This window comes from Salvia miltiorrhiza, unplaced genomic scaffold (assembly GCF_028751815.1).
Source record: "Salvia miltiorrhiza cultivar Shanhuang (shh) unplaced genomic scaffold, IMPLAD_Smil_shh original_scaffold_468, whole genome shotgun sequence".
In the NCBI taxonomy this organism is placed as follows: domain Eukaryota; kingdom Viridiplantae; phylum Streptophyta; class Magnoliopsida; order Lamiales; family Lamiaceae; genus Salvia; species Salvia miltiorrhiza.
Window position 1 is genome coordinate 81137 of NW_026651556.1, and position 60948 is coordinate 142084.

At 36.5% G+C, this 60948-nt stretch overlaps 3 protein-coding genes and 1 long non-coding RNA gene across 4 annotated transcripts; 2 read left to right on the plus strand and 2 right to left on the minus strand.

Moving 5' to 3' along the window:
- Positions 1–20051: 20051 nt before the first annotated feature.
- LOC131004876 (uncharacterized) lies at positions 20052–21850 on the minus strand. The gene is made up of 2 exons (XR_009095136.1): positions 21107–21850; positions 20052–20331 (listed from the first exon to the last, which is right to left on the minus strand). It is a non-coding gene; the product is annotated as an uncharacterized LOC131004876 (long non-coding RNA).
- Positions 21851–27942: 6092 nt separating this feature from the next.
- Positions 27943–40047, plus strand: LOC131004877 (uncharacterized). Its single transcript, XM_057931626.1, has 16 exons — positions 27943–28159; positions 28246–28295; positions 30003–30063; positions 30627–30722; positions 30815–30964; positions 31412–31543; positions 32759–32886; positions 33065–33107; positions 34145–34228; positions 35279–35320; positions 35754–35824; positions 37938–37991; positions 38080–38185; positions 38297–38365; positions 38831–38974; positions 39782–40047. Exons 1-16 carry the CDS (start codon positions 28022–28024, stop codon positions 39878–39880), a joined length of 1467 nt encoding a protein of 488 aa, XP_057787609.1. The 5' UTR covers positions 27943–28021; the 3' UTR covers positions 39881–40047.
- Positions 40048–40686: 639 nt separating this feature from the next.
- LOC131004878 (uncharacterized) lies at positions 40687–43574 on the plus strand. The gene is made up of 5 exons (XM_057931627.1): positions 40687–41182; positions 41391–41635; positions 41743–41874; positions 42439–42819; positions 43232–43574. Exons 2-5 carry the CDS (start codon positions 41496–41498, stop codon positions 43368–43370), a joined length of 792 nt encoding a protein of 263 aa, XP_057787610.1. The 5' UTR covers positions 40687–41182; positions 41391–41495; the 3' UTR covers positions 43371–43574.
- A 2306-nt stretch (positions 43575–45880) lies between these two features.
- LOC131004879 (heavy metal-associated isoprenylated plant protein 8-like) lies at positions 45881–47229 on the minus strand. The gene is made up of 4 exons (XM_057931628.1): positions 46985–47229; positions 46745–46917; positions 46416–46503; positions 45881–46287 (listed from the first exon to the last, which is right to left on the minus strand). The coding sequence occupies exons 1-4, from the start codon at positions 47139–47141 to the stop codon at positions 45986–45988; spliced, it is 720 nt and encodes a 239-aa protein (XP_057787611.1). The 5' UTR covers positions 47142–47229; the 3' UTR covers positions 45881–45985.
- Positions 47230–60948: the final 13719 nt, after the last annotated feature.

The following is a 60948-nucleotide window of genomic DNA, read 5'->3' on the forward strand; positions in this document are numbered from 1 at the left end:
GAAACATTTCATATTTTCGTAAAGGCAGTTTATCCAATCATACTTGACATAACTTAGAAGGTTTTAAATTGAAAGAACTTCTAAGCATGTTGAAATAAGTTCTTTCATTTGTGCGCACATGTCACACTCATTTTCTGTTACTCGTTGTGATCCCGAACCTTTTAGCCACTGACGGATCCATTTACTTGAACTAAGGGAGTAACCCAGACAAGTTTCATTTGACCTCGGGACTCTACCCAGGCAGGCTAAGGCCTCTTAGTTGGTGCCCGATGGAGATCAACCCACCAAGTCAGCTAACGAGTGTACACAATTCTCAAATAACGTGTTAGGCCATAAGAGAACCTCGAACGATTCGTTATAGCGAGCCTTAAATGGAGCAGAGTGCACATAAACATTTTATTGGATAAACAGTTTGTATTTCATTAAACATTTAGAGCTTAATAATTCAATCATACTTTATACATTTAGAAACTAAGCCCACCTGTATAGGCAAAGCCTGTTGTTTAATCATAACTCTAAATCAGAATAGCAGCGTTAATCCTCCCGATCCATAAAGCCTACAAGAAATCTATTCTTAATAGGTCTTCTGAATATAATCTTAAGTCATAGTGAAAGTGCTTAACATTCTATGATTCATCACGTCGGGTTTCAAAATTTAATAATTAAATAATTGAAAACTAAATTTCTTGAGTTATGGATACCGACAATATTCTTACTCGATTTTTTTTATAATTGGATTTACAAATAAAACCAATTAAATCATAAATAATTTTATTGCATAATGTAAATGCAATTCGTGTCATGCTTGAACATATGATAAGTAGTCACTTAAAATATGCACATAATACTAATATAATATTATTATGTAAATTATTCTTTAAATACATTAATTAAACTAATTGTAGTCCAACTAATTAAAAATAGGGAGGGTGCGGGTGCCCATAACTTAAATAAGGGTAGCCCATGCTTTAATTAAAAACAGCCTATACTTTAATTAAACCGGCCCACATAAAAAGAATAGGCCTTCTTGTATAAAACTCGCAGCCCACCTCAAAGAATAGATATGGCCCAAATGAATTAAAACAAGGGCCAACTTTAAATTAAAAGCAGCCCAACTTACACCCAAACCCTCTCCTCCTTTCTCTTAAAACACGCGCGCGCGCACACACACAAGTGCAGCGCACCGCGGCCGCCATTCCGACCTCGCCTCTCTCCCCTCCGACTCAGGCACACACAAACGCACGCTCAGACTCGACGCATACCCAGACACACAGGCGGCGAAGCAGCGGCGATAAAACACCGCATCCGCCTCCTCATCTCTCACCTTCGGGCTCAACGGTAGCCACCGCCGCCGAACTCTCGTCCCCCGCTCACAGATCGACGGCGGCCTCCTTGCCGCCGTCTCTCTCCTTGGCAACGGCGAAAACGCCGCTGCCTCCCTCTGAAACTCTGACGACAACACTCACAACGGCAAACACCCAACACAGACACGGCACCCACAGAGCGCCGCCTCGACTCGACACCCTCACGGCAACATCGACTCCCACCCGGAAACACCACCGGCTCAAAGCATAAACACATCAGGACTCGAGTTTTATAAATCATGCATCAAGACTCAACTTCTTCTTTTCTTTTTCTTTTTAAACAATCATGCTTCAAATATATATGTATATACACAGATTGTATGCTCATGTATATGTGAATGTCATTTTGTTCGAAACTTGTACAAAGTCTGAAATCGTATATAATGTGTGATGCTTGCAGCTGGGAATTCTCCTTTCCCACCTGCAACCTTCGACTCCTCCACTCCCTCCTCCAAATTTCCGACCACCACCACCACCACTCACGCACAACCGTACCATTTCTCTTCCATTTTCGGCCACCACCACCGCCCTATCGACAGAATGGCACCCAAACGGAAAAGAGGACCGGCGAATAAAGCTCCGCCACGCCTTCCAACCGCTGCCGAGCGCGCCCTCGCAAATGCCGCTGTCCTACCGCCGGGACCAGTGCCGCCGCCAGCCGCCGCAGCCCAAACCGTGCCTGCTGCTCCATCTCCAACCACCGCTGTAGAACAGCCGCCGGAGCCAGCGCTGTCGCCCACCGCTGCGGCCCAAGCCCTAGCTGCCGCTCTCTCATCGTCAACCGCGCCCGCTGCCGCGTCGCAAACACAGCCCAGCCCACGAAGAAGGCCAGCAGCGCGCCGTCCGTCTGCTGCACGAGCAGGGCCCAAGCACAGAGCTCGAGCTCCGATGAATCGGGTGAGCCCGATTCGGATTTTCAAGCATCAGCGAGCCTAGAGTCCATAGCCGAATCGGTCGTCGATTCCGACCTTTCATCGGCGCAGCGGGAAGATATGGCCTCTCCACTTCCTTTTGCCGTTGAAATTCCGCAACAAAATCGAAGTCGATGCTATCCTCGACTTCCCAACTGAGGCAGAACGGAAGATGGTCACGGCGCGACGCAGCAAGACGTGCTCGACAGGTAAGACGCTGAACTTGGATTCTCTTCGCCCTTTGGACTTTGAGCATCGTTTAGTAGATTCATTTGCACGCATTGGGTGGTCTTGGCTGTTAGATATTCCCCGTTTCCCAGTGTACAAAGAGTTAATGTACGAGTTAGGCAATGAAACGCAGGCCAAAATTGGTTCACCCTAGTGCCCTCTATCATTTATTACACATGACACACATGACATCACAACTTTGTGAATAATTCTCTCAGAAAGAACAAAGTAGAGAATGCTCTACTCTTTTTATGCTCAAATCTCATTTAGTGCGGGTTAAAAATCATTCAATTATTGCCTTATTTCGTCATCCCAAATTTCATTCAACAATTCACCAAATTTCAGATCACAAATCACCACTTGACAGTTTATTGAATCACCAAGTTAATAACAAGACTCCACTAGGCAAGAAACGTCCATAAACATTAACAATCTAGCAATACTTGGCTCGGCAAAACACAAAACAAAGCAATACTCAACAACTGACACAACGACATACCCTCCTCACACTTAAGCTTTGCTTGCCCTCAAGCAAACAAAGAAAAAGCGGAAAGAAGGAGACAACAGAACACAAGGAAACAAGAAAACAAGAACAAGGAAACAAGAACAAAAAGACTCAACAAAACAACGAAGGGGAAGGATGTCACCGTGTACGTTGCCGCTGCAACTCTGCCCGAATCGTGGCACTCAAATCAGATATGCTCTGCTAGAGCGCGGCCACGTTCTCATCAATCTGAGCGAGCTGCTGCGTCACATTGTCCTTGAACACCACAAACTCGGCCCGCAAGCCATGCACCTCCTCTGTAAGAGTCTCCACCGTACCTGTACCTGTAGGGACATGAGTGCTCGGGAGGGTCTCTCCCGGCTCAGAAAAACGAGGCTCGCCCTCAGGAGTAAGTGAAACAATACGAGCATCAAGTAGGGTGGATAAATCAAAGGAGGAAGGCTCCTTGCACAGAGACATGCACGATGGATGAACTGTCAAATCCATGTTACGACCGATGAAAGCACCCAGAAAATGGCATAAAGTGAGGTGACGAGCAGGATGTGTGCGTATGTGATGAATGGCAAAAGCAATCCAATATGCTAAATTTACTTTCACGCCCTCACTCATGCAACGCAAGAAAAACAAGTCAATGCTACTCAACTTGGACATAGTAGTGGACCGCCCCATCAAGTTGTAACAGATGAATAAATGACAAACACGCAAAGTGGGATGTACAATGTCAGACGCTGTGGACCTAGATGCATCGAAGGGCCTAGCACCTTCTCTAGCAAGTAAAGTCCAAGAGGATTCGGAGTTAAAAACATCGGACTCTGACGTCCCCATACCACATAAAGCCATGCGAAAATCAACACCTAAGACCTCCTCTAGACTACAGATCCCAAGACCACCCAATGCGTGCAAATGAATCTACTAAACGATGCTCAAAGTCCAAAGGGCGAAGAGAATCCAAGTTCAGCGTCTTACCTGTCGAGCACGTCTTGCTGCGTCGCGCCGTCACCATCTTCCGTTCTGCCTTAGTTGGGAAGTCGAGGATAGCATCGACTTCGATTTTGTTGCGGAATTTCAACGGCAAAAGGAAGTGGAGAGGCCATATCTTCCCGCTGCGCCGATGAAAGGTCGGAATCGACGACCGATTCGGCTATGGACTCTAGGCTCGCTGATGCTTGAAAATCCGAATCGGGCTCACCCGATTCATCGGAGCTCGAGCTCTGTGCTTGGGCCCTGCTCGTGCAGCAGACGGACGGCGCGCTGCTGGCCTTCTTCGTGGGCTGGGCTGTGTTTGCGACGCGGCAGCGGGCGCGGTTGACGATGAGAGAGCGGCAGCTAGGGCTTGGGCCGCAGCGGTGGGCGACAGCGCTGGCTCCGGCGGCTGTTCTGCAGCGGTGGTTGGAGATGGAGCAGCAGGCACGGTTTGGGCTGCGGCGGCTGGCGGCGGCACTGGTCCCGGCGGTAGGACAGCGGCATTTGCGAGGGCGCGCTCGGCGGCGGTTTGAAGGCGTGGCAGAGCTTTATTCGCCGGTCCTCTTTTCCGTTTCGGTGCCATTCTGTCGATAGGGCGGTGGTGGTGGCCGAAAATGGAAGAGAAATGGTACGGTTGTGCGTGAGTGGTGGTGGTGGTGGTCGGAAATTTGGAGGAGGGAGTGGAGGAGTCAAAGGTTGCAGGTGGGAAAGGAGAAGTCAAAAAAAAAAAAAAAGGAGGGGAAAAAGAATGACTTGTTGGGGAAGATTGACTAGGTCAATGAGCCCTAATTCCTCAAAATCACATTGTAGCCCCCATTTCTCCTTATCTGCAAAAGAACCCCCATGTTAGACTTCCATAATTGCAACTTAACCCCTGCTGAAAATATAGAGAAAATGTCCAACACTTAGCAAAATTTTGCTCAATTCAACCACATACTCTATATTATTTTTCGATTTTTCTTATATTTTTTTTATATATATAAACTAAAACATAAAGAAAAGAAATAACTTGGAGAAAATTAAACCCTTCCTAGAAAATTAAAGTATGCGAAAATTAAAAGAAAATGAAAGCAAAATGGGAAATAAAAGGGAAAGAACGTCGGGTTGCCTCCCGATAAGCGCCATTATTTAACGTCGTCGGCTCGACTGCTCAAGTGCTCAAAAAGTGCCCGGAACCAACAACGAAACAGACTCCGCTGGAACTAAAGAGGAGGCATCATAGAACGGCTTCAAACGTTGTCCATTGACGGTGAATGTCTTTGCCGTATCTAGGCTGCGTATCTCAAACGCCCCATTTGGGCAGACAGACTGAATCACGAACGGACCAACCCATTTGGTCTTCAACTTTCCGGGCATTAAACACAGCTTCGATTGGAACAAGAGTACCTTTTGCCCGACCTTCAAAGATTTCCCTCGCAGATTCTTGTCATGCCACATCTTAGTGCGCTCTTTGTACCACATGGCTGCATCATATGCTTCAAGACGAATTTTCTCCAATTCTTGAAGTTGAAACTTCATTTCCTCCTCACACTTAGGCAACTGCTTATTCACTTCTTTCACGACCCAATATGCGCGATGCTCTAACTCAACCGGCAGGTGGCACATCTTCCCAAAGATTAGACGATAAGGTGACATACCTATTGGGGTTTTGTAGGCAGTTCTGTACGCCCAGAGTGCGTCATCTAGCCTCAAGCTCCAATCCTTTCGAGACGGGTTCACCGTTTTCTCTAGAATTTGTTTCACTTCTCGGTTGGAAACTTCGGCTTGGCCGTTGGTTTGAGGATGGTAAGGAGTAGCCAATCGATGATGCACACCATATTTCTTCATCAATGCTTCGATGGTGCGGTTGCAGAAGTGCATCCCCTGATCGCTAATCACTGCTCGAGGTACTCCATACCTAGTAAAGATGTGGGACTTCAAAAACGCAGCAACCACCTTGGCATCATTCGTCTTCGTGGCCTTTGCTTCTACCCATTTTGATACATAGTCAACGGCGAGCAAGATGTAGAGATTTCCGTATGAGCTTGGGAACGGTCCCATGAAATCCATCCCCCACACATCAAATATCTCACAAAAATCATTGGGACTTGGGGCATCTCATCTCGCTTGGAGATATTTCCGGTCAGTTGACAACGATCACAGCTTTTGCAAAATAGATAGGCATCTCTATGCAACGTGGTCCAAAAGAAACCGGAATCAAGTACCTTCCTCGCTGTACGTTTCGGACCAAAATGACCGCCACAAGCTAGAGAATGGCAGTGTACAAGAATTGCTCGTTGCTCTGCTTCAGGAACGCAACGTCGGATAATCTGATCGGCTCCAACCTTCCACAAATAAGGTTCATCCCAAAGATAATACTTGCACTCATTTCGAAGTTTCATCCGCTGTGCCTTTTTGAACAAAGGTGGGAATATTCCAGAAGTCAAATAATTGACGATATCGGCGAACCATGGCTCAGACCCACCTTTTTCCACGACTGAATATGCTGCTGACTCGGAGGAAGGGTCCTGTTTGGGCAAACAGACGGCTGAACAGGTCTGGATATCATAAAGATGCTCTTCTGGGAAGGTTTCGTTGATAGGAGTAACATCCTCATCTTTCTGAACCAACCAACTCAAATGATCAGCAACATGATTTTCAGCTCCTTTCTTGTCTCGAATCTCCCAATCGAACTCTTGCAACAAAAGAATCCACCTTATCAAGCGCGGTTTTGACTCATTCTTTGATAGCAGAAACTTCAATGCGGCATGATTCGTGTAGACAATTATTTTTGCTCCCAGCGGAATTTTTCAAAAGCAAAAATAATCGCTAACATCTCCTTTTCGGTTGTTGCATAATTGTATTGGGCTGGATTCAACGTCTTTGAGGTATAATATATCACATGGCTTTCCTTCCCCAGTTTCTGTCCAAGAACCGCGCCTACGGCATGGTCACTAGCATCACACATAAGCTCAAAGGGGAGCTTCCAGTCAGGTGGTTGCATGATCGGAGCCGTCGTCAACTTGGCTTTCAACAAATCAAACGCCTGCTTGCAGTCATCTGTTAAGGCAAACGGAACATCGTTCTGCAGCAGACGGGTCAACGGTTGCGCGATCTTTGCAAAATCTTTGATGAACCTCCTGTAAAATCCAGCGTGTTCGAGAAAACCTCTGATCTCCTTGACGTCCCTCGGGTATGGCAGCTTGGCTATCAACTCCATTTTGGCTTTGTCGACTTGAATCCCCTTTTCTGAGACAACATGGCCTAGAACAATACCCTCGTTCACCATAAAGTGACACTTTTCAAAGTTTAAGATCAGATTTTTCTCCACACAACGAGTCAAAACCTTCTCCAAATTGTGGAGGCAGCCCTCAAATGATGTCCCATAAACTGTGAAATCATCCATGAAGATTTCTATGCACTTTTCGATCAAATCAGAGAAGATGCTCATCATGCATCGCTGAAAAGTGACGGGCGCATTACACAGTCCAAACGGCATTCTTTTGCATGCGAAGGTTCCAAACGGGCACGTGAAAGTAGTCTTCTCTTGATCCTCTTGGTTGACATAAATCTGAAAATATCCACTATAACCATCCAAGAAGCAGAAAAATGCTTGTCCAGCTAGGCGCTCCAACATCTGATCAATAAATGGAAGCGGGAAATGATCCTTGCGAGTGGCGGCGTTCAACTTCCGGTAATCGATACACATGCGCCATCCAGTAACAAGACGCATCGGCACCAACTCGTTCTTATCATTCTCAACCACTTGCAATCCAGACTTCTTCGGAACCATGTGAATCGGACTCACCCACTTGCTGTCAGAGATAGGATAAATAATTCCTAAAGCAAGAAGCTTTAGAATTTCCTTAAGCACAATCTCCCTCATGTTCGGGTTCAACTTCCTCTGCGGATCTCGAACAGGCTTAGCATCCGCCTCCAAGAAAATGTAATGCTGGCACACATCGAGACTTATACCGGTGATGTCTGCCAAAGTCCACCCTATGGCTTTCTTGTGCCGTCTGAGCACGGCAATCAACTGCTCCTCCTGAGTAGCGGTGAGCTCGCTGCTGATTATCACTGGGAGAGTTTCAGATTCCCCGAGGTAGACATACTTCAAGTTTGCGGGAAGGGGTTTGAGCTCTAACTCCGGTGGCTTCTCATCGGATCTCAGCGGTCTGTCTGACGGCGTCTGTTTGGGAAAACAGAACTGGCTTCCTGAACTGACCAATTCCGGTTGAGCATGAAGTGACATGATAGCCTCCTTGATCTTTGCATCGTCCCATCCCTTGGGCATCAATATCTGTCCAGCTCTTCATTATAGCTAACTCCAACTTATCCTGCATGAATTCGATCTCAAGAAATTCTTGGACAAGAGGGTCAATCATATCAATAGAATAAGCATTTTCAGCATCATTGGGAGTTTTCATGGCATCATCAATACTAAACGTATATTTTTCCCCATGATAGTCTAGACAAATCGTGCCATTGCTAACATCTATGATTGACTTTGCAGTCCTTAGGAACGAGCGACCTAAAAGGACTCCCGATGATCCTTTGGATTGCACTCCACTCATCCTCACCACATAGAAATCAGCAGGATAAACAAAGTTATTTACACTCACAAGAACATTCTCAAGTAAACCCTCGGGATGCACACATGACCTATCGGCTAACTGAATGACCACTCTAGTATCCACCAACTCTACACCCGACAAACTATTATAAACAGTAAGAGGCATAACATTGATAGACGCTCCTAAGTCACACATAGCATGCTCGATCCTAGTATCACCAATGTAAATAGGAAGAGAAAACATACACCTGGATCCTTGCACTTAGCCGGTAATTCCTTCTTGATTGCTGCTGAAACATTCTCTCCCATCATAATCTTTCCAGTTGCCTTGGACTTTCCAGCTATGAAGTCCTTCACAAATTTCCCAAATGGAGGAATTTTCAATGCTTGAAGGAAGGGAAGACTCACTTCAAGTTTGCCGAAGATCTTCACAAAATCGATGAGCTCCTCCTCCGGCTTCTTCTTCGCCAATCTTCCTGGAAAGGGAACTGATATTGCAGTCTTAGGATCAGGTAGGCTCGAAGGTTTAGAGACCTTGGTTTGCTCCTCCTCGGTGGAATCAAGTGCTGCTTCTTTCCCTTTCTGCTCAACTGTCGACCCCTTGTTCTGTTTGGCCAAACCGGACTGTTCTGCCTGCTGAATGACTGGATCTGTCGTACCAACAGAACGCTTGAATTCCTCCACACAAAACTCGACTCCAGAATCTACCTGCGAACCATTTTGAGAGTTCTGGGGTGTTGGTCCGTTCAACTCAGTACCACTACTCAATGTGATCTTGTTGACATTCTCCTTGGGATTCACATGAACTTGAGATGGTAGAGCTCCATTATTTCCCTTAAGTTGATTCATGGATGTGGCGAGTTGAGACATCTGACGGGATAATCCCTCGATTTGCACCTTCTGCTCGGCTTGAGATTGTTGAAGCTATTGAACATTACCTTGCAAAAATTGCTGGTTGCCTATCAAATCCGCCATCATCTCCTCAAGCGACTTGCCTTGTTTTTCGGGAGGATGCTGCTGCGTTTGTGGAGCTTGATACCCCGTCCTTTGATGTGGAGGACGATAGTTTTGCTGTTGCGGTGGTTGCATCGCTGGTGGCTGCTGTTGTTGCCTCTGCTCAGGATCCCTCCAACGAAAATTGGGATGGTTTCTCCATGGTGCATTGTGATTGTACGAGTACTGGTCCCGTTTGGGCAAATGGGACAGTTGTAGTTGTAAAAATTTTCTGCGTCGCAGTTGTAAAAATTGTGGGAAGAATTCGCGTGAGCTTGATATTCTTCCTCATCTCCTGTGCATTGCAAGCTCGTGTGGCCTGGATTTCCACATGCTCCACATGGCTTTTCTGTTGGTGGTCCAGCAGTTGCAACTTTCTCCACCACCGTACTTAGCATTTTCTCAATTTTCCCTAACCTTGCTTCGAACTTGTCCTCAAAGTCGGATGAACTAGCTTGAGCAGCTTTCTTTAGCAGTTGGATGCGCGGCTCCTCATACTCTCTTGTCGCTTCCACCAAGTGTTGTATCAACCTTTTGGCTTCACTCACCGTGTTTTGGGAAAATCCCCCTCCACTTGCTGTGTTCACCAAATTCTTGGTGTCAACGGTCATCCCTTGGTAGAAATATTGCAACAAGTCGCCCTCAGAAAACTTGTGGTTTGAGCAACTATCCACCAATCTCCTAAATCTGGTCCAATAAGCGCTTAACGACTCATCATACTCCTGCTTCGCTCCACTGATCTCCTTCTTAAGCGCATTCGTCTTGGTAGGAGGGAAAAAGTGCTCCAGAAATAGCCTTTTTGTAATACCCCGTTTTTCCCTACTAAGTTTAGAATAATTTTCAAACTTAGAATTTCGATGATTCACGCCGAATAAAGAAAATAAATTTATTTAATTCCAACAAAATGATTTACAAAAATGTTTGTAAATATTTCAGCTATTTAAATTTTTGTGCATTGCATATTAATTTAAAAATGAGTATAAATATATGTGAAATATTCTACATTGATTTTTACAAGATTTAAATTAAAGTTTATGTTGGACTTTAATTATTCATGTGTGTTAGACTTTGATTTTATTTTTGGGCCTTAAGCTTTTAATTGCTTTTGAATAATGAAGATAAGAGCTCATTTACATTTAGATCCAACCCACAAATCAAGCCCATTGAACCCAAATTCATTGAGCTCAATCAAGTAACAAATTCTCTAGATATTTTGCTAATTACAATTAGCACTTGATTAATGGTGATTAAGGAAGTGTGGAGAGGGTGCATCCACGTTCCAGTTACTGTTGTTCTTCTTTCTTTAAAAAGCCACAGCCTGTTCTCATCTCCTTCCTTAAGAAGCCACTGCCATTCATCAATTTCCATCCTGCAGCAAGCCTCAACACCACCAACTTCAAGGTTTCTCCTAAATCAATATTTTATTTCTTATGTTTATTTCAGAATCGAACAGAGCACCACCAACAAATCACTATATTTTACAAAGCATCACAATTATGGGTTCATTTACATATCTGTGTTTGTAATAAAGAAATGGAAAGAAAAGAACTAAAACAAAAACCCTATTTCTATGTGTTAACTGAATTGGGGGGGGGGATGAGTCTCATGTCCTTGTGTGATGAGTCGAGAGGGAGGTGAGGTTCAGCCCGGTGGCTGCTCGACGCCGGCGACGGCACGGCGGCAAAGGCGCCGCCTGTTTCTTCTTCCTGCCAACGAGAGAGAGAGAGAGAAGGAGGAATTAGATTTTCAGATTCTGTATTTTGAGAGGAAGAGAAGGGAGATTTGGGGGTTTACCTGTGCGAGGCGGTGCGAGGTTCCTCGCCGTGAGTCCGGCGGCGATAATGGGTGACGGCGGTGAGCTGTCGTCGCTGGTTGTTAGAGGTAAGCAAAGGCAGGGGGAGGCGTTTTGTGAGCCGAGGTAGGAAGATAGTGACGGTGGTGGCTCTATGGGCTGCTGTCGCCGGAAAATCGCAAGGGGTGGTGACGATTTGGGGGACTAGGGCTCAATTTTGGAAAGGCGAGAGCTGAGGGAGGCGGCACCGTCGCTCGATATACGGGCGATGGTGGCTGAAATAGAGCGACAGAGAGAAGAAAGAGCCGAGGGTGGCGCGGCTTGTCGCTGCTGCTCCTCCGGCGAGCTCCACGGCGGCGGCGGATTCTGAGAGAGGGACGGTGGGCGGCGTGAATGGAGAGAGAGAGAGAGAGACGAAATGGGGGAGAGGGGGCGCATCTGTGAGTGAGGGGAAGGAAAGAGAGAGTGTGATAGTGAGTTTGGATTTTAGGTTTGGGCTGGGGGTTTGGGCCTTGGCTTTATTTCAGTTGGACCTTTTAATTCAAAAGAGTTGGGCATTGTATTTTGGGTTACGAAATTTTATAAAAATGGGAGGGTGTCTTTGATTTAATTATTTTTAAATGGGCTACCCAATATTTATTAGTTAGACTTATAATAAAGTTTGATTAATTATTTTAAAGATAATTAGCATAATAATATTATTATTATGAAGTGCATATTTTAAGTAATTACTTATATGCTAAACATGACATGACATTGCATTTGCATCATGCAATAAAAGTATTTATGATTTAATTGGTTTATTTCTAAATCCAATTATTTAAGAAAATCGAGTAAGGATATTGTTGGTGTCCTTGACTCAAGAAAATTAGTTTTCAATCTTTATTATTAAATTTTGAGAACTCGGCGTGATGAATCAAAGAATGTCTAGCACTTTCTCTATGACTTAAGATAAGATTAAGGAGACCTATTAAGAATAGAATTTCTTGTAGGCTTTGTGGACCAAGGGGATTAGCGCTGCTTTCCCAAGACAAGTTATATGTGTATGATCTTCAGGCTTTGCCTATCCAGGTGGGCTTACTTTCCAAATGTATAAAGTATGATTGAGTTATTAAGCTCTAAATGTTTCAATGAAATGCAAACTGTTTATCCAATAAAATGTTTATGTGCACTCTGCTCTGTTTAAGGCTCGCCACAACGAATCAATTGAGGTTCTCTTATGGCCTAACACGTTATTTGAGAATTGTGTACACTCGTTAGCTGACCTGGTGGGTTGATCTCCATCGGGCACTAACTAAGAGGCGTTATAAGGGTGCTTGCTGGATGTGTTCCGAAGCATATAATGTAAGGGCCTGCCTGGGTAGCGTCCCGAGGTCAATTCAACTTGTCTGAGTTACGTTCTCAGGGCAAGTGTAATGGGAGAAATGGATCCGTCGGTGGCTAAAAGGTCCGGGATCACAGCGAGTAACAGAAAGGGAGTGTGACATGTGCGCACAAATGAAAGAAATGTTTTAACATGCTTAGAAGTTATTTCAATTTAAAACCTTCTAAGTCATGTCAAGTATGATTGGATAAACTGTCTTTACGAAAATATGAAATGTTTATGAAAATGCATGCCCGCTGAGTACATTAGTACTTAGCCCAAAAAAATACTTTCAAATGTTTTCAGGTTGGCTGGCCGGTGCTGACGGGACGGAGCTGAGGCTAGAGTTAAATTCCTATGATAGACTTCCGCTGTAGCAATTACTCATATCGGTCTTTTGTTTTCCCAACTTAAGATCTTCATGTTAAATTTCAAATGATATACCTGACCGAGCTTAGACTCTTCACTACTAAATTTATGCTAATGAATGTCGGTTGTCAGAAGCATGAAACAAAACTTGTGATCCAAAGGGGCACAGCCCGACTTTCTATCCTATTTCGGCTTTTAACAAGTTTTTTTCCTTGTTTATTTCTACGAATTATTCACACATCGATTATATTTATTTCTTCAAGAATTGGGGTGTGACACTTTTCATCTCCGCCCATGTAGTGATAGAATAAGGTGGAAGACTCGCGAACCAAGAGTTCGCCTCTGCTGTCATAGTGAAGGGAAAAGCAGCTAGTCTGAAGTGTTCCTCCGTTACCCCAGTAGGGCGCTTCTGCACCTTGCAGATCTTGATGAATTCGCTCAAGAAGTTGTACGGATCTTCTCCCTTCTTACCATAGTACTTCGGGAGAACATTAAGCAATCCAAGTTTAATCTCAATACCGGAAGCAGCTGCCGGCATTCGGATCGGAGTTGGGGGGTCATCAGCTTCGTGGCTGGAGAGATCACACAGTCTAGGGTCGTCAGCCATGTCGCTCTCAGTGCTTGCGACATAAATCGAATCGGTTTCCTCTTCAAAGTCTACGTCTGTCTCTGAATCGTGGTCTGTTTGGGCAAACAGAACCTCGTCAGCAGCGACAGTACTGGGCGTCTCCTCGACGAACTGTTCTGGTCGAACAGGAAAGTCAGACTGCGAATCCAGCAGATCCAGTAGCTTCCTTGCCTTAGCCTCTTTCCTTAACTTCTTCGCGGTTTACTCAATTTCACTATCGTAGAGGAGGTTCGGCTTGGACGATCTGCTCATAAACAAAGAAAAAAAAATAGACAAAGGGAAAAGAATTAATTAACACCACTATCGTAGTTATGATTGTTGTGTACGTTGATATGTGCTGAAAAATTGGTGCAAAAATTCAGGAACAATTTGGTGGACGTCGCCAACCACCAAATAATTCCTGCGGAATTACCAAAATAAATTAGTATAATGGTAAGCAGGGTCGATCCCATAGAGAGCAGTTAAAAATCATTCGAATCCCTAAATCTATAAAAACGGTGATGCCACCACGCCTTAACTTTGGAGAAAATATTAATTAACTAAGAAAAGCAAATTAAATCAAATAAAATAATTCTTGAATTAAATCAATTAAAAAGGTAATTCGGCTCAAATAAATCCACACTAATTCAAAGCTCTGATCCTCGACGCAATAATTAATTAACCCTTATTAACCAATTAGTTATAGGATACCGTGATACACACTGACATACCCCAATTCCTACTTACTGCGTCGATAGACAGCTAGATACACTAGTCTTGTCTATTTCCCTTACTAAAATATAACCTAGCTGGATACGTCAGTCTTAGATTTAATATTCTAATAGCATTAAGGTGAATGAACCCAATTTATATCAATTATCCTAGATACGCTAGTAATAATTAATATACCAATTAATTCCTACTACGAATATGATAGTTTTGCCACTAATCAGCCCTATTCCAACAATTACGGATTGGAGGTGCTAATTGACTATAATCCAATTAAACCTAAGTTGATCATGCTTAAATAAAATTGGAATTATCTTTAAACCTAGGAATTAATCGAAATTAATAGGAATCAATTTTAAACCCAATTAGGTCTCACAGATTATTAAATTAGAGTTTCATTATTCTCGCCGAATTAAAAGCTTAGCTACTCATAATTAAATTAACAAACAACCAAAGAAATAAAAGAAAACATAATAATCAAATATAAAATAAACAAATAAAACGTAAATTAAAACTAACGAAATAATAAAAAACGATTGAAATTGAACTTGAATAAAATTAACCACAATTCGTAAACTCCTTCAAGATCCAGTAGCTATTCTCCTCCCAAATTCCAAAGCTAGAAAACAAGCAAAATAGTAAAACCAAAACCTTGCATGCATGAAACTTAAAGGAATAAAATCGTCTGCACTAATAAAAGCAAAAGTGTATGAAAATTAAACAAAGTCAAACCTAATAATCTAAGTCCAAAGTTGCGGCTAGGTTTTATGTTATCCAAAATAAAATAAGAATCTCTCTCCTACTCAAATACTACTATGCGGCCTTATGGAAACAAAATTTTGGGAATTAAATTTCCTTAAGCTACCGCCTCCTTTATCTACATGGGCTTCGGCCCTTAACAAAAATCAAAACCCAAAATATTTAAGAAAATGAGTTTTGGACTTAATTAAATTTGGAACAATTATCTTCAAGCCCAATCTCTAAAATTCCTCCATCTTCCATGCAATTCTTCATAAATTCTTGAATTTCCACGATCTCTTCCATCCACGAGCCTCGACTCTCCTCCATGCAATTCCTACATCAAAAGTGCGCACAACGGGTAATATCCGAGCTAAAACAATGTAAAAACAACACGGCAAAAGATAACTAATTCACACACATCAGGAATCTTCATATAAAATGAAATGGGTTTCTTAATCGTAATGTGAACCGAAATAAGCAGGAAGTTTAAAAAAAATGAAACCTTTAGGAATCTCAAGTTGTTGAAATTTGAAATGTGTGGCTGCTTTGGTTGCTCTGCACTTGAATCTTTTTGAGGGATGAATGAGATAAATTGAAACTGACTAAGTGGGGGGAGTTCATAGGTTAAGCCTTGGAGAGAAATGTGCTGTGTTGTTCTTCTGGCGAAGCTCTAAAACAATTTCACTACTGCTGGATTTGTGAGGAAATGAACTTGATGAATTTGGTTCAAAATATAGGAAGGAGCAAATGGTATGCTGCAAAAGCTAAAGCTGAATTGCACCATCCCTTTAGGATAGGTGTACTGGAGCAGAGCAAAAGCATGGCTAGACATGCTATTGATGGAAGTTAAAATTGATGGGATCGGTTTGAGTGTGAATTGAGTGCATTGCTTTGAATTATTGAAATTGTAAAAATTGTTTACGGTTTGTTAATTAAATAGCTCGTGTAAATATTTTAATGCTCAATTTAAATGAATATGCAATGTATAAGAATTTTAAATAAATAAATAAATAAATTCAAAGCTTTTGTAAATCACTTTATTGGAATTAAAATAAATTCATTTTCTTTTATTCGGCGTGAATCATCATGGCTTCTAAATTCAAAATTAATCTAAACTTAGTTATAGAGAAACGGGGTATTACAGCTTGGGAGCTAGAGGTTGCAGGGGCTAAAGGTATTAGATGTTTGTGAGATGGAATCTTTGGTATTAGAGCATCCGCATTGGGACCTCCTTGATAGCCTCCTTGATAGCCTACTTGATAGTGTTTGTGTTATTGAGTAGGTAGTGCTGCATTGGGGTTCCTTGATAGCCTCCTTGATAATATTAGTTTTGATTTTATGTTTTTCATTTAAATTTTATTTCTCAAATTTAAATAACACAATTTATTACAAATTTAAATTGCATTAATTATAAAATCCTAAATATTACATAAAACTTTAATAAAATAAATAAAATAATGAAGAAACGGTCGAAAATATTGAAATAGGAATTTTTTTTTTTTTAATTATGGCGCGTGCAGAGCACGCGCCTACTCGAGGCTCCTCGATAACTCGAGGAGTCCTCGAGGAACTCCACGCTGCATCGCCCTCCTCGAAGCCAGCCATCTCCTCGAGGAGGCCCTCGAGTACCCGCGATGCGGGTGCTCTTAGATGTTTGTGAGATGGAATCTTTTTTTTATATATTTTTTGAAGTTTGAAGTTATGTTCTGTTATGTATTATAATATTGTAATTTCAAATGGGAAATTCTTCGTGCATTTCCCAAAGAAATTCTTCCTGCATTTCCCAACCTATTCTCCATGTTCACTACTTAGATACATGCTTATCTATAGTATTTACATAACCATGGTTGTCATTTGAATCATGATGCAAAAATAACTTAGATACATGCTTATCTATGATATTTACATGACCATGGCTACCACTTGAGCCATGGTGCAAAAATAAAAGTAAGGTATAGCAAACTCACCGTTGAAACTTATCTCTTTCTTGTCGATTCTCTTCCAAGTGGATGGATAAATAATTCTGAAATTTCTCGCACAATTTAACAAAACACCACCACCCATTCAAGAACAAGACAATTAGTTTAGGTTTTAATTGAATAATTGTCCACTTTTATATCAACTGTTAGGTCCCGTAGGGTTACTGAACTGGTGTATGGGAGGAATACACCAGTAGGCTATTTTTATAAACTTAAAACTTCTTTTGTAAACTGACGTGAGTATCGAAACTGATACTGAAGTGAATTGACTGAAGTGAACAATGTAAAATAAGATCAGTTAAGAACGGGTGTAGACTGCTATTGATATTGGTTCAGTAGTATAACTTCAGTGCGAGAAACTTGTCGACTCACTGATAGTTCAAGTAAGGGTTCAGTCTATGTTGCATAGGTGCGAGGGGGCGGGTGCGGGAGCGATACGATTCGGGTGCGGGGATACAGATTTTTAAAAATTATAGGGTGCGATTCGTGAAGGATACGTCTGCTATATATATATATATATATATTGTTATTATATATGACCATTTAAAGAATTAAAATTTGTTAAAGGCCCAAATTTTCGTAGCCCATCAAATTTCTTTTTAAATAAAACTAAGGGTCCAAGCAATTAATTAGAAGCCCAAACCCAAGCCCAAGCCCAATTTCTTTTAACCTAATACACACACACACACTAAAACACACTCACTCACACACACTCAGCCACACAATCACACGCACACTCTCCTCTCAAGGGCTGCTCTCTCTCTCTCTTTCCCTCTGTCGCACACCCACACCGCACACTCACCCTCTCAAGGCTGCTCTCTCTTCTCTCTAACCTCTCTTCTCTCTAACCGCCACCGCCGCCGTCGTTTGAAGGCCGCACTCGCCGTCGTTTGAAGGCCGAACAACGGCAGGAGGTCGTCGCGCCTACCGCCGCCGCCCTCTGAAATCCGACGACCGCAGCGGCTAACGAAGCCAACCACCGAAAACCACCGGAAACCACCGGATTCGTGAGGTTGGCGCACCCGATTCGCAAATCCAAATTTTTTCTTTAATTTTTGGGGGGATTCGCCAGGTGGCGAATCCCGTGCGAATCTCACGCGAATCGCGCCCGCACCCGCCCCCCGCGCGAATCGGATACTGCACGGTGTTGATTTTAGGCGAATCCGTGCATTGTAGGGTTCAGTCAAATCAGTTTTAAGTAATGAAAGAAATGTTAGAAATCTTACTAACTATCCGAAGATTTGTTAGTTAGACTGATAACACTTTGGAGCGAAAACGATTTTACGAAATAGCCTTTATGTGAATCACTTTGTTAGTTCTTAAGGTTTCTCTTTTCATATTAATAGTTTCAGTATGATATGAAAGTTTGTACACAGATAAGGGAAATGTAAATACTGAAAGTAATAAGAACACAGATTTTTACATGGTTCGGAAAATAATTTCCTACGTCCATGGTCAGTCGATCACACTGACAAATCACTGGGCTTGTGCTTGTGAGTGCACAGTAAACTTTTATTATGAAACTCAAGTTTCAGAGCCACACGCTCGGTTGGACTTTTCTATTTCTTAACTTGTAGTTGCTAAGACAACACACGTCCAGTTTGCGGTGGTTAAGATTCTCTGAGTTCAGACAACTGCCTCGAACTTTCTCTCTATCTCAAATGCTCTTCTCACTATGGTAGAAAAGGGTTCAGATCTCCAACTAAAGATTACTAAGAACAGGCTCTCGAGTAATCAAAATCTAGGCTAAGGATGAGAAATATTTGCCTAGAATCTTCTAAGAGAATGTTGGTATATCAGGTGAATTGATATTTGACAATGGAAATTCTCTTCTTCGATTCAAGGATTTTGGCTAAGTATAAGCTGAGTCTTGAGTATGGTAGAGCTTCAGCGTATGTTCTTGAATCAGTGAGGTTGAAGGTTGAATCTTGAGCACTATTTATAGGCGAATGAGGATGAATAGATCTGTTGGAGGGGATCCTTCAATCCTATCTGTCGTTTGACTTGTAAATTCAAATCTGGCTGAAGTCTTCGTCATCTATCTCCTTTACGCTGAAAGAGGTATGACCTTTCTGCGCTAGGAGATGGTGTTATAGTGTAAGGTAACACAGAAAATGAAACTCTGCAGGATGAAGGACGATTCACCATATCCTTACATTAAATGCATTGTCATTTGCATTAAATGTTGCGTGTACTGGAAGCATTCTAGTTGTCATTTGTTAACACTGAGTGTGTTATACATTACTCCAGCTTCAGTCCGTATCTACACTATCAGTCCGAGGTTTCCACTCGAACCATTCCTTTCAGTTGCATTGAATGCTCTTGACTGATCAGGTGTACTGAAGTGTTTCCCTAACACTTATGTTTCAGTGCAAATTCTCTATTAAATTCAGCATTTAATTCAGGTGGACTTCAGTCTTCAGTATGGTGAACAGTGAGCTTCAGTCCTTCATACTTCAGTTCTTCGGTCTTCAGTCACTAAGACTTCAGTGCTTTGGTCTTCAGTCCTTCGGTCTCCAGTCACTAAGACTTCAGTGCTTTGGTCTTCAGTCCTTCGGTCTCTAGTCACTAAGACTTCAGTGCTTTGGTCTTCAGTCTATACTAGAAAAATAAACTCCAACAGTTGAGTTCAAAACGATATCTAGTCTAGTAAAATAAAATCTAAAGGTTTTGGGATCATCAAAACTAAGGGTATGATATTTCTTTTTATTTCCCAACATCAACATTTAAATAAAAATCATATTTGAGTGAAGAGATAAAATAATTATTGAATGTGTCAAAATTTACATAAAATGTAGTAACAAAAGCATTTTATGTGATAAAAAACAACTGTTGTTACCGCCCTTTAATAGACGACTAGAACACCCACTCGTGCGTTGCACGACAAGTGCTGCACGTTGAGTGTTATTTTTAAATAATATTTTAAATAAATAAATATGAAAATAAGACATGATATTCATATAAATTAAATTTAATTATAATTAAATGCAAAACAATAGCACACATATTGTCATACATTTTGAAAAACTTCCCTATGCACAACATTTGTAGTAGTAGTATCATCATTTCTAAAATATATTTCTTAATTTATATATTTTCCCTGGGTCAGTTCCACCAAATGTGACACCAGACATGCTCAAGATGGCAACTGATATGATGAATAAGATGCCACCTGAAGAGCGCCAAAAGATGTTTGAGATGGCTTCATCATTGAGAGGACAAGAGCGACCATCAACTGCAAACAATGGATTAAGATCAGATGAATTTAAAACTCGAGAGAATCTGAAAGTAAATGGCGGTGATACTGGTGAAAGGCAATGCAAATCAAATTGCATATCAATGCAAAAACCACCAGCCAATTTGCTGCTATGGATTTCAAATCCATTCTCAAACCTCCAATCCAAACTAAATCGTCGAAAACCATACACGCACGTACATACACGCAGTCTCCAATAACAATACATAAATGAATAAACACACACACAAACACGCAGTCTATTCCAAATTTGCATCTTCCACAAACTGGTCGAGAGAATGCCAGAGTGGTTTTTAACACTCCAAACAGAAGCAATAGAAGAACTTAAAAGGGAACACAAAACACGAAATCGAATTGATTACGAATAAAAATCCAAATTCCGAAATAGAAAAAACATGATTTAACTTTATTAGTCTGTAAATTTTCATAACTTTATTCGACACAGCAGAATACCTTCAACTATCTTCTTATTTATTTACTTTCTACAAATACAGAAACACCTAACCTCTCACATGATTTTCATTCTTAAATTCAGATGCCCAAACACACATCTTCGGTTAAAGAAAACACACACACGCTTATACATAATCTGATGCCCTCAACGATTCATCTTCTCTAAACTCATCGAAAATTGAAAAGAAATTAGAACCAATAGAAGTAGAATAAAATTCTGTCAGTTACACAATTGGAATAAAATTGGACACTTTGAGATTGAGATAGGAGGCGGCAGATGGCCAAAGGTGGAGGTGGTCACCGGATTTAGGATTGAGGCCGAGCAGGAGCACGTTGGTGTAGGAGGGGGCGGCGACGGCCACCGTCGCTGCATGTGCAGCGGCGGCTGTGGCTGTGCAGCGGCGACGAGAGAGAGTACCGGGGGGAGATCTGGTCCGCCAATGGCAGTTCACGTCCGAAGGAGCCGCCGTGAGATCCGCCGCGAGTTGCTCCAGATCTGGTCCGCCGTTAGATCTGGTTCGCCGCCGTGAGATCTGGTTCGCCGTGAGATCACAGTTCCTGATCGTGACTTCAGGATTTCACTCTAGCACCGGTCATTTTCCATCGTACCTTGAGCCGCGGGAGAATGGAGTCCAGCGATTTCTGGGCCACAGTTGAAGAAACGCCGGTGAGCGTGAAATGGAAAACGCCGGTGAGCGTGTTAGGTGGAAAACGCGAGAAGAGAGTAAGAGAGGGAAGGAGAAAGTTTAAGAGGGGGCGAGAGGCGTCGTTGGCCGGAGGAGGCGGCGGCGGCGGCAGTTTCCAGAGGGAGGGTGCTTGAGTTTGAGAGATGTGATCAGAGAGATTTGTAAATTGTGTGATTTAGACAGTTGTGGTTGGGAGTTAGTGGGAGTTAATTAAATTACTCGGATAGATTGAATTGGTTTAATTAAATAATTATATTTATGATATTAAGACAGTTATTTTTGAAAAAATGACACCTATTAATTTGAAAATTTAAAATTTGGAGAGGTAGGTGGCGGGAAAAATGACCGTTTAACTGGTCTTTTATATAATATATAGATGTCTTTACGATGTGTGTCGTCTATAGCAATATTAGATGATGGTTTTAGTGCGTTTGTAGTCTTTTTCTCGGTTATAGACGACGCGTAAGATACAAACCGTTGTCTATTGACATATAGACGACGAGCACATTTTGAGTGCCTTGTCGGCATCATATATACTTTTATGAGCCACTTCTTAGCTTCAGAGTCATTTGTGATTTTGGCGACTGTAGGCTCGACGATTGTGGCAATGGTTGAGAGATGACGTGCACGATAAAGAGCGAGATAGAGCGACATTGTAATTTAACTTACTAGTGCGCAACCCGTCGAAATTCGACGGGAAATTATTTTAACTTATTATATAAATTATTTAGAAATTTATTTAATTTAAGATAATATAGTTGAAATTATATTAATTTGAATCATATTCCTCAATTAAATGTTAACCTTTTGTTAGAATAATAAATATTTTTTTATGTAGATTTTTATTTAATAATATTTTGAAAAATGTATAGATATTGAAAATTTTATTTCATCTGAGCATCATCTCGTCTGAACCTTGTAGGATCATATCATAATCTAAATTTCGGGAGACGACAACTAACGTTTGAACATCTGACTTTTGAGTATCATCTCGTCTAGATCTTAAAATACAAAAAATGAACTTTTATGCGTCAAGTTTTTTTAACATCACTATCTGGAGCTTTAAAAATCAAAGTTGACTTGTGAGATTGTATGATTTGGAGCTTCTAACATCATAACTAACTTGTAAACATCATTTTGTATGGAACTTGAAAAAATCTTGACAAACTTTTATGCATTATTAGTTCTAAATATTATAATTGGGTTCCAAGAATCATCTCGTTTGGAGTTTAAAAAAACAAATTTAACTTGTGAGTATCATCTCATTTGAACTTTGAATTACCACAATTAAGTTACAAGAATTATCTTGTGTGTAGCTTTAAAGATCATTATTATCTTTAGCTTGTAAGATCATAACTAACTTTTAAACATCATCTTGTATGCAGCTTGAAAAATCTTGACAATTTTTTGTGCATTATTTCATGTGGAGCTTGTAATATCATAATTGAGTTTCGAGCATCATTTCGTTTGAAATTTGAAAGAATAAAATGGACTCGTGAACATTAATTATCTTCAAATCTTGAGTTTCAAGCATCATTCCGTCTGAAAATTGAAAGAATAAAATTGACTCGTGAACATTATCTCGTTTGAAGTTTGAAAGACCATAACTAAGTTTTGAAAATAATCTCGTGTGTAGCTTAAGAAAGTTGACACGAGATTCAAATTGTATTAATTTATTTAGTAATTTAATTGATAAATTTTCATAAAAAAATTATGTTGAATCCAAATTTTATTTTTAAATTTTATATAAAATATTATTTTATAATCAAATTAAATTGAAGAAATAATTTACTTAATCAAACCAGTTTATTTTTTCAAATTAAATTAATTAGACCATGTATTTAATTAAATAAATTTGGTCAAATTAAATTGACAAAACAATTCAAATTGTATTAGTCTCAATCATTCCGCCAATTAAATGTAGATTTTTAATTTGGAGAGCAAGAGCTTATTCTTGTATAAGTTTTATTTTGGTGAAATCTTATAAAAATACTCAATGTGAAATGAGGTGATTTATATGAATTCTTCACTCGATTGAGATTATTATAAATTTGATACATGATTAAATATTTCTAATATATTTTAACATCATATCCTCTATTGTTCTTTATCTAAATTCTTCATTTATGCATTACTAATTTCATAATTTATCTATTATTATTATTATTATTATTATTATTATTATTATTATTATTATTATTATTATTATTATTATTATTATTATTATTATTATTATTATTATTATTATTATTATTATTATTATTATTATTGTAGTAATGGACGAACATAAACAAATAAAGTTTGCAGAAATGAAAAATATATTTTTCTTCCCTATATAAATAAAATGTATGGATTTATTTTATAAAAAATAAAAATAAAATTTTAATTATTTTGATAGACATAAAATAAGATTTTGTTTTAAAGTAATCAGTTTATAGAATTTGTGCATTATTATGCAAACATGTAAATCAATGATCGGACCCGTTTATAATTTTCATATACATGCATGTCTCAATTCAAACTTAATTTAAAATTAATTTTATTGAAAATTAAGAATATAAATATTATATATATATATATATATATATATTCATACAATATAATATATTGCAACATATACATATAATATGTACACTATTGAGAAATATAAAATTAATAACAAATATACATCTAATCACTAACATTCAATCAAAATAATTTATCGCATATAGATTATAATTTTTTTCTTATCAAACATGTAAATCTAATTTTTATCTAGAAAAAATAAATAATAAAAATTATTAATTTAGATTATATGTAATGTTAATATTATTATATATATATTTATTATTAATTATATTTATTATGATTAATGAATCTTTATATAGAATGTAATAGTTAATTAATTAATAAATGATGAAGATTATATATGGTAAATTTTGAAATGGTGAGATTTTAGATATGCCACATAGGTTAAGGCTTAATCCTATTATATAATAGATGTCAATGAGGCAATAGAGCTCAAATTTGGAGTGACACATCAATTTTTGGGCTGAAAAGTCGATCATCATGACATCATCGTCATAAATTTATAATGACAAAAATCACGGTATTAACCACTCTAATGCGAGGATAAATAGATAAAATAACTTTTAAATAAGAGCATAATGTATATTTACTCTACATTTTAATACTTTATAGTTTTGCAATTATTTTTAACACTTTAGAAATAGTGTTGTAATTGCAAATTGCTTCATAAGTGATTATTTGTATAATCGACCTTATAAAATGTTATAGTACTACATAAGTATTTATTTGATTTTGATGTTTTGAGGATAAAAAATTGATTTTGAGCTTTTATGATTGACTAGTGTACCTCTCGCGCTATGCGCGGCGAATATAATTTTAGATTCGCGTAATGTTGAGCTAGGTACTAGATTCAACTGCAAATTTATGAAAAAAATGAAGAAAATCGATCTAAGAGCTAAGAACAAAGAAATTGAGTGCGCAAAAAAGAAGATAACATTTGTTTATTTGATTTCCTCCTATGGAAGGACTTGTTTACATTTAATCTTAGGGGGTCTATTTATAGTCTATTAATTAGATACTATACTAAGACCCATTTAGTCTAGTTTCGAGGCCCAAATAATAATACTCCCTCCGTCCCGGCCAAGACGCTACATTTGCTTTTCGGCACGAGATTTAAGGAGTTGTAGATTAATGTTTTAAGTGTGTAATAATAAAGTGATAAAGTAGGAAATAGAAAGTAATAAAGTGATAAAGTAAGAGAGAGAATGTAATAAAGTGATAAAGTAGGAGAGAGAAGGTAATAAAGAAATACTTAATTAGTGTTAATTAAGTGTTTAAAATTCCCTATTTTTGCCAAATATAGAAATGTAGCATCTTCGTTGGGACGGCCCGAAAAGGAATATGTAGCATCTTGGGCGGGACGGAGGGAGTATTTGAGAAGTGCAAATCGTTGGTTGCCACGTGTATAAAATTTGCATTTATGTAGTTATAATATAAATCTTTCGCTTCTCACTTTTACTCTGATTCCCCTTTAGCCTTAGATCTGCGGCTTTATCTTGATGTTTCGTATTTTCGTTGAAGTTAGATTTTAATATATTTAAGTGCCCAATTTCATCCTCATCACGTAAGTTGTGTATATATATGCTTTATATTATTAATATAAACTAATAAAATTATATATAGGTATAATATCATTTATATAGGGAGTTTTATATAATTACACAAATTAAATAAGATTTATCATATAAAATAAGTTATCTATGATTTCGCTACGTAAATTATGAATTTGCTGTGAAAATGCTTAATTAAATTCAACATATGAGATTCAAACTCTGGACCAAGAATTTATTCAGTGAAGATATAATTCCATCAAAGATCTTCACAATTTAAGGTATAAAAATAGTTGTTATTAAGCATATTGGTCCTTGACAGACCATATCTCAACACATTATTTTGAAATATTAATAGACACGTAAAATATCCAAACTTAATTTAGTACTTATAAAAGATAATTGTACGAATACAAAAAAAATACATACATTAATAGAAAATAAAAAAAGTTATCATATTTAAAAAGCAACAAATTTTTTGAACAAATCCAAACATGTATGATTTTATTTATCACTTATAGCTTTTGATTCAATAAAATTCATTTAACTATAAAATTTGAAGTATATAAATTTTAACTATAAAATATACTTCAAATTTTATAGTTAAATGAATTTGATAGTGTGTTCATCAATAATTAAATATTTAATTTTCAATTAATTTAGATTAGTAAAAAGATTATTTAATATTGAATTAGTTAGCTTATTTGGAGAGATAACATCACAACAATTCAATTATTTAATTTTATTTATTTATATCTTTTTGAAAGAGAAGGATTTGATTTATTTTTAATAAAAATAATTTAATATTGGTTTTTTGCTATACCAAACTCATTTTGTTTGCCTCGGATATTAGTTCATAATTTTCGACAGTTTTGGGACAGTGGCTATTAGAATTTTTGTAGAAGGTTTTTAAATGACAACGAATAAATGCATACAAATAAATTTTGTTGTCAGTTTTTTTTTTTTCCCAATATTTTCGATAGTTGGAATTAGAGTAGTGGGTGTATTTTTTTTCCAATTCAAATTATATCCTTGCAATTGAAATTATTTACATTTATTTTGGTTTTTATATAGGGTTAATAGCCGAAAAATACAAGAACTATTTTAAAATTTGCATATTGCACATCACCTTTAAAATTAGCTCCAGAATACATCACATTTTAATTTTGTTGCAGATTGCACACGCGTTGACCATCACCTTGATCGGTGTTGACGTGGCACCGGAATTTTCAGACGTGGACTCACCGGCATTCAAAACGACGTCGTTTTGAGTGAGTATCAATTAAAAAAAAAGGAAAAATCGTTTTGAGTAAGTCAGCCCTAATTCATCTTCTCCCTCACTCCAACGCCTCCTCCCTCACTCCAGCGCTGCCTCCTCGTCGCCGCCTCCCTCAGTTCACCACCACCTCTCCAGCGCCTCCCTCCTCGTCGGTCGCCGCTCGCCTCCGCCCTCCTCACCACAAGACGCGCGCGCACCAACCACCATCGATTTAGATTTTGGGGATCTGTTTTGAGCTCCGTTTGGGGAAATTTGGGCTCTGTCGGACCCCCAAATCAGAATTGCAGGAGGGGAGGGAGACTAGGTGGGCACTGGAGTTGCTGATTTGGTGGTAGTTATTTGGAAATCTAGAGATTTGTGGCGGTGGTTATGGCGGAGGTGAGGCGGCGCGAACTGGGTGGAGGCGGCGCGCAAACTAGGGTTCACCACCTGCCTGAGTTCACCACCACCACTCTAGTTCGTTGCCGACCGCCGCTCGACTCCACCCTCCTCGCCATAAGACGCGTGCACACCGATTACCATCGAGGCTAGCCGTCGCCGCTGCGCTGCTATTTCCGCGCTGCCACCGATTTAGATTTGAGGATGATGAATGATGGGTACTGGGAATAAGCTCTGAATTTGGGGATGATGAATGATGGGTCCTGTAAATTTGGGGAAAACGGTGTTTGCGGTGGTTTTTGGAGTGGCTCGCCGGATTCTGGAATGGCTTGTGGTGGTGGAATGGCTCGCCGGATTATGGAGTGGCTCGCCGGAAAAGCAAAGATTTTTTTTTATTATTATTTTTAATTCTTCAAATTATCAAAACGACATCGTTTTGCTCACATGGCTTGCTAGTGTGTAAAAAAAGTCATGCGGTTGTCCATGCCATCGTCGGTCAAACTTAAGAGTCGTCGGAATTTTCGCTGTATGCAATTTGCAACTAAATTAAAAGGTGGTGTATTTTGGAATTAATTTTAAAGGTGATGTACAATATGCAAATTTGAAAATAGTTCGTGTATTTTCCGGCTATTAGCCCTTTTATATATATAAAGATTCTTACTTCATGGTTCGCTCCGTGGCAAAGCGAAATATTTTAGAAGAAACAGAACCAAAATTCCAGCGAAATATTTAGAAGAAACAGAACCAAAATTCCGATGGGTTCTCCGTCGTCTCTTTCGCCGCCGGAGGTGCCGATGGAGATACACGTAGTGAACCGTAAGAAGCTCTTTGACTCATTCCGCGATCATCTCTCTACCTCCTCTCGCCATCTCCATGGCTTCATCGTTCTCCAGGTACCGTAACGTCTTCCTTCACTATCCTTTTTACAGTTCTACTTGTATAAGTTGATAATCATACAGTTTGATTTGCATTTTGATAGGGTGGCGAAGAGCAGACTCGTCATTGCACTGATCATATTGAATTGTTCAGGTACTTCGTTGGGTGTTGTTTCTGTTTTATGTTTTTTATCCCCCAATTGCGTGGATGTGCTATTTACTATACATTATTATGAATAAATTGGTATATTATGCATGTATTTGCATTATTTAGAGTTACTTTATTGGTGTGGGATCAAGTATTGGGATTTTATTCTAGAGTCGTATCAGTTGAAGCAAGAGATTTTAGCTAAAGATACAACTCCAATCAATCTGTCAAAAAAGAAAAGAACAAAAAACAGAATAACTTTTAAGAACTTGAATGAGGGATCAGATACGTGAATCTGTTTCTTTGGGGTGAATTTGTTTATGAATTCAGACATGGGCATTATACTAGTGCTTGTATATTTGACTGTCAAGCCACATGGTAGTCAGTGGTTAGATGTAGAAAATGTTATAAAGAGTGCACCATGTGTTCTAAATTCTAATTTTCGGTACTATACTGTGATCTTGTTGGATTAGTTAGATGAATCATCATTTTTTCTTCATAAGAACCACTTTTATATGGATGACAAGTAATTACAATCATGAGATAGATGTTCAGCTCTACCTGTACTAACACCTTAAACACTCACATAGTATGATACGCTGCCATTTCCATCCCTCAGTATATTATACCAGGTCAGAAAATGATTCGTCCTTCTAAGATTTTGAAGCAGGATGTATGTGAAGCATAGAGCTGGAAGTTGGTTGTATAGACTAGAGAGTGCAGATGCAGTTCCACAAAATTCTCATGATAAGGGAATCGGCTTAGAAAATTTTAGTGCCTCACAGCAGAGAAGCAAGTCATCAAGGCATATTTCAACCATCTTATTCATCTTTGAGAAGAACAACATTGATGCTCACGGCATCCCTAGTTATAACTGAGTAGCCATCATATGTTTATCGATAGTGCTTAAATGGGGTAAATTGGAAACTTCAGCCTGTAATTTGTGTCCTACCACCACACTATGCAGAACCCCATACACCTCATGATTATTCGGTCAAGGTTGGTTGATTATTAATTCCCCAATTGCCAATTTTCCAGAGAAACAGGAGGAGCAGGTAATGTTCTAGTTTGTTCAGATACTTGTAATCAAGCTGTATTGATTGCTGAAAACTTCTAGGATTCGCTTCACAAATATCTTAGTGGTGAGTTGGAGTGTGGATTCTTTATAATTATACCCTAAATCACAATCAACCACTGATACCAGCTAACTGAAGTGATACTTAAACCAATATCAAGTAATTATCAATCCATCTGTAGAGATTCTAGTTTCCGAAGGCTTTACAGAAATGCCTGATACATTGGCTCCGATGTTAATCGTGCATTGACAATAGTCAATACAGTGCAATAAAGCTGAACAGGACGGTATCAAATCTTTTAATTGATGGAGGTTTGTATATATTATCCCCTGATAGTGTACATATGTTAATGAGATTATTTGTGATAGGTTTTCCTCTTCTTTTTTTTCTTTTAGATTATCCAGATTATACTCGTGCTGTTAAAAAAATGAAATGATCTATTCTGCAGCTACTTGCACTAACAAGCTTAGCTTTGTAATCCTCTTGTGCATGCATGTTTAATCATAAAGCCAATTGTTATGCCTGGTTCTTTAGGTCAACCTTTTGTTCTTTTAAATTGAGCTATTGTAGCAGGTGGCGATATTTTATATATATTACGAATGGGATATTCCTAACTCGTAACCTTATTGATCTCCAGACAGGAGAGCTATTTCGCTTACTTGTTTGGAGTGCAAGAACCCGGGTTTTATGGAGCTATTGTAAGTTAGTTTTAGCTTATCTTTTCAATTAAATATGAAATATCAGAAACAATGGGTGCATGGATGTGTACACCACTGATTGAATATAAGCGCATTTTGGTAAAGGTCCAAGCAGTTGAACCTCAGGTCCTCAAGTCCACTTTTCTTTCTTATATTCTTGTAATGATGGGATAATCATAATGCTGCAGTATTTTCATCTTCCTTTCAGAGGTTGTAAATTCTGCTACTCTCATGGACCTAAAGCTTTAGCAATTGGGGGAGAATAGCTGGAAGATTAATGTTATGTGATTAAATTATATTTCGATGTTGAAGTTTCTGCTTGCTTTGCTGTATTGCATATGCAAGCAGCAACTTGGTCTGTTTTCTGGTTCCTTTAATTTACTATGCCAGAAAAACTTGCTAAATTGAGTTGCTTTCATCTCTTTAATAGTTTGAGATGCGCAAAATACCTTCTATCACGAGTTAACTTTCTTTGTAATAATTTAATACTGATTCTGTTGGTACTTGAATAAAAGTCCTGTTCTGTGAAAAGTAAGCTGAGTGCTGTGTATTTTGAAATGAAGGATATAGCAAGTGGAGACTCAATACTCTTTGCTCCAAGATTGCCTGCTGATTATGCTGTTTGGTTGGGAGAAATTAAGCCATTGTCCTACTTCAAGGTGATTATACTCTGAGTATGCTCTCAATTCGGTTAAAGGGTGAATATAATGAGGATAACTGGACCTATAATATTTATATCCGTCTTTTACAGGAAAAATACATGGTTAGCTCTGCATATTATACTGATGAGATTGCAAAAGTTCTGCATCAGCAATACCAAGGACCAGGAAAACCATTGCTTTATCTCCTGCATGGGCTCAACAGTGATAGTAACAACTTTTCCAAGCCAGCAGATTTCAAGGTATCCCCTATCATTTTCACCGAAATAGTTTGTAAGAAGAGTTCACGAGCCTGCACTATTTTGGAACAACCTTCAATGTATATATGGTTGACAATAAAAAATGCTGCATTGATCTATGTTTAGATAATTAACTTAACTATCCTGCATCCTCTTTAAAAACACTCAATCTAGATTTGAATGATATTCTCAAACATGTGACGCTTCATGAAACATTACATGTTATTCAAACCTATGTAAATATATGATAAGGTCGTACATGAACAAACATAGATATGTATTGGAGTAGTTTAGTTTGCTAAAAATGTGAAAACTCTATAATATTTAGTGCTGCGAGATATAATCGTTAAGCAGTGCCAAGTTTGTGGACAATAAAAAGTTTCATCATATTTTCATGATCACACTGCCATCAACATGGAAATGATTGACTTTAAACTTATCTTTTCTCAGGGGATTGACAATTTCGAGACAGACCTAAATGCTTTGCATCCAGTTTTGACTGAATGCCGTGTCTTAAAGTCAGCCTTAGAGCTTGCTGTCATCCAGTTTGCCAATAATATCAGCTCTGAAGCTCATGTTGAGGTTTACTTTCTTGAACCTTGCCCCTTTTAATATGTTAGTTAAACTTTCAGTCTTTGCTTGCTGTAAGTGCGTGGGTTTCTTTTTCTATTTTGTATTATTGACCATAAAAGAGTAACTAGAACGAGTATGTAGCCTTCAACCTTACGCATTATGATTCGCATTCCTTCTCGAGATCATAGAGAAGGAAGTGCCTAGTCCAGTGCTGATGACAATATCCAAAAGTATCCTCGGTACATGAATATATGTAAATGGCCTTTTTACTCTCTTTCATTCCTTTTTCTTTTATAATGAGATTTAGAATAGCCTCCTAACATGATATATTGAATACAGGTTATGTGTCTTGTGACTTGTTGGAAAGTTCTCGTCTTAGAAAACTATCATCATTTCCTAAGCTCAACCGAGGAGAGATGTGAATTTGGATTATTCATTTACATTTGAAGACACATATTTTTTAATGTTAATCTGCTGTGACTTTTGACATCCATATTGAGTAATCACTGTTAATTTGCATTACATATCAAGATACCAGAGGAAAAGCATTTGACACATCTTAAATTTTGATGCACTTCCATACATACCATATACATAATTTTAATTTATTAATGCAAATACTGTTTCCCATCTAATGGCTCTTTGGGTCTTTTTCTCATACCTGATTATTGGAGACAATTGATTCACCTTTAAATCCAATCAATGCAGATATTTCCTCTCTTTGTTCCTTTTGCAATGGTTATGTAAACTGTTTGTTGTTTTGTGACTTTTGTCTCAATAAGAACTCAGTTTGTAGCCAGCCATAACATGCCTGATCTAGTTGGGTGTTTGAACAACTATGATTTTGGCATTCCTTAAATTAAGATTATGATGTCCAAGTTCTGATATGCTGTTTTGAACTCCTGAGACTATAAGTCATATTTTCGATCTTTTTCATTATCTACTATCTAGTCGTCTACAGAAGTAACTAGAAAGAATGTCTATATCCAACTTGATTTTGTTAGAGTAAAATGGATTTGCTAGACATGTTTGTGGCTTTGTGCGATGTTTATATGCTCGACATATCAGTAAGTATCATTCAAGGATGTCAAAATAACTGTTTCCTATCTAGTTGTGATAGGTGAAACAATACATTTTTCATGTGAATTGCTCTCATGTTTTCATGTGTGAATTGTTTGTTGATGAAGGAAGTTATTTGACTTGCTTTTATGTCATTTTGAGTAGGTTATGAGGAAAATAAAAGCAGGTATGAAAGAATATCAATTAGAAAGTTTGTTTCTTCATCACACATACATGTATGGTGGATGCAGACACTGTTCGTACACTTGTATATGTGCAACCGGCAGCAACAGGTATGCTTTTCGTAATTTTCTGTATGATATTTTTACCATGCTTGAAAAATTAGTATAAATGTTTAGGTTTATGGTTTCAAAGAAGAATATTCTTTGCCTTGGTCAGCAGTGTACAAGACTTAAACTTTAGTATCATTGCTTGCATTGTTGGCTCATAGTTTAATTTTTCTTATTGCAGTTCTGTACTGCACTATGGCCATGCAGCTGCTCCCAACGACAGGGTACGTTAATTGTAGTGAAGGAGATGAGCATCACTTGTTTGCTAGCTTGTTCAACATAGTCTATTATGCCGAATTCTATATTGAATATCTAAGTAGCTTGTGCGAAATTAAAGACTTAAATCAAGGTCTTCTTTTCAAGGAGCCCCAACTTATGTAGAACTGAAGCCTGTAGAACAAGTATTTCATGAATCAATGTTATATCAGTAGATATGGAGAATGATGGAAAGTTTGTATGCAGCCATTCAAATTAGATACAGGGAATTACAAGTTAGTTCTCAAATCACATGAGAACAGAAGAAATTGCAGAGATCTAACGTTCCTTGTTGCGAACAGCCTCACTTAACATATGAAAATATATAAGCTAATTAGAAAACTTTTTGGTGAAAGATTGATGAAAGATCTCTCATAGGAAAGCAAAGAGGACAGGCTGCTGAATCCCATCGTCACCAATTTGAAAGAGTGCTGTTAAACTCTAAGTGGTTTATCTCTAAACATATCTAGTTGGCTGGGTAATGAAAGCTTGTGAGAACCAGCCAGTTGAATTCCTCCTTTTCCTGTTTAATTTTCTTATTCAGTTGATTTGCATTTTAATATTGTGTCAAAAAAGAATGAAAATTGTGCTAGCAGATATCTATTTAGGAACTACAAGTGGTCGGCATGCAGGTTCTTGTAAGGAATATTATGTATAACTTGGGATGGACATCAGAGTTATGGTAAAAAACATCTAGCTGAAAGGATCAAAATTAAGCTGGAAAGGGAACTACAGATGGAGATGCCTGATTAATGTTGTTTGTGCTTAAGGAGTACTAAGGACCATTAGCATTATTTTTTCCATTATACTCCTATTGTTTATTGTTTCTGTTTTTATGAACCATAAGTAAAATTTCTTTTTTCTATTCCACCAGTGGCATCAGACAAGTAAAATTATACTTGTTCCCATGCTTTTATAGGATTTACAATTCACATTATATGATGGTTGCCTTGGGAGATTGGTTCTCATTTCTAACACCATTCTCTTTTGTTGTTTTCTTGTTAAGACTTTTGAAGATGGAGATATGGCATTGCTTGACATGGGAGCTGAATACCATTTTTATGGGTCTGATATAACTTGTTCCTTTCCGGTAAGCATAGGCAGCCATATACATAGCTTCATGCTATTGCGGATGTCCTTATATATGTAAGTTAAACATATAACAATATGTTATGTAAATGTTGCATACTTATAATAATAATAAAAATAAAATAAAATAATAATAATATACAATAAATAATAATAATAACAATGATAATTTTCTAAAACATGTCAAATGGATTGTCTTGTTGACCTACAACACAACTGGATGACATCATCCCAATTCGGGCATCACAAGGACAGCGTTTTAGTTCAAACACTAGAACTAAGAAGTTATGCCAATAACAGAATGTCTTTAACATACGTCGGAATTTCTTTCTAAGGAAACTATAATTTTGTCCACGATAGTAAAATATACTCCATATGGTAAGTGAGACTTGAGTAGAGCTCATCTCAAAGCTATTTCATAGGAAGAGGGCATTCAAGTTATCTATGCATCTTCTCGGTCTAATATACATGTGACGTGCTTAAATACTCCCAACACCGCCCTTATGGCAAGTGTTCCATATAAATAGGTTCTGGTCCAGATAACTAGGTCTTGCGTAAAAATAATCTAAAAGCTAGCTTAAAGGGAGAGGGACCCAAGAAACATATACATCTTATCAGCATTTCAATATGGCATAAATATTCAGGACAAAGTCAAAATCATTATCTTATATTTTCTTTTTACACATGTTTGCTAGAAATTTATTTAATCCAATAAGATGCCAGTTTCAGTATTTATTATCTTGAATGTTTGCTTTCATGTATATAATAAGCCAGTGCCATGAAGATTCTTAGTGGCAGTTTTCCTGCATATTTAATTTAGGATAGAACTTTTAACAGCATGCTGTATTCTCAACTGGAGGATCCTAGTCATCTTTCATTCATCTCTTTGTATTCTTCTGGGTCTCCAATTATAAGTTGTCTCAACTCTCCAGTCTATTACAGAGCTGAAAGGTCTATCTTTTATGAAAGTCATCTTTGAGAATCCCTTGTTTTTTAACAAGCTTGTTAATTTCTCATTTAGTAATGTTGACAAATCTGATTGCACATGCAGGTCAATGGAAAATTTACTGATGATCAATCACTTGTATATAATGTGAGTACTCTTATTTATGTGTGGATGTGCGGATAGTGTTCATGAATTCCAACACTGCAAAAGTCCCGTTTGTGGCTTTTAAATTTTCTTGTTTAAGCATTTCATTAAGAATGGCTTTTAGAGTCCTGACAAGCATGACAACTACAACAGTACAGGCTTTTGGATTTGGTATCCGTTCCTATAGTATACAAAAAGAGAGCTTAAAAGCTGAATGGAGAAGAACAATATTGTGCAGTATGCTCATTTTTTCATCTATTCAAGTGCCAATTATGATTTCTTGTGCTGGAAACGTTGTTACTAAGTTCCGGACTTCAAGTTGTCACTGATGGATATGTTCTAGAAGTCCTGTATAAGAAGAATATAGTCATACATTTTCTTCCAGAAAATTAATCGGCTGATGCATAATAATCTTTTGCTTATTTCTTCATTGCAGGCTGTTCTTCTTGCACATGATGCTGTCATATCCAGTACGCGACCAGGAGTAAGCTGGGTTGATATGCACATGTAAGAAACTCAAGTTAGGCTATCAGAGATAAACAAAGTAAAGTTAGGAACTTAGGATAACCGATGGAATTTAATAGCCATTGTTCTTGAGTTACAGATATCGTATTTGTTATACAATTGAAAACAGGACCATGATTGACAATAGATAATGTCAATGATATCCAAAATTATGTGCTGAAGAAGGCCACAAAAAATAATGACTAGTGCTGCGCATAGAATAACATGATAAAAGTGATGTAGCTACAGTCTGCGTTAACCTGTGCCAAACTAAGGCAAGGATGAGAATCGCGTGACTTTGAGGAAGTGTGGCTATCTAATTACTCCTTTGGATTCCTTGATTGATTTAATTTTCTTTTCTAATCTAGTAATAAATCAACTTAATGCAGATACTGATTCTAGGTTGGCCAGAGTATCTTGATAAGTTGTTTCTTCACTAGGTTAGGCATCAAGAAGACAAGAAGTATAATAAAAGGTCGCTGATAGCGCTTGGTACAGTTCCTGTAGATTTTCTTCTGCTTGTTCTCAGTTCCTACTTTTTCAAATCTCAATAAAGATTAGCACTCTTCAGTTTCTGTCTTCTTCAATCCCTTCAGTGCGTTTACTTTTGAGGATTAACCTTGATAGATAAAAATAGTAAGGCTAACCCCTTGTTTACTTATATGGATTGAAACTTTGGGATAGCCCAAGGCCCTTGATTATTTCTATCATTTAAGTTAATTTTGTTTGCATTTACTTTTGGGGATTAGTCTTGATAGATAAAAATAATAAGGCTAATCCCTTGTTTACTTAGGTGGATTGAAACTTTGGGATATCCCAAGACCCTTGATTATTTCTATCATTTAAGTTAATTTTGCTTGAAAGGGTGGGATTGGAGAAATCCTACTCTAGAGACATGCAAAGTAAGCGCCCCCACCAGATCTTTGCCATAAATAATGGGAGAATCTTAAAATTTACCAGGAAAGAGATAAGCTTTCCATCTCTTCTGTTATCCCGAGCAACTGGTATTCTTTGGCACATTTTTTATACTAAAATTTTTCTAGGACAGACTGGAGAGTCAATAAAACTGGCCATATCCACCTTTTGGGTGAAGAGTCTGGAAATTATCTATGTATAACGTAGGGAGATAGTACCTTTTCTCAAGATTTCACAGAATTAGACATCAGTTGATGCTAGTTTCCAAACTAATGTAGGTCAGAGAAAATAACTGATACATCCAGTTAGTTCTCTTCACTTACATTTTCAGTTTGTTCGTATATAGCAGACCATTTGACTTTCAAGAAAGTTGTGCCAGTCATGGAAAAACTGTAACCATCTTCCATCAAATTTATTTGGTTAGGTTTTGCAAAATGAGGATGGGTTGCTGGCTTGGTCAGTCTTATGTCTGGATGTAGCTTGTCATTCTTTCATAGATCATATATTTGAATGCCCTCCTACAAGTCTTAGTCAGATTATGTCCTGTTGTTGTATATTCCCTTTTTTTGCTGTTCTAAGTCCCTCTTTTTAGCGAAATCGAAGCCCATGGTACACTGATAAAATTTGAAATGAAAAGGGGAACTTTGCAAAGACCTGCATTTCTGCTATACTTTAATATGTCCAGCCCTAGGGGTGTGGGTTGCCGATTTTCCACTAGAGACACTGATTTAAAAGAGCCAGTTGCATTATATAATTGATCATATTTGAGAATCCAATAATGCCTCAGTTAGCATTCCTGCTCACCCATTGATCAACAGAAGGTGGAGCTAATTACAACCTCACTGGCTATTTCCCTGCTCCAGACACCACATCGTCCCCAAACTTTCCCAATCTTAGCACTAGCTTTCTCTTCCCCAGTGTCTCCACCAATATCTTTACCCTATTCCCACTGCCTCGTGCCGCTCTCTGTTCTCTAGAAGCCATGGGAAGATGAAGGGAACAGCTAATTGTGGAATGAAATTGTTTCCGTTTTTTATCACCTGGTTTTGTGTATGCCTAGAAGAGCACTAGTTAAAAAATATAAGTCTATAGTCTTTTGGCTCCATGCACCAACTGAATGAGCCTTACAATATCAGATATGGAGTTATACTTCTGCAAAATTATTTTTTAAGTCTGCATCAAACAATTTCCTGATCTCCAGATTGGCTGAAAGAACTATTCTCGAGTCATTGAAGGAAGGACACCTCTTGTTGGGGTATGTATATCGTTTAGGTTTTCCTTTGTATTTTCTCATTGTGCTGAACTTGATTCTGACTGTCACCATGATTGCCTGGTTTTTCAAGTGATGTGGATGCTATGGTTAAAGAACGAATAGGAGCTGTCTTTATGCCTCACGGTCTTGGACACCTTCTAGGAATTGATACTCATGATCCTGGGGGTTATCTAAAGGTGATCATGTTAACTCCACGCACATGGTTTTTGTTGCTTGCAGGTGTTGGTAATTTTGAAACATTGATATGTTGCAAGTTTGTTTACTTTACAATTATTGACCTGTTTTAGGGAGCAGAAAGACCAAAAGAACCTGGGTTGAAGTCTCTGCGCACCAGTAGAGAACTCCTGGAGGGAATGGTAAGCAGTAGAAACTTGTTTTGCAGATAAACTAAATGAGTAGGCTGCTGAAAAAGTCGGTCTCTTTTTTTTCTTACTAAATTCACCTGTCAATTTATCATTCTATGTTTCAGAAGCCTGCGATGATCATTACCCAGTTCGGCTTCTTAATATAATGCACAGATGTCCTTTTTTTTTTTTTTATCAAGGTCTTGCGAAGGCATCTTTGTTGAAGAAAGTTAAAAAAGAGTCCCCATAGCTTGTATAGAGTCTAGATAGATATCTTAACATCTTTAAAAATCACATTTCCGAGACATGCTGACACGATCTCTCAACATCTGTTCTATTGAGTGGTAGTATGGGTCAATCTGATGGATACTATCCAATTTCAAGATTTACATGCAGCATAACCTTCATTACTTAAAGAGATTAGTATGTGGAGTATATATATGGTATTGCTAATTGCTCTGATGTGAATTACTGCAGGTGATAACAGTAGAACCTGGGTGTTATTTCATTGATGCTTTGTTACTTCCTGCAATGGAAAATGCACAAACGTCAAAGTTTTTCAACCATGACCAGATCAGCAGATTTAAAGGCTTCGGTGGGGTTCGAATTGAAAGCGATGTGGTAAAGTTGCATAAGATTACCTCTCTGCTAGACCATTAATTTATTTGCCTCATTCATGCTACTTTTTCTTGAAGGTGCTCAGAGTCTGAACTATTGTCTGTGGTTTATAATAGTAAGACGAAGTTGGTAGCATAAATGGTTATTTAGTCTTCCATCCTAAGACTTCCCGTTCGTACTTTCACTTGAAGGAAATGAAGGATTTGGTCAATTTAATGTTATCTGCTTGTTTTCTTAGAAGAATTTACTGTTGGCTCTTTTAGGGGGCGTTTACTTTGTATGATTAATAAGATGCATGATTGAGTAATTTTATCCTCAAGATTATGATTTCTTCAATCCCACCATTCCAAATTTCCAATAGAATATAAATCAAGCAAAACTAGCTCAAATGATTGAAACAATGAAGGGCCAGAGGATATCTCAAAGTTCCAATCCATCTAAGTAAACAAGGCTAATCCTCAAAAGTAAACGCCCCCTTAGGGTATTGTTGTAGACTTGTAGTAATTATTTACTTAGCAGTAACAACTAGCTCCTCTTTCTTGCTTTATTTGCACACATTCAAAATGAATCACAAAATACAATGTCTCTTGTTGTGCTTGCTTCAGTTAGTTATAATAATGTAGTCTCTTGCCGGCTTTGAACGACTCTTCTTCTTATACCCCCACATAATACATCGAATCTAGAGTTTGCAATTGTCGCAACTGAAAATTGGTCCAAAATTCGTGAGATCCTTTCTGCAATACAGTGATCAAGAGTTTGTGCTGCTCATTAAGTTGCTATAAAATGTTTTTGTGGGCATATTTTTTGCAGTATGTTAGCGGCGATGGTTGTGTGAACATGACGAAGTGTCCGCGGGCTATAAAAGATATTGAGGCTGTCATGGCTGGTGCTCCTTGGCCAATTCACTAACAGGACAAGACAACCATTCCTTCTCTCAATTCCAGTACTTAACCAAATTACTCTACTGTTAACTTTTTTATTTTCTAAATTTATTAAGTGACAGTATTAAATCTAGATGAAGATTTTTGAGCAACGGAGCATTCATGTGAAATGGTTGGGTATAATTCTTGATTTTATCTGAAGCTTCATACAAAATGGCTTTGATTTTGGCCTTTGCCCCCCTTTTATTCCTTTATGATGCGCGCAGGCCGCAGGGTAATTTGATGTGCCTTGGAACTACACTAGTTTGATGAGTTCTGTTTGAAAAAGCTCACTAGGCTTCTTCGTCCCATCTATTGTAATGTTTTACATATATGCTTGAAGTGCTTTCCACCTTAAAGATTGGTTATCAAACAATTTGTGTCTTCTACCACAAAATAAACTCTTTGTTAGAAGGAATTTAGGATGTTAGACTAATGTATGCTACATTAGCACCATTGTTGCTTAGTCCATGTTAACTTTAATGTTGTTAATATTATGTTTATCAACATTGCTGTTAATATTACTCTTACAAACTACATAGTGTTTTTGTGGTAATACGAGACACCAAAATTCTTTCATCAACAATTCAAACAAATTTAAATGTTTAAACAAAATTCATTTATTTTTCTTCCACGTATAACTTACACTTCAACCCATTAATGAAGAAAGTAGTTTAATGATCCAACTATTACACGGGCAGTTATTCAATACACATGTTTTTATTTTTCTTCTGTTATTCTCCAATTGTTTGTCTTATATCACAGAAAGAGAGAAAATATATGTTAATGTGAACTACAAGTTACAAGAGATGTTCATAGCACATATCAGTCATTCTTATACAATTTAAAAATATAATTGAATTGGTGACAAGTCTGAAGTCTCTATCTTTTTGCATATGGGTTGCAATTTTTTCTCCAGCATTTGGTTTTGAAATTTAAACAATTTCACCGAAAGTTTAGATATGGCTAGATAACTTATACACACACTAAACCCTAATTCTGCTTCCAAGCCCCAAAATCCCAACGCCTCAAATTTTCCTTAACTCTTACTTTTCGGATTATCGGAGCTAAACCATGGATGTAGAAAACAACGTTGATGCGAATGCCAACGGAAGCTTGACCGCGACAGCCAACCAGCTGACAAAGTTCAGGTTCCAATACGATGAGGACGAAGAAGCTGAAACCATCGAAGAAGTGGCCACCGAGAGCTCGAATCTTGATGAGGATTCCTTAGTCACTGGGGATGATAAGACCAGCGCTGATTACTTCTTCGATTCCTACTCGCACTTCGGTAATTATTTCGTTTTTTGAGTCGATATTCCCTTGAAAGATTGCATCTTTTTAGCAATTTTCTCTGTGCGAATTGGTAAAATTTAGCGTGAGGCAGAGGCGGGTAATAATTCCGTTAGTTTAGTTTAGTGTATTTTTTTGTTTGTTTGTTGCAGTTCTATTTGATAATAAAAAAAAATCATATTGGTTGTTTTTGTAATTGTTTGCAGGCATCCATGAAGTAAGTATCAAAATTAGGAAGTAAAGCTGTTGGCCTTACAGTTTTGTTACCTGTCGAAGGCATTCTTTTTATGTTTTCCACGATAGTTTAAGAAATGGAAATTGATGCCTCACAGAACTTGAGTTCTGATGGTGGAGTGTATGATTGCGATAGTGATTCTGAGGGTTTTGTCAACGACTCAATTGATGATGAACTTTTCTTTGCCACTGATGACATACCCAAGCTGCAATTTAGGTATACTGTTGGGAAGCAAATCATATGGAGTTTTCTTTCTGTGTCTGTGAGAGGGAAATTGTCTTTAGTAATTTACGAGATTAATGGAATGTTCATGCGCACTGAAGGAAAGAGAGGTCGAAGGCGCAGTGGATTGAAGAGTTGGGAATGGCCGAGGTGCTGGAGAAAAAGGGTAGACTGTGGATTACAACTGGGATAATTCGTTATGGAAAGACATATTGCTCAATAGAAGAAACTGTGTATGTGATGCAAACTCTTCATCATTAATTCCAGCATTGTTATCTTTAGGTGCATTTTATACTTTGTTAATCTTTGAGTAATTTATTTATGTGCTGTCAGTGCTCTGTTTGAGTAGTTATGCTGAAGTTACTTTTTTGAGTTAGAATTGTTAAATCCTGTTGTTGTCTCAGTTAATAATAGATAATTATGCTGTATTAAATAATTGATGGTGCTACATGGTTTGTACATCTTACATAGTTAATTCGGAGTAAATAACAATTAATTTTATGTTTTTCTGAATTGAAGCGGGAAACAAATTATATAATATGATTACTCAGTTCATTCATGTTAATCAGTTTTGGAATAGAAGATTTGGATTATGGTTTGCTCATTTTAAGACCCACATTTAACTGAAACTTGAGTTTCTCCGCCTCAACTTTCTTACCCCTCAGTTGTTGCATTCTTTTGTGGCAAAAGTATATGTGTTCTATGCAGTAAAACTGTTAATGCTGCCCGAGCCATTGATAGAAATATGTAGTGCTTATTTAGTGTGATTGTGAGTGATATGGCTGAAATCTTTGTAGGTATTTGGCTGAGATAGGTGCCTTGGATATCTTGAATGTTGACGATACTCCCCTTCCCTTGAGTGATATGTACACAAAGCTAGCAGAAGATGAGGAAAAGTATGGATGCTCTTGGGAGTCTTTTGAGGTTTACCGGCACCTGAAGTTTCTCGGGTATATTGTTGGCCGACATGGTGTGGCTTGGTCCATGAAGAATGTGAAAAATAAAACCAATGCTGACGGTAGGGGAGAATCCTGCAATGTCGATGACAGTTTCATCACAGATATGTTTGGTAACATGCATATTGGTGGAACTAGACCAATATTCGATGTTTTTCCTCCTAATAGCAAGTTCAGAAAGTCTTCTTCAGGCAATCCATCTTTTATGCTCTGCCTAGCCAGGTAACTAACTTCAGCAACATATTCCTAATGAGCTAATTTTCCTTCAAATTCATTATGAGGTTTGAACAGACCATTGTTAGCATAGATAATGAATACTGACAGTACTAATCTTGTTCATTTTGCTTATCCTATGCCTTTTGACAGCAAGAGAAATGAAAATATTTTTTCTTATAAATTTATCAATAGTTGCGACTCTCTTCATACTTTATTACTGATAACTTACTTTCTTTGAAGGTGATCATTATGTTGTGTTAAGTTTATCTGTTCAGTTGATCGGGTTTAGGATCCTTGCTAACATACCACTGCTATACGAATGCCCTATAATTTTTGTCTTTCTTTCTTTGTGTAAAGTATACTATGGATAAGATCTGTGTCTTTACATAGTGACACAAAGTTAGCATCTTCTGTGCAGTGGCCACCCTCCATCCAGACAGGAGATCGAGGACCTTGAGACATGCTGTGGTCAAATTCCTCTCAAAATCTATGTGGTCGAGCATGGGAGAGTTAGTTTCTTGTCGTTCACCAAAGTCGAGCTGCCCACCCTTCCATGACCTATTTGCAGCCATATAAAGATACATATATCAACAGATAAGGTACGGTTACCATTTATGCAAGTCATTGCAAAAAACGCTGTATGCCTTTTGTCATCGATGTTTAAGAGGGTGTTTGGGTATGCGTATTCATAAGCTCCGATCGCTTAGCTTATAAGAGGTTTGAAGAACTTATAAGTTATTAATGTGTTTGGATAATTGAGCTTATATGCTAATTGTGAGCTAGAAAGAAAAATCATGGTTAGTGAGAAAAAATTGAAGAGATATGAAATTGTAATGTTGTATGATTGTAATAACAACTAATACTAAAATTATTTTTATACAATGATGGTTGCTTATAAGATTTTGAAAAAATAAGTTGGGGGTTGTGGAATTTATTTTTCGAGAAGCTTATTATTTTTACAGCTGTTTAGGAATTTATTTTATAAAACACTCCTCAAGTGCTTACTTATTTTACCAAATACTTCTCAAGTGCTTATAAGCTCTTAAACAACTTTGTAAGTTTAGTCAAATACCAAGTCTTTCCCAATTTGAAGAAGTGCAGCAGTGCATGGACAGTATTCTTGCTGGGAATGCTTAAATGCTGATTTTTTAATTTCTTATGGTCACAAACTACTATATATTTGGGAATTTTGTATAGGAACTTGACTGTTAATGCTGAAAATCTTATGATTTTTTTTAATTCATTTTATTTATTTATTTACTAATTTTCTGTTTGATGAGTATTGGTACTTTTGACGTTTCTTTTACTAAGTGTCATAAATTGATGGGCTCTCTTAGAGCACCCACATCGGGTGACTCGATGGGGCTTACTCGAGTAAGCTTTCCATCGAATAAGCCAATGTGGGTGGAGGGGGGGCTCGAGGCTTACTCGTTCTTTCGAGTACGACTCAATGGCAGAAATTAAAGGCGCGTATTGCACGCATCTAATTAAAAAAAATTGAATTTTTTGAATTCTATTTGAACGTTTGTGTCATATTCTTTTTTAATTTTTTTTCTTTTTCTTCTTATTCTCAAATCGATCGGTTGAATTAATTTTTTTTTTCTTTCACCCTATTTGACCTTGATTTTTTTTTTTTTTTTTAATTCTTCTATAAATACCATATTCCTCCACCACAATTCACGCACACAATTCTCTTCATCGTCTCTCTCACACTATTTCAATTTTACTCTTTATCCTCTCTCTCAAACTCTTCTAAAATGGATCCAAACAATCCTAACTTCTAATCCCCAAATTGGATCCCCGATCTTACCGGCTACTACCATCCTGATTTATTAGGATTCAACTTGGGGAAGGAGCCCCCAACCGGCGAGGAGGCGGGCGGCGGAAGGCGGTAGCCAACAAGGAGAAGGTGTCAGTGACGGAGGAGGGTAGGGCCTTTCGTCATACCTAAAAGGGTCCGCTCTAACCTGCACGAAAGCCCGAATATGGTCCGCACTAATTAGGGGCAAAACAGTCATAAAACGTAAAAAATGGCTAAATTTTGTGTTTTTCAATTAATGGTCAAATATTGTGTTTCCTTCTTCAAAATGGCCATGTGAGTATATTGTTTCATAAATAAAAAGGTCAACTCACATTCCCGCATCTAATTCATACTAAATTTCAATCATTTACAACTTAAATAAATAGTTTAACATTGCATACATTTTATAAATTTCAAACCAACACTTTAAATTATAATATAAAAATAAATAATGTTTTTTTAAAAAAAATTGTTCCATGGTTCGGAACCATGAACCGGTGGGAACTATTGGTTTACGGTTCGAACTGAAACAGTATAACTTTCTTCACGGTTCGTCGGTTTCATTTTTTGGAACTGTGGAACCGACAATTCCAATTCAAATTGGAACTGTGAACACCTCTAGTTATAAGATGAAGTTATTTGGACATTTGTATATATTCACTTTGCATAAGCTTTGGTTGTGCATAGTTATGTATTTTATTTATTTTTTTCTCTACTTCAAATTATGTAGAAATGATGATGCTAGTTTGGATGCAAACTGGAAAAATGCCATAACAATTAGTGCAAATGTTGATTCTTGAAGAACATTGATATTACATGTTTGTGTGTAGTTGTGTAACTTGATTGTTAGACTTATATTTTAAATATAATGCAAAACATTCTATATTATTGTAATGAAATATTGGATATTATTAGTATTGGGTAATTTGATTTGTGTTTATTATTTTTGAAATTAGATCAATATTAATTTGTTAAAGAATTATTGTAGAATTAGCATTGAAAAAAAAAAGAGGTTAGTATAGCCTATGACAATCGCTTTCGAATTGTAGTTATTTAGATCTACGATATTAGTTAGAAAATGGATATTTTGCCATCAAATTATTTTTATCTACGATCACAGTTTATAATTGTGGTCTATCAACGCTCTTTTCAGGTACCCTACAGTAATAGTTTTTTGACCCCCTATGACTACAATTTTAAACATTTATTTATCAGCATATTTGTTGTAGTGTCTAAAATTATGAAAATTACAAAAACGACAATGAGCCAATGTAAATTTTTTAGATGCAACTTTGCATCAATTAAATTTCAAACATTCAACCTTATCATGGCCTCTTATTACATTGTAGCATGGAGTTTGTATCGTTGATATTACATCAAAGAACAAGAATTAGGATTCTCATCACTAAATAATTGAGGCGCAAACACAAGTCGATGGGAATTCAATGCATTTTGGTCTGAATTTTGGGCATTGTTGTTTTTTTTGGTTTGCTTCGATTCTTTGGGATTCTCTGCATGCTTCTCATCACCTTTCTTGTTTAATTTGGTTTGCTTCAAAATCTCTGCATGCCTTCCACCTCTCTTGTTGATGAATTCCACAAGCTTCTTTGGCTCCATACTTCCCTTCACAACCACCGTGTTCTTCGCTGCATCCGGATCCACTGTTTGCACGCCTACATAATTTAAAAAAAAAAAAATTAAAAATTACTTGAGTCCAAGTTATATAAAAAAAAAATTAAAAATTACTTGAGTCCAAGTTATATAAAAAAAAATAAAAAAAATTGATGCATGGCATATATACCATCCATTTTGAGGATGCAATGCTTCACTTCTTTTGCACACCCCTCACAGTGTATGTAAATTTTCAATACCACATCAAACAGATCTGCCTGCAAACCAAAACCGAATTTGTGACATTTTACAACAAAATGGGGTCGGCTAAGAATTAGTATTATAATGTCTGAATTGAGAATATTATAATGTCTTCTAAAAGAATAATGCTATAGTATATATAATTAGACAAAGAAAAATATTGCCTTGATTTTCCACAATCTGATAGTATTATATTTTTATTATTTACGATTTTACTCAAAGCTTTCATCTTAATAGTGAAAGTGGAGAAGTAATTACCTGAGGCTTTTTTGGGTGTTTGTTTTGGTCTTGTTTGCGAGGGATGGGAGAGATCAATTCAACATGCTTCCCACTTTTTTTCTTCAATCTCTCACTAACTTTGATGGGGTCGGCCTTTTCCCCCTTCACTGTCACCTTATTATTCTTCACGTCGATTTCGACCCCCTCCACACCTGCACCCTTTCAAATTAATGCACATACATATATATAATATTCCATATTTAATTTCTAGCTATAAACCTTGAAATCCACGAAGATACTTGAGCACTTCATTTGCGCAGCCTTCACAATGAATATAAACACCTAAAACTATTATCCCTTTTGGATTCATCTTCTCATTCTCATTCTCATTTTGGGTGGTCTTCTCATTCTCATTTTGGGCTTCTGCACTACTCATTTTAACTTGTTATTTAGATATAGAGGTTAATAGTTTTGCAGAAATCTGATTTTTTTTAAAGCTATATATATATAAGCTATAAGGTGTTATCGCGTGCTGTTTGATCTTATTTGGGAAATTGGCAGTAATGCATGCGAGTGGGAAATCTTTGCAATAATGAGAATATATATATATAAATAAATATCACGAGAGTTTTGTAGGTTGTAAAGAAGAAAGAGATAGTAATTTCTGGTATTAAAAATTCATGAGTTGCAGATTTTGTGTCATAACCGGATTCTGTAATTTGATATATCTGGATTCTGAAGCTGTAATTGGAAACAAGTTTAATGTAATTTAGCCAAATTAAGTGATCCTTTGATTTCCTTCAAATATGCATGGATGCACCACAAATACTAATAAATTTCATACATAATAATAACGAAAATAAAAATAGTAACACCAAAAACAAAATTATCAAATACAAACAAAAATCTTACTTTTCCTAATATTCAAAAAGTAGAACATTTAATATAATTTTTTTAGAGATACGTGTTCTTATTACAAATTAATTAGATCAAATATTCAAACAATTACAACTTATAATGTCTACACAAAATACAACTCACACGTCGTCGGTGGAACTTTGAATCAATGACCCATTGGAAAATAGAGTCTTTTGGTGCATGTTTTAGCTTTGCTGTTTGAGCTAAGCCTCCTCGATAACATTTAGTACAAGATAAAGAAAAGGCCACGAGAGATAGAAAGAAAGAAGAAAATTGAAATATACTGAAAAAAATTGAGATATGATAGCATTTTATTTACAGGTTTTTGTATTTTTTTCCGAATGTAAAATTTAATTTGGGTTACAATTTTTTATACAATTTACTATTATCATAGATCTATATATTAAAATAATATATTTTCATGATAATAGTAAATCAAAATAAAATTAATTATCTGAATTAAATTTTAGATATTATGATATATAGGAAATCTTTTCACCTGATAGGATCTTTTTGTATATTATATATCTCATTAATGTTACGGCCCCATATGCATATCCATATTCCATTTCCTTTTCTTTATTTATTTTCCAGTTTTGTAAGATGTGACATTTTGATACAAAAAGATAATCACACCACCGCTTCGTTAAAAAATAGATGCTCTAACTTAATATTTTTTTATATTAATATTTTGGTTTTGGGGGTTCTAGAGCCTTATGAATAAGAGTATATATTCATTATGTCGATACGTAAAATAATTAAACAAATAATTAGTCCAATATACGTATTACTTTCCTTGTGCCATGAAATAAAAAATACATGAATTGTAAGTTGTATTTGTAATTTCTTAAGGAAATAGTAGTCGACAAAATAATTACTCCACGTTTTAGAACACTGTGGTTATGTCATGAAAGTTGAAACCATAGTCTTCAAATGTCATGATCGAATATTAAATTTCCACAAAAACATATTAGTTGACGTTTTATGGGTGACTCGATCTAAATTTTTTTAACTCCTTCGTTAAATACTTGGACAAAATTCCTTTCCGTCATTAATTTGTTAGTCACTAGCATTGTAACGACAAATATTGTCTTTATTTTGTCGTTAATTGTGGCATGCATGCATTAGTTTAAAGATGAATTTTATTGTCTCTTAATCAAAATGCAGATTTTTCAGACGTCACGAGCGTCGACATGCCAAATTAATTCTCTTATCTCTCTCTTCATTCTTTGGATTTCATGCTCACTCAAACAGTTGTAAAATTCTGCCAATTAGTGTTGCTTTTGTCGAGATTAGGCTTTGCTGCCCAAAATTCCAAATTTCGAATAATTGAGTTTCATTTATATATATAGGGTGTGGTTCTAGAGAGAACTACATTATTTGTGAGAACGGGAGAACCATCAAATCTAATGCATTCACTGTAAAAATTAATGCATCCGCTGTTAAAATTAATGCACTCAAAAAAATAAAAAAAAAATGCTCCCTTCAGGATTCGAACCCAGGATCTGCATTCATCCAACAAGATGATGCATACACCGTAGATCTTGATGATTGAATGACTGAAAATGGTTCTCCGGTCTTCTTTTATTTATGGTTCTTTCCTGAACCTCTCCCTATATATATATATATATAATGATAGTTGCCTAATTTACCGATCTTTTGCGACGATCAAACTTTCAAGTGTAATGAAGAGTCTGTATTCGGCGCTTCATTAGTGGAGTTTGATTAATTATTATAAATAAGATAATACGCAAAGCAACTAAATTAACTAATTATTTAGTAGCTTGAAGGTTAATTACATTTTATGGTCTAAATTTTGGACCAAGTTGTAAAAATCTTCAGAACCTTTAATATTAAAAAGAAGGCCTGAGGCTGAGGACCTTTCAAAAGAATTGCAAATATGTGCGACACCAAATTTTTAGTTCCGGAAACACAAGGTGGGCTGCTGATCATGTTCATTGTGGATAGACCAAAATTATACTCCATTCGTTCTAATTATATTGATTTTTTTTTTCAGATGTTCCAAATATATAAACTTGTTTCCTTAAACAATAATACTATATTTTTAACTCATTTACTATTATATTTCTATTTAATTCTTTAATTTTCAATCGTTTTTAATCAGTCTATACATATGGGACGGAGATATATTTATTACAAAAATATATATAATGAATAATGGTCCTTATTGAAACTGAGTTTGTAGAATGACATCTCAGGGATATGTAATCAAATACGAGCTTGGAATGTCCCAAAAGCCAATATTGCTGTTGTCCATTAGGGGCATTAAAAATAATAAGATTAATCATTTATTTATTTAGATAAATTGAAACTTTGGAATATTCTAAGAACTTGGATTATTTATATTATTTGAGCTAGTTTTGTGATCCTTATTGAGTTATTTCATTGAAAGAGTGGAATTGGAGAAATCCGACTATATCATGCAAAGTAAATATCCTCTAATGATCAAGTCAAGGGTTCAAGTCATCAAGGGAAGAAATGAGGATTCACTATTGATCCTCTTTTTAAAAAAAAAAACACACCCTCTAATGAAATTATGTCTGTAGGGGCGTTTACTTTGAATGATCAAGTTTGATAGATAAAAATACTACTCTATCCGTCCCACTTATCTTTGCACTTTTACTTTGGGTATAGAAATAAAGAATAAGGGGTTAAGAGTGTAAAGTGGGTGGGGACTACTTATTTAATATGTATAGAGAAGGTAGGGACCACATAGTATTTTTGGAAAGTGTCATTATAAATTAGACAAACTAAAAAGGAAAGTGTGCCAAGATAAGTGGGACGGAGAGAGTAGTATTTATCATCTTATTTTATAATAAGATATGATTTCTCCAATCTCACCTTTTCATTGGAATAAGAATCAAGTAAAACTAGCTTAAATGATAAAAATAATAAAGGGATTGAAATGTCTCAAAGTTTTCAATACATCAAAGTAAACAAATGATAATGAATTAAATAATTTAACAATATTAACTATATAAAATAGTGCTTTCTTCATTTCATTATAAGTGGATTAAAACTTTTGGGCACGGAGATTAAAAAGAATACGTAAACTATAATTTGATTAAAAGTGGTTAGGCCCCTCTTTAAAGAAACTAATAAATAATAAATAAATAGTGATTAGGCCCCACACTTTTTAAGATTTAATTTTTTCCATTTGAGGTATGCTCCACTTTTAGCAGATAATCCAAAATGGAATACAAATCATTTTTATTGGAACAAAGAAATATATAATTTTAATTTTTAAAATTTTAATAGGCATATTTTTTGCACTATATTTATTTTGAAACTTTCATTTTCTTATTCAATAAAACAAAAAATATTAGCTTTAATATATATATATATATATATATATATATATATATATATATATAGGGGCGCGCTCCAGTGAGACCCCCTATTTTTCGTGTAACATGAGTACAATGAATAAGACATATAATACTAATGAACAAAACGTATATCTAATGAACAAGATGTATGTACTGATGAAAAATAAAATTTAAAAAATTCGTAATGAATAAGACATATATACTGATGAACAATGCAGTATATACTGATGAATAACAAAATTTAAAATATTCTGCTCCCTCTAGGATTCGAAGCCTGCGAAAAAAAATCACCCTCCGGATACAATATCAGCTATAGGATTGATAAAATAAACGCACCAGATCGTGCCCTAGATCTCACTAAAATTAGGGGGTCTCATTGGAGCGGCCCCCTATATATATATATATATATATAATTTTATTTTTCTAAACAAGCTATATCAAATTAAATACTGATAATAATTAATACAGTATTTGTAGTTTAGTCTATTTTTGAAACTATTTTTATAAATATAAAAAATACTATAAATATATTATACTTTAAAATATGATGTATTAAAAATGAATGACTAAACTCATGTGTATTGAAAGGATGACTATTCTTGCATTATCAGGAATAGTCATCCATCTCAAATGTAATGAATTTCAAATTAAGTGATAATTTTATAGTTATAATAAAATTGAAAGTTTATTTGTAAATTATATATTTTCTCTTTTTCTCTTTTTTTTGTTTTATTTTTTTTCTAAAAACTATCAAATTCGAATAATTATAAAATAATATGCATATCAAATAGAGATCATGATAACTTTAATTGTTGATATAATTTATGTAAATATTTAATTTAAATGTATAAGTTATATTTATTTAAGTATTAAAATTTTAAAAAATTATCTCTCCTCTCTCATCTTTTATATAATACCATATCTATTTTTCATTTTTAACTTTTTTTTTTGCCTGTTCATAATATTAAATTTTATTATTGTAAATTCTTCTTTATGTATTTTATTTTTTCAATATTCAATTCAAATACATTCGGTTAAACATAATTCTTTTATTATATTTATAAATATGATAATTGAATTGGTATCAATTTAATATAAATATAGAAATATAAAAACGTTTCTCGTGTATTACGCGGGGTGCAAATACTAGCTAGTACCAATTATATATAGGAATTGAATGAAGCTATATAAGAGTAATCATTCCATTTCACATCCTACCAATTCACCTGGGGTGCAAATACTAGCTAGTACCAATTATATATAGGAATTGAATGAACCTACATAAGAATAATCATTCCATTCCATCCTACCAACTCACCTACATATATGTTTCCGCAAGATTAAGTAAACTTTTTGGGTGTGTTTACTTTTTATCCTTCTAAATGGAGGGATAATATAATGAGGTATAAATTTATCACTTAAAGTGGGGACCACATTTTTTTATATCTTGTTTTGTTTGAATAATATATTTATTCACTTCTTATAAGGTGGTATAAAATTATACCACCCTTTCTTTTAGGTATAAAATTATCATTTTCCCAAGGGATAAGGAGCTGCCCAAAAAATTGTACAACCTGCTCGATTTTTTCATACATCAAAACAAACGAGATATAAGGTGGTAAATGTAGCTTATCCCTTCATTATAGCTCAAAGCAAACTCGCCCTTCAGATACAAATAGTTGTTAACATACATGCCCCTCCATACTATTATCACTCCATCTATTTATAATGCAATAGTTTTATCTATTTATTTTAAATTTTAAGCTTTAAAATAGTGCATATTAATTTATACCTAAAAATAGTTAAAGGACTTAATTACTTAGTCCTTAAGAGAAACATTAAAAATGTATTTGACCTTTTTTCTTTTTCTTCAAGGATAGTTATGGTGTAATAAAATCACCTACGTAGTACATTAATTTGAATACATGACATAATTGATTGTATGGATTGACTTTAGTACTCGGCCGCCCATATTTAATCTCACTCTTCAAGTCGTAGTTCTTAATTAAGAGTTCGAGAACTAGAGACTTCATCATGAACAATTAATTTAATTATATATATAATGTGATTGAGATTTCATCATGAACAATTAATTTAATTATATATATATAATGTGATTGATCTAATTAGTTGTAAGTAGGATCCTACTCTATCTAGCTAATCAACATGATGTTGGGTTGATTAAAGAATGTTAATTACGATATTTGTAAACTTGTATACTTGATAATGTGATTGTGCATTTGCATATATATAGGTGGAATTATTGTAATTTATAAAATATGGGGATCAGTACTATAAATCCAAGGAATAGGATAAGGCAGTATTTCACATGCATTCACATGTAGTCCCGTTAAGAATGAATTTAATGCATCAGTACTTATTAGAACTATTATTTCTTCAAAGCATGTGTGGGTTAACTTTGCAGTTGTCGGCCAAATAAATTTAAGGGTACGTACCAGTATTATTGTTATAGCCACAAATTTCATCTATATTTTATGTCGTCTACCAATTTATTGTAAATGTTGGTAAGTTTTTGTTGACCTTTTCCTATAATATTTATACATTTTATAGACTAGTCGTATAGAGGGTACTTAATTAAAACTGATCATGAATGAGGAGGATATATACACACACATAGCCAAGACCCATATGGTACTTACTGCAATACAAATAATAAAAAAAGAAATTAGACAATGTCTATGCATATTAGAATGTTGAATGAAATTAAAACTTAGAAAAATAAATGATTAATTAATAAATATTGAAAGTGACATATACTTATAAGTATGGTAAGTTAAGGGGAAACTGAAATAATACAAAATAAATTGTTATTGATTACTCCCTCCACCTACCAAACATTTTTCAATTTTATCATTTCCATCTCCACTCATCAAATACACAATTATCTTTTATTAAAATTCGTGCCAACTCTATTTATGTTTTATGGATGAAATGCGTATTTGATTATATATATATATATATATATATATATATATATATATATATATACTGTACGTATTAAGAAAAGATAATTTTGTTAAAATACTTGAAAAATACACACAAAATTATTATTAAGTTATGTATTCAATATCTAGTTCATCTAAGGGAAGAGGGTTCTGAGTTGACCATGATGCCAACTACTGTTTTTCGAGTCCAATTATAGAGCATGACCCTCAAGTAGGGTTGTGAATGAATTGAGAGATAGATATTTGTAGAATTAATAATAGAACGCTGATGTCAGAATTGGAGGCGATTATATATAGTGGTCGAATTTGGATGAATATAACAAATCTGATTAGGTTAGGTACATGCTATACAGAGAAATAAGAGAATAATTTCGGAGGAGCAGGAGACAATATTATAATATGAATTGAATTATATATAGAAGCCTTTAGGTTTATATTTCTTACCATAAATTTATGCGGCCACATTATAGTTAATCATAAATAAGTCAAAAAAAAGAAAAAAATAATTCATTTAATTTATTTTTAAATAAATAATTTTTTTTGCTATTTTACTATATTTTCTACATATTGTAGTTATTTTTATTTTGTAATTCTAATATTTTTTATTTTTTAAAATACAAAGTATATATTATCTACAATATGAACAATACAGTAAAATAATTAAATTATTTTCTATTTTGAAAAAATTAAATTAATAGCTACAATAAATCGAGGCTAGCTTCTCTATAGCCTCGTAATCGTTGCCCCCTCATTCACTCCACCTGACATGTTTTAGTTTTTATACTCCCCCGGCCGTTCCATTACAAATATCCAACTTTACATAATGGAATGTTTCATTACAAATGTTTCATTCTTTTTGGCAAAATATTATCTCTTTATACCTAATATTTAAATAATTTTCATCGATTCACTTTATCTACTAATTAGATATTTTTTAATTTTGGTGCCTAAAAATAACGGGATATCTGTAATGAAACGGAGGAAGTATATTGTTCATAAATTTTGTAATCGGAACTACTTTAGGGTTTTCGCTATCACGACAGCATGCAATCGGTGCATGGACTCAGACGTGGACCGACGGTCGTGTCGTCCAATAATAGATTGATAAAATTCTTCTTAGTTAAACTTTATCAAGAGCAGGAAGTTTCTTGATTAGTGTGCGTGTGTGCACCTAAATATTTAGACGACCACCACCAAAATTGTCTACATTATCGATCAATTATTATCTCTAAGATCGAATATATGAATATTCGTGTAGCACTAAATTTGTTCGTTGAAAGTCCAGAGAGCTCGTATGAATTAATGGACTTCGTTAACATATCATTTAAATTATTTTGTATATAAGTACAATATTAGTTTTAAAAATGCATGAAAGGTAACTCTTAGTTTAACTGTAGCCTGTAGGAGGTCTGTAGCAAGAAAAAGCCATTTAAAAAAAGACTAATATCTGCAATGATATTCCCCCGACCATGTGATCTCCATAATTAGAAACATTGTCTGGCCGATTTTTGTTTGTTTTTGTTTTAACTAATGTTACTCTTTATATTCTTCGAAAAAAAAAAGTCACACTTTACATTGACAAAGATTCAAAAAATAAGATAACTATAGTGTATATCAAATACTGCTCACTTACTCACCGTGTGCACAAGTTAATGTATCCATAATTGAATTAACAATGTCACGTGAACAGGGTAATCAACTACTCTCTCCGTTCCCAAAATAAGTTCCTCTATGGGGACGGCACTGGTTTTAAGGAAAATGGTAAAGTGTATTGATAGTGGAAAAAAAATATGTTATAATTAGTATTTGGAGTGGTGAAAATGTGAAAAAATGTTATAATTAGTATTGAGAGTGGTGAAAAAGTGAAAAGTAAGAATAAATAAAGTATTATTAGTGGTGGGGTAGTTGTCCAAAAATAGAAATAAAGAAAAAGGAACTTATTTGGGGGACGTCCCAAAATGGAAAAAAATGAACTTATTTCAGGGACGGAGGGAGTATAATTTAATTCACTCTAATATTTGAAATTACTATATATATATATATATATATATATATATATATATATATATATTGTCTTCATTTTTTGGAAATAAATTATGTTCCTATTACCATAAACATTTTTTTCTTAGCAATTATAATTAGAGGTAAAATTTGAGGTAATCATTATAGATAGTGAAAATTGAAAGGTGATCACCAACTTAATTTTAATAAATTGTAGCCAAAAATTAAAATCCGCACAAAATTACATTTAGAATAAACGTAGATAAAATTGAAGGCATATATACTAGTACGATTGAGATGATTTGCATTGGTCGTTCCGACTAGTATGAATATTAGAATATGGACTATTCGCGATCGTAACAGTCTTGACGTGCAACATCTCGGTACCAGTTGTCTCAATTAGTCGTATCAGTCCATTGCGCGCCACAATTAATACGATTTTTTATCAAGTGTATCATATATTTATATTCAATAGATAGTTATACGAAATTAAAGTAAGGATATTTAAGTATTTTCATGTCAAAGTTAATTAAAAATTATTAAAACTAATATTAGCGGCTAACATTTAATTTCCATAATCCATTTTTAATTTTTTGCACTATTAACCCTTACAAAAGTATAATAATCTTAACAAAATCCCTTTAGTTCACAAACACATGCAAGAATACAGAAACAGCAATTAATCACTCCACGGCGTCCACAATCTCTTGGTGCATGAACTTAACTTTTCTCCAATTTTTTTTTTATATAAAAAAAATAGATCAATCCTGGTACATACTAATAATTAATGATATATGCATGTATTTGTTTAAGCTATCTCGATCCCACAAAACTATGATAATCAATTTCAAATAAATGTTAATGATGTTTAACAATTTTTTATTTATAAAAGATAGTACTTCCTCCATCTTACAAAAACATGAATATTTTGTCATTTTGAGTCGTCTCACAAAAATATGAACATTTTTATTTTGGTACACTACCCCACCACAATGTCTTTATTTTTCATCTCTACTTTTTATAAAGTGTGACCATTTTTCCATTCACAATATACTTTTATCGAACATTTCTTAAAACCTGTGTCGCTTGCAAATGTTTATGTTTTTATGAGACGAAGGAAGTGGGAGTAGTGTTCCCTCCGTTCCATTGGACTTGTCCCATTTGGTTTCGGCACGGTTATTAAGGAGAGTATTATTAGTGTTTTAAGTGTGTAGGTAATAAAATACTAAAATTGATAAAGTAGGAGATGAAAGGTGATAAAGTATGAGAGAAAATGTAATAAAGTGATAAAATAGAAGAGAGAAGACGATAAAGTGATAAAGTAGGAGAGAGATAATGTAATTAAGAATTCTTATTGTTTAGCTAATTGGAGTACTAAGGTTGCAGTCCCTTTCAGTGTGCCGCAGATCTGAGAACTCAGCAGTGATTTGTGATTGCTCATTCCTTCTGAGCGAAAACCCATTCGCCATCGCCCGTCTCCGATCCATTACTCGGAAGAATATGAGATCCAAAGCATTATGAGTACCTCCACCCACCCCCAACACTGCCTCCGCCCACGCAGACGTTGACAGCCACCGACTCTGGAAATTTCGCCGGAGAACGGAGCTTCTGTGGTTGTGAACGCGATCCGAGCTGTTGCTGCTGTGGTCAGAAAAACGCGGCCCGCCGCTGCTGCTACTCGAGCGAGAAGACCTGCGACACCACCACTTCATCGTGCTCGCGACGACGCCGACTCGCCTCTGGCAACGGGAGTTGCAGGCCATCAACCACCAACTTAAAAAGAGAGACATCAGCTGCCGCAGATCACGATCGGCTCCTAGCTGACCTTCGTAGCAGACCTCCGTAGCAGATCTCCGCAGCAGCAGACAGGTGCCGCTCCCAGCAGACCTCCGATCGGCTCCCAGCAGACATACACAGCAGCAGACCTCCGTAGCAGAACCTCCGTAGCAGATCCAGCAGACCTCCGTAGCAGATCGGCGCCGATCTTCACAGTAGCAGACCAGACCTTCGCAGCAGCAGACCGGCGCAATCCGCTCCCAGCAGACCTCCGATCGGCTCCCAGCTGACCTTCGCAGCAGCTGAACGACGTCGTTCCTGCAACACCCAGCAATCGGCTCTCAGATCCGATGCCGATTGTGCCTCCAGAATACTGATTGTGCTTTGGTTTCTCCCAGATCTCGAGAACTTTCTCCGCGGCGACGATTTTCCTCTCTACGGTACAGTTACGGTTACGTTTCTCGACTGCTTGGTTGTTCTGTATGGTTCTGTGAAATTGGATTGAACCGATGTGATTCTATCTGCTGTCAAATTAACATTGGTGGTTTAAATGGAATGGAGAGAGGTGAGGAAACGAAGGGCTGGCCAACCTTTTTCCGAGAGAATACCGACAAGACACCAAAGTTACCCAAACACTAGGAACACAAACCTCAGTTCGATGTTCGCTAATATTTTCACCACGCCGCAAGTATACGAGTAGTTGTAATATATGGAAGCAAGGTCGTATCCCACAAGAATTAGTAGTTCAATCTAGTGATTATCCTAATTCATTATGCTAGAGCTATTTAGACTAAACAAGGAGGTGAGTGGTTTGATTAACTAACAAATTCAAAGACAAAATAAGAACAATCAAATAAAGTGGATTAATTAAGTGATGAAGGTGGTTTAGGGATTAGGCATCGATGGATTAGCAATGGACTTCAAATTAGCTCAATATTAGTCTTGATATTCCTATTTATCTAGAGTGATCTCCCCACTAGTTCTAGCCCCCTCCCGGACGACTAAAACGGTAGATTACGGGTCATAGTTGCCGTCCCCGGTCAACTTCTAACCTATAACTCCCAAAAGCACAAAGGATCGGTAAACTCTCACCCAACTCTCAACCTCCCGGTTTATTGAGTCAATATGTTTCAAGCTCCTAATCTATTATGATTATCCTCTCCCAATTCAAATCACAAATTAGAAATGCATAGAAAGTGGCCAACAATCCATACAAGAATTAAAGCTAGGGCTTGAAAAGATAATAACAAGGAAATAATCAATACATATATTAAGCATAATAATCAATCCATCACATCATCCATGAGCCTAATCCCCAAACCAATGGGGGATTTTATCCAAACATGTTCACAAACAACAAACCAAAATCAAAGAAATACATAAATGAAAGAGAGAGTAAGAAGTGACAAATCCTATTAATGAGCTTTCTTCAATCTTCTCTCCTCTTCAATGCCTTCAATCTTGGTAAAAAGATGTGGTAATGGAGGCTAGGGTTTGGTGTGAATGAATTGGGGAAGATGGAAATGGGTGAGTATGAGGTTGGGGAAGATGAATAATGTGAGGAAAAGGGGGAGAAAGGGGTTAAGGGCTGAAAAACGCGACTGGGGCCCACTTGGGGATGCTCCGCTCTTTTCCCGCGGTCACAGCCCGCGTCCGCGGCCTTCAAACGTGGGGGATGCTCAGGGGACCCGCGGTCCCACCCCGCGGCCGCGGGTGGTGACCGCGGGTGTCTCCTGAGTCGGGGGCAGCTGACCCGCGGTCCCACCCCGCGGCCGCGGGTGGTGACCGCGGGCTACTGGGCGTTATGCGCAGTCCGCTCGTTTTGCTCCGTTCTCCCTCGTCCGGACTCGGATTTGATCGCCGTTTGCGCTCACGGATTCCTCTCGAGACGTACTTCAATATAATATCTTCAAAATCCTCCAATTAATCCTTGATTTTTCCTGAAATTACTCCAAAACTACACCAAGACATCAAATCTTCATAAAACTCAACATTATGGTACAAACACGCATTGGCAAGCAAAATATGAAGGGAAATGACAACAAATCATGTGGAATTGAGGTACGAAAACCATGTTTGTCAACCCCCCAAACTTAAAGTGTTGTTTGTCCCCAAACGACGAAGAGAAGAGAAATAAAAGTAAACAAACATGTGAGCATGAATTAGTGTCATTTCAAGGGCTTCAAATTTTACAAAAAATCTTTCAAAAGTGCATCACAAGTATAAATGCATTCCAAGAAGTCACAAGTGATAATGAGTTCAATATTATAACCTCCAAGCTTGAATCCTAACAAAGTGGATGTTTCAATGACGCACTCAACTCTCAAGTGTTTAGAATGGACGTGTTTGCACTCAAATTGAAACAAGTATGCAATCTACCATAAGCTTGCCATTTATCCTAACTCTCTATACTTCAATGTGTTACAAATAAAGATCAAAAAGGGCTTCTATTTAGGTTGCAATGAGAGCTCTTTGGTGAGGTGAGGTGTTTATAGGCAAAGTGACTCATATCCCATACAATTCCCAAATTGAATATGTCATATTCACCATTGTTCTTTTCTAATCAATCAACCAATATCCCCACTTTTCTTCCTTTTCACCCTATGAATACTTATCAAGACCATGATTCAAAAGGCAAATCACTCCCCTTTGTACTATTTTATTCACATGTCTCTTCATTTTTCTTTCTTTTTCTTTTTGAGCTAATAGGAGACTAATGATTTTCACTCAATCGAAGTTTGACAAGCAATTTCAATCATTTTCCAACCATTTTCATCAAAGCAACCACTAACACTCTAAGTTCTACCCCTTTATCATTGGTTCATTAAAAGAAAGGCTACACGGCACGAAAGGGGTAAACTAGGATCAAATGAGAATTTGGACACAATTTGAGTTAAGTGGCTAACAAAGATGGCCTTAAATCACTTCAATATTAACAACACATCTACTTTTATTTTCAAGAAAGGACTCATGGCAAGTTCTAGAGATCAACACACATGCTCAAATGATTTACACTCAAGAACAAAATGAGATTGTAAATGTATGACAATCAAAGGCTCAATTCTTACAAGCTCATTTTCAAGTTCTTGGAGGCAAAACATTTAACTCACTTGTCACAAGTTCAAACTTTTCATGCATAATCCACAAGTGATACACACAATTTTTCCAAGAAACGATTCATATCATAAGCCCAATGACATTCAATCAACATCACAAAGTTTGATACAATTAT

Bases quoted from the DNA above. Each gene is read 5' to 3' on its own strand.
- LOC131004877 (XM_057931626.1), top strand. From the start codon at position 28,022: ATGGGTTCTCCGTCGTCTCTTTCGCCGCCGGAGGTGCCGATGGAGATA. The intron at 30,965-31,411 runs GTATCCCCTATC...ATCTTTTCTCAG, and splicing joins CCAAGCCAGCAGATTTCAAG to GGGATTGACAATTTCGAGAC. The intron at 34,229-35,278 runs GTAAGCATAGGC...TTGCACATGCAG, and splicing joins ATATAACTTGTTCCTTTCCG to GTCAATGGAAAATTTACTGA.
- LOC131004878 (XM_057931627.1), top strand. From the start codon at position 41,496: ATGGAAATTGATGCCTCACAGAACTTGAGTTCTGATGGTGGAGTGTAT. The intron at 41,636-41,742 runs GTATACTGTTGG...TGCGCACTGAAG, and splicing joins ATACCCAAGCTGCAATTTAG to GAAAGAGAGGTCGAAGGCGC. The intron at 42,820-43,231 runs GTAACTAACTTC...TCTTCTGTGCAG, and splicing joins TTTATGCTCTGCCTAGCCAG to TGGCCACCCTCCATCCAGAC.
- LOC131004879 (XM_057931628.1), bottom strand. From the start codon at position 47,141: ATGAGTAGTGCAGAAGCCCAAAATGAGAATGAGAAGACCACCCAAAAT. The intron at 46,504-46,744 runs GTAATTACTTCT...TTTGGTTTGCAG, and splicing joins AACACCCAAAAAAGCCTCAG to GCAGATCTGTTTGATGTGGT. The intron at 46,288-46,415 runs GTATATATGCCA...TAAATTATGTAG, and splicing joins TTGCATCCTCAAAATGGATG to GCGTGCAAACAGTGGATCCG.